Source organism: Nanorana parkeri, unplaced genomic scaffold, assembly GCF_000935625.1.
Source record: "Nanorana parkeri isolate BGI_ZX_2015 unplaced genomic scaffold, ASM93562v1 scaffold255, whole genome shotgun sequence".
NCBI lineage: Eukaryota > Metazoa > Chordata > Amphibia > Anura > Dicroglossidae > Nanorana > Nanorana parkeri.
The window spans coordinates 540,627-607,366 of NW_017306523.1; the positions used below are offsets into that span (position 1 = coordinate 540,627).

Genomic DNA, 66,740 nt, shown 5'->3' on the forward strand with positions numbered 1-66,740 from the left:
CCCCCCCTCCCAACCACGTATCTATTACCCCTCTATAACCCCCCTATCCAGATATTTCTCACCCCTCTACAAACTCCCCCATCCATATACCGACCAGCTGTACCCAGCTGCTGCTGCCTCCTCTCCCCCCTCCCGCGCTCGGACTTACCCAGCCAGGGAGTTGTGTGCACTCACTGCAGGGGGCGGGGCTTGTGACATATACGTCTCCTGTGACTCACCTCCCCTCCCGCCGCCTGTTACTATGGACGCGGCCGGGAGGGGAGTCACAGGACCTGCCCCCTCACTGTGAAGCCCGTCGGCAGTGCGTGGCCCCGCACCATTTGATCCACGGACCGGTACCGGTCCGCGGCCCGGGGACCACTGCCCTATAGCTACCAATCAGAATCAACCTTTTTGTTGGTTTATATTAGAACAATGAAAGATGATCATGGTGATGATCTGTTAGATATGTCTATATTTGTGTTCACAGTGAAATGATACACACAGTAGACGCAATGAGATCCTTATGTACTGGAAACTTAATTTACTTGTTTATTTTCCAGCCTAAAAAAACACTCCAAACACAGATTTCAATATTTTCACGATGAGTGGAACATTACAGTTCTGGGAATCATAACACCATATCACTACATTTTTCTTCTGCACACAATGTAGGTGACTTGCTCAAATATTATTCTTTGTCACAAACCAACACAAAGGGAGAAAGCTCTAGTCCATGATTAATGGACTTGTTCCAATCATTCAGTTATTTAAGTTGCAGTAACGCTAAATAGGTTGCCTTGCAATTAGCATGCTGCACATGATACAGGACGCACCAGCTTCTATCGGAAACTTCTTGAGCAAGCATTTTGCTTCATTCCAGAGTTCTAGAATTTTGTTATCATGATACAACTTGTATGATAAGTAAACATCATAATTTGTTTTAACCACTTCGGGACAGCCATATGTATATATACATCCTCAAACTTAAGTGGTTGTACCAAGATCATGGCTGCAGCTGAATGTCCAATCCTCGATCTGCTCTGTGATCATTGAAGCAGGGAGTTGAGCTGTGCTCTCAGCGCTTCCTGCTTCAGAGCTGTCAGAAGCCAGCTGAAGTTCTAGTTACACAGGTGATCAAGCACATTTCTGTTCTGTATTGGAGGGCAGGGGAGACATCAGAAGTCTAATAGACCTCTGATGTCTCCATAAAGAGAACCTGTCACCTTGAAACGCTATCACATAGGGGCTTGTTTGTGTAATAGCAATAAAGTAAAGTGGAAAAAAAAAATTAAAAGTGATAGAAAAAAAATTAATAATATTAGATAAAGAAAAATGTATAGAAATTAAAACCAGCCCCGCCATCTGCATGTGAATGAACACATACACGTAGGGCATACATGTGTACGTAAATGATGATTGCGCCACGGTATCACAGCAAATGTCGAGTGAGAGCAATAATTATGGGGCCATAATTCACTCAACTCTAAACTGATGACCAGTAAAGGCTTTTAAAATATTGTCTATGGACGATTCTGAGTACTGCAGTTTTTCGCCCTTTCACAGGTATGTGCAATTTTAATGCTTGAGATAATAGGTATCTATTTACTCGACACGACACGTGTGCTTTATTTTTTCACCGAAAAATTGGGTATTAAATTGCGTTTGTGTGCACTAGAATTCATTGTAGGTTTTCTTCCCTAAAAAATATTGATTTGATAAACATTTGTGCATGTACAACAGAAAAAATGCAGCATCATTTTTAATTTTACAGGACCTCTGCTTTCTGAAAATATATAATTGTTTGGGGGTTTAAAGTAATTTTCTATCCAAAAATTACAAAATTGCTCTGGTACTAAGTTGGTTACAGTGTAGGTGAGCCATCGATCTCGATGCCTCACCAGTGACTCAATAGTGACGAGCAAGTGAGGGACAGGGACTCCTACCTGTCTCCTCCCTTCCTCCTCCCCACACAGCTTGGTTACCGAGGTGGGGACGAGGCTTCGGTGGGATGGGGCGGGGCTGCGGTGGGACAGGGCAGAGCTTCGGCAGGATGGGGCAGAGCTTCGGCGGGCTGGAGGATGCCTCACCCACCACAGGAGGCCACGGCACATAACTGGAGTGAAGGGAGTCTGTGTTTCCGAATAAAGCATAAAAAAAGTCAATGTGATTACACTTTAAATACTAATTGCTGTATTTGAATTGGCTTGTGCAGAAATGTGTTCACAAATACTTTAAGGGTCCATTCACATCATATGCGTTGGGGTCACACTGGCTGTTTTTTCCATAGCAACCCCACCATAAGACAAGGCAATTTGCCTTGTCACAGATGAGCTTGGTTTGCACAAGTGGTGGTGTGCGCTGAAAAAAGTATGGCATGCAGTACTTTTTTTTATAGAACAGCGGAATGCACCACAGTACAACCGCCTCACACCCCGCAGTGCCCATAGAACTTCATTATATGTCAATTGTGACATTTCAATAAAGTTCTAAAAAAGGACACAGTGGGATGTGCCGGAAATGGTGCATTGGTAATGTGTCGGGCGCCACACACCAGCCGCTGTGCATTTTGCGCAGAGGCTGGTGTGAATTGTCCCTGAGTCCTTGTTTAGGACAGATTGGGGAAAGGTTAGATCCTCTCTCAGGTTTCTTTTGCTGTGCGTGTTCCTTTTAGGGATATCACAAGGACAGGAAATTCTCCAAAATCTCTCAACATCCACAGAGCAATAAAAACACCTTTTATAGCAACTTTTTTGTGGTTTAAGACTAAGGGGTTTATTTCTAAAATATCCATATAGCTTATTCGCCCACGATGATTCTTTCTGTACAAGTTAACCCCTTCGTGACGGGAGACGTACAGTGTACGTCTTGTCACTTTGTGCCTATATGACTGGCCACGTACACTGTACGTGACGAGTTATATCAGGCTTTGTAATGCCGGTATTTGCTGATTCTCAGCATTTAACAGTCATTCATTAATGTCTCAGTATTGAGGCATTAATTAATGAAATAATTAAGCTTTTTGTAAAAGCTTCTTCCTTTCATTAATGAAAGAATGAAGCCGTTACATGCAAATAGAGGACCGCAATTTGCGATCCCGTATTTGACAGCTCAAAATAGCAGAGAGGCAGCAGTGACTCACCTCACCTCTCTGCTATTTGTTTTGACAGTTCGAGAGCCCGATGTTTAGATACATTTCACTGAAAGAATAGCTGTTTTGAGAATGGGGCAAAAATTAATGTTCTTAGTAGGGATGCACCGATACCGGTACTCGCCCAAATACTGGGTATCGGCACCGATACCCATACTTGTATGGGTAGTGGTGCATCCCTAGTTCTTAGTGCAAATCCTTTCCTGGTTGAATGCTCTTCAATGAAGAAAGTACCTCATTATGGCCACTAGATGGAGCTGGGGATCATAGGAAATAATGAAATACAATTCAAGAGAATGCTGGAGAGAATGAGCATATAAATGTAACCATTGAAATCCCCATAGTATCAATGTTTACATTTATATGCTCATTCCCTTCAGCAATCTCTAGAATTGCATATATTTATTTCCTACAATACTCAGCTCCATCTAGTGGCCATCACACTGTATTTTCCTCATTAAAGTATATTCAACCAGAAGAGAAATGACATTCAAAATATGTAAATTCTGAATATTTTTGCTCCATTCTCACAACAGCTGCTTCATTAATGCAGCACAAATTTACATGCAATTTCAATAGACTAATAAACGATGAGCATTTTTTTAACAATAGATCCCTTAGTGCAGAAGTAGGCAACCACGGCATTCCAGCTGTGATGAAACTGCAAGTCCCATGAGACACTGCAAGACTGACAGCCACAGACATGATTTCCGGAGGCAAAGACATGATGGGATTGATTGGTAGTTTCGACACAGCGTGAGTGCAACGGTTGCTTACCCTTTCCTTAGTGTGTCTTCTTTTCCCGATGACACCTTTCCTCACTTTTTGGCTTTGTGTGACAGGGCCAAGAGGTGAGGGAAAACCTCTACGATAGGGTCATAGACAGCAATGAATCCTAAATCCCCCCCATAGAACTGAAAAAAAGTGTCTGAAATTGGATTCTGTATGGTGCCCATTTAAATTCTCCTAATTCTTTATGCTGCTACTGTCCATCAAATGGAAGTCTACACCACCATCTGCTGTCTGAAATTGGTACTGCAGCCAGCAAGCTGGTTTTATAACAGTAAACATCTGCATCATCGCGGTTCACAAATACTACACCTACTCTTTTATTATACTTCATTGTACTTCAGCCCCAGCAATCACTATCAATGATATAAGATATCATATTAATGTTCAGCAAGGCCAGGAGTAAATGTGCAGATCTCATACACAACTTTGAGATCTGTTTTTTTTTTGTTAACAATCACAGAAATGTTGTCAACACTGCATAGGACTGCACACGACCCCCGTCCTCCCAACAGGAAACCATTTAATAAACATAATTTACAATAAAAAGACAAGCACACAGTAATTCAAATGCATGTAAACATGTACATGGTACTTTAAGTTATAAAAAAAGATTTCAATATCTAAACTTTGACTTTACAAACTTAAATCCCTAAAAAAATGTAAAAACATTACAAAATAGAAGCTTAAAGGACAATCATTCTTAAAGTGAAAATTATGTTAAAAAAAAAAAAAGCTCAGGTTACTATGTCCCCCTGAGGAAGGGACCCTGTGTGGCCCCGAAATGTTGGTTTGATACATGTGATGCAAGTTAAATAACAATAAACTAGAATTTCGCATCTTGTGAGTGCTGGTTACTCCTTTCATCCACATGAGTAGCTCAGTGTGCAGACTCAGTCGGCCGAGATGAAGACGAGACATCCTTTGGGGCCTGGTCACTCAAGTGGTCGTAGAATCAGAACACAGTAAACCTGGAAGAAGATGAAGCGTCAGCAAGGGAGGAGCACAGAGCAGGTAGGGATCACGTTGGCAGGTAAGTCTGCAATAATGTGCTAATACACTATGCATGTTCAGATACCAGTGCTGATACTTGGCATTTTCGCGAGAACTACCAGGGTTGCAGCGGTTGCAGCTGTGACAGGGCTCTGGCACTCCACCACTGTTCTGAAATCACTTGTCTGTATTGTTTTAGAAAAACTGTCACATGACAATGAACAAAAAGGTATCAGTAATTTGTATATGTGAGGACAAGTATTGGTACTTGTACTTCGTCTGGAAAAAATGGTATCACTGCATCCCTAATATACAGTATATATATATAATACTGTACTTGGTATCTGTACCTCCCTAATACTAGCACATTATGGCTGAAAGCTCCAGGGAGCTTTTGTAATGAGAATTGAGAGATTCCTGTGAAACATCTCACTTTTCATACTTATGTATGAAGTGTTTTAACAAGAACATTATGTCTCATTTTTACTAAACTATTTGGCTGTATTAGGTTTAGAACAGGTCTGAACCTGCTGTCAGTCTTTATAACTAAAAAGATTAGGGTATATAATCCCTTTCCTTGCTCCTTAATCCAAGCAGCAGGATGAAAGGGGGCACCCAGATTCAGATAAGCCTCCTTGCCCGTTGACCCCCACAACCACTGGGCGAGGGTTGTGGGGAAGAGGCCCTTGTCCTCATCCACACGGGGCCCCTGGAAAAGCACCCTCCCCATATCGAGGGCATGTGGCCTGAAACAGTGCAGGGAGGGGGGTGGAGCGCGCGCTCGCTCGCTCCCCCCCCCCCTTTCCTGCTCTGCCAGGTTGCTGCTCGGAATAAGGGTCTGGTAGGAATTTTAGGGGGGACCCCATGTTTTTTTACATTTTATTTTGGAGTCCCCCTTAAAATTCATACCGGACCTAAAGGGTCTGGTATGTCTTTTATGGGGAACCCCACACGCTTTTTTTTTACATTGGGGGTAAGCCTAACATTCCTACCAGACCTCACAGTTGAAGTCACCACCACCATATCTGGTGTGAACAGGATACATAAAAAAACAAATGTGAACAAAAATCCAGTTGACACATGCCCTCTGTTTTAGGACTATCGCCCTGTAATCTCCATTGAGAGCAGGTGCATATTAGAATGGATATATGATCTTTGTACTGCCGAGTATGATTGGTTGATATCTTATCTCCGCTCTACTCCACCTGTGTGGACCTGCCTTTACCGTGACACTCAGGAGTTTAACCTTTGAAATACATTCAAGTACCTTAACTATTAATACAAATGTATCTTATTTGTGTATCACTCGGCTGTAGATCCTCCAATCATCTCTGAATTGGCGCTGACACTGTCCCTCCTTCTGGAGGGGGGCTACTTTTGTTACACCTGGTCCCTGTGTGTGTAGTAAAGTAATCACCGCTCCAAACACACTCCTGTGATGAATTTTAATTTCAATACAAATTAGTAAACTAAATGTGAGATTGTAGTCCATCATGGGAGTGAGCTTGGCTACTTTGTTGCTGTTTGAGATGTTTGATTATGTACTTGGGTTCTCTCCCTGTCAGAAAAGAAACGTCAAGTTGAGTGACAGGCAGTAAGTCTCTCCAGTGTGACAAACTTTCAAGAAAAAAATAATGTATAGTAAAGATGCCATCTAATGTTTTTGTTAATTGACTGTTCTAGACCTCCTCAGCAGCCAAACAGCATGCCATTTATCACCTCTGATCTCAGGAGTGAGAGAGGTCAACCTTCATGGAGGCCATAAGCTGGCCATAGATTATCGTACGAGCGTTCATACAAAAAATCTTGTCAGAACATTCGAGAATCCATCAGACTTCACTTAGGTTGTTCAAAATTTCATTTAGTTTTAACATTTCATTTTTGAATGAATGTAGTTTCCTGAATGAAAACAACCTTCGCTGTTAGAATTTCCTCTGTTCGAGAACAACTTTTCAACCTTTTTCCATTGATTTTTTTTACGTCACTGCAGTTGAAAACGATTATCGATTTGACCCCGTCCCTATTTCCCAGATCAGCTTTGCAGCTTCCCATGTCTGCCTTTAGCCATCTTACAGCACAATGGATCAGCATCTTCACACTAATGATTGTTGTATAACTAGTCAGGTGACAAGGGTTGTTGTTGATCCTAGCCTACCTAGCTATGCGATGTGACAGCCGGGATGTATAAATAACAAGCCTTTCAGAACAACTGCCACAAAAGCCGCACTCCATGGGAGGTCCACCGATATCAAATCTTTAATTTATGAATCCAGCAGTACAGAACACACTGTCACATCACCCACACACCAATCCTCAGCCTCTCATGCGTTTCACTTAATCTCGATGAGGCTTTTGTGGAATTTCCCTACCCTGAATGGCGGAACGTTTGGTAGCCTGCACCTGGGATGCAACCATGCTACAGGCATGATGTAGCTACATTGCCTGGGATGATACCTGGGATGTGAGCAGTGTTCGTCTGCTTTGGATTACAATACTTTCAGAAAAAATTACAAACTTTTGGCAAATGAAATAATTCACATACATGTAATTCAGCCTTGTCTATTTCATCTGTGTTTGTAGTTGTTGACCTGGAACACCGAGAAAGATTAAATGAACCTGGTAGTATTAAAGATTACCAACTAACTAAATGTTTATAACATGTAATACACTTGAAATCTGAAATGTATTAAGTTGTGATAAACATAATTCAACTCAATGGGGGGAATTTATCAAAACTGGAGCAGACAGAATCTAAAGCAATTGTCCAGGGCAACCAGTCAGCTTCTCTCTTCAGTTTGTTCAGTTAAGCTTTGAAAATGAAAGATAGAAGCTGATTGGTTACTACGGGAAACTGCTCCAAAATCTGTCTGCTCCACTGATTAAAAACATTGCAATGGCTTAACGGACAGTACCATTATGTTGTTTTTTCTTTTTTAGTGTTTTAAGCTTTTCTTACTTATACTAAGCAGACAGTGGCTAGTAATCTGCAGCCATGGTAGTCAGCTTCTTGCACAGCTGCTATAGAGGATGTAGCTATGCTTAGATGCTGCATGAGGCGTGGGTGAGATGTAATAATATGAGTCTTCACACCAGGAATCAACATGGATTTTCACAGCTGTGCTCACAACAGGAACTGGCTTGGAATATAGTGAAGGATATAATGTAGGGTTTTGCTGACTAACTGGTCTTGCATGGATGGAAGTATAATGAGCTTTTCAACACTGTAGTCTTGTAGCATATTTTTTTTGTAATGCTTTATTCAGCAAAATGTGACAATAAGTTAAAAAAAAAAACTGTGAAAAACTAGTACAATATTCATATAATGCAGCCGAGTATCCACAAATAAACAAAAACAACAGCACAAAATTATAAGTCGAGTCAATCCTTCAACTCATATCATCTTCGAAGCTCCAAGTCTGAACTAAAAAAGAAAATATGTAGCCATGGCCATCACATACTGCCTAATAGGTAGGAAAGACCTCAATTCTACACCCTTATGGTAGGGAGAAATTAAATGGGAGAGTTAGGGGCAGCCTAGTGTTGCCTAGAGAGGTCAGAAAAATGTAATAAGCATATGAAAGGAGCAGGTTAAAGCAAGGAGAAGGAACAAAAGGTGGGGAAGAAGACAGAGAGATGAAGAGAGGCATATAGAATATTAGCAGGTAAGGTGTAGAAAAAAAAGCATAGACCAGGAGAAAGATGGGGATCCCAGCATCTCCAGGCGTCCCAGCTCTGTAGAGGCCAGCCCATTGGGGGTCCAGTGCTAAATCGCAAATTATTCCCTCATGAAGCTTATTTCCTTAGGTCACTGGCACTAAAACAGGTACTTTTCTGTACTTGGAGCATGTTTCAAGGGAAGAAAATGTGCATGTATTCCAAACATATGCTAAATATGTTAGTGTTTTTAATTTATATTTCCTTGACATATGCTTCAAAGACAGACTGAATATAAACAACATGGCAACAGTATTAAATGCATTGACCATAAAGAGGGCAGATGAACCAAGAATGACGATTAGGGGCATATCTGACCATCCCTTACCCCTGGACCTGCCACGGTAATTGCGCGGTTCACCACTTCCATGAAGAAGAAAGGACTTGGTTGCTTGGGCAGAGATTTTTGAACAGCTTGGAAAATGTCGGCAACAACTGATTTCCTTGTTTGTTGTCACCCATATACGGTAGTATAAACAGCTTTGCCCAAGGTTTGGCGGGTCCAATCTTTTTTGATGGCAATGGGCTTTTCAGATTTTGAGCTGGACATCAAGGACCTTACACTCTGATCATAAGCAATAACCATGCAACTTGGCAGCCTGCCTCCTGCAGTTATGGGAAACTATATGCATGTGCCCAGAGTTTTTTTTAGAATGCCTGCATGCTGCTTTTGAACTATGTCAGCCAAGCCTGCCAGGTACCAAAAATAAGATATAAAGCTTTTTGTTTAACTAGTAAAACCAGTAATCAGAGAGTGAGTCATAGAGCAATAAATACTTCTAATGGCAGGACTTTAGGTAGCATTGAAGGCATAATGATTATGAACATAACAAAATGAAGGTAAGAAAATCAGCATGTTTAAAATAGCTTTCTACATTTCAAATTAAAAAAAGGGTCAGCAGGAGACATAGTAGAGTATCAAAATAGAAGATAGAATATGGTAGTGTCTGAGCATAGACTGTTATTACTTGTAATTATGTTTGTCTGCCTTCTGTGTCATTGCATCCAGATCTACATGCAGTATATTTACGTCACATTTTGAAGAAAATGTTTCCTAATGTTCTGATGTGATTATTTGAAAATGAATTGAAACAATTAAAGAGACAGCAAATTTGACAGTGTGATGGACTTTATTATGTTACTACAGATGTGCATCTTAGATGAGGTGGGCTGCAATAACAGCAGAATACTGGCATACTGACTGAGCAGCCCCCATATTGATTGGTTGTGTAAACATCTGCAATGCAGTCCTACATCCAGATAGAGAATATGCCGTATGCTTTACATCAGTCAAAGTTTCTGATGTGCTTGTAACGTAAAGTGACATTAAACCCTCAGATTTTTTAACATAAACCAATACTGTAATGTGTGCCTTACTGTAATCCATGGGTGTTTCCCTTCTCTTTGCTGCTGTTCCTTTTCAATCCTCATGTCTTCTCATGCTTGGGGAGAACTTCCCTTTGCAGCTGAGTGCCTCTTCCTGTAGTGCTGGCTCAGGTTGTGAACCTGCACACAGACACCATGTATCCATTCCTGAGACAAGGCAGTCTGCTGCAAAACAGAAGTTCTGCCCAGCATGAGAACAGATACAGATTTAAAAGGAAGAGCAGCAAAGAGAAGGGAAACAACCATGGATTACAGTAAGGCACACATTACAGTATTGTTTTATGTTAAAAAATCTGAGGGTTTAATGTCACTTTAATGAATAATGTTTGCTATGGTCTTATTGCGTGATGAGCAAGCGCCCGGATTATGTCCATGAATGTGTTACGGTTAGTTTATGCAGAATTCATCTTTTCTATATCCATGAAGCTCACACAAGCAAAAAACACCTCTAAGCCAGAATCCTCAGCTTTACTTGATTCTGCAGCATTCAGGCAATCTCTTGAGCTGTTAACACTTAAATCTTAAGTCAAAACAGAGTAGAGAACACACTTCCAGTTGTCACAGGCAATACACAAGTAGGTTACTAATTTCTTGTAAGTCTCTTCACTCACCTCTAGGTTAAAACTTTCAATGCCCCATTATATGCAGTGGAGTTTGATGAGTCCCATTCATCAGCCCAGAACACAAACACCTGTAAGTACACCGTGACTCCCAAGGCACCTTGAGCCAGTAACCTTAAACCAATTTGTGGGGTCTATTTATAAACAATTTGCAGAGACAACTGCCTTGTAAATGTATGTGAATGATTGTACTGCGTGAATAGAGGCAAAAACAAATGCACTTGGTATATTTTCCTTTTCAGGTTGAATGTAAGATTTGGAAAATACCGTATTATGGCCACTGGATGGAGCGGAGGAACATGGGAAAGAAGTATTTGTTTCCTAGACCAGGAGTAGCCAAGCCAAGCCAGCCATTGTGTTAAAACAAACTACTAAATTAAATTATTATTATACAGGATTTATATATCGCTAGCAGTTTGAACCAATACTGTAATGTGTGCCTTACTGTAATCCATGGGTGTTTCCCTTCTCTTTGCTGCTGTTCCTTTTCAATCCTCATGTCTTCTCATGCTTGGGGAGAACTTCCCTTTGCAGCTGAGTGCCTCTTCCTGTAGTGCTGGCTCAGGTTGTGAACCTGCACACAGACACCATGTATCCATTCCTGAGACAAGGCAGTCTGCTGCAAAACAGAAGTTCTGCCCAGCATGAGAACAGATACAGATTTAAAAGGAAGAGCAGCAAAGAGAAGGGAAACAACCATGGATTACAGTAAGGCACACATTACAGTATTGTTTTATGTTAAAAAATCTGAGGGTTTAATGTCACTTTAATGAATAATGTTTGCTATGGTCTTATTGCGTGATGAGCAAGCGCCCGGATTATGTCCATGAATGTGTTACGGTTAGTTTATGCAGAATTCATCTTTTCTATATCCATGAAGCTCACACAAGCAAAAAACACCTCTAAGCCAGAATCCTCAGCTTTACTTGATTCTGCAGCATTCAGGCAATCTCTTGAGCTGTTAACACTTAAATCTTAAGTCAAAACAGAGTAGAGAACACACTTCCAGTTGTCACAGGCAATACACAAGTAGGTTACTAATTTCTTGTAAGTCTCTTCACTCACCTCTAGGTTAAAACTTTCAATGCCCCATTATATGCAGTGGAGTTTGATGAGTCCCATTCATCAGCCCAGAACACAAACACCTGTAAGTACACCGTGACTCCCAAGGCACCTTGAGCCAGTAACCTTAAACCAATTTGTGGGGTCTATTTATAAACAATTTGCAGAGACAACTGCCTTGTAAATGTATGTGAATGATTGTACTGCGTGAATAGAGGCAAAAACAAATGCACTTGGTATATTTTCCTTTTCAGGTTGAATGTAAGATTTGGAAAATACCGTATTATGGCCACTGGATGGAGCGGAGGAACATGGGAAAGAAGTATTTGTTTCCTAGACCAGGAGTAGCCAAGCCAAGCCAGCCATTGTGTTAAAACAAACTACTAAATTAAATTATTATTATACAGGATTTATATATCGCTAGCAGTTTGCCCAGCGCTTTACAATATAAGGAAGACATGACAATTACAATACAATTCATGACAAGATGGTAAGGAGGGCCCTGCCCCTGAGGGCTTGCAATCTAAAAGTGAAGGGGAAGTGATACACGAGGAGGTAGCTGTGTGGGGATGAATTGTTTGAGAACGTTGAGTGGTTAGGTTGAGGTGGGATAGGCTTCCCCAAAGAGATGAATCTTTAGGGATCGTCTAAAGGCAGTCAGAGTGGCAGATAGCTGGACAGGTTGGGGTAAAGAGTTCCAGAGGATGGGAGAGACTCTAGAGAAGTCCTGGAGGTGAGCACCACAAATTCCACTGTGCCTCTGCAAGGCATGCCTGTGGCTGTCAGAGTCTTGCAATGCCTTATGAGGGATGACGTTTGAATACCCTTGTCCTAGACTGTCATACAGGAGCCTATAGATGTTCTTTAAGCATGAGGTAAATTCTGACAATTCAAACAAAATGTCTCAATGTGTTCAGCCGTTTTGGGTGCCCCTCGCCATGTGCTTTTGTCTGGATGAATTGCTGTGTGTTGCTGGATACTTTCCAATTGAAAGTAAACAGGAGGTACAAAACCAGAAATGTGATCACCAACTACATTGTGTGTACAGCATTATCAGTGCCCAATGAAATTCAGAGGAGTATACTATGTGATGGACTATTGAAGTAATATTATTATGAAGAAAGTACTCACTTATATGTGAACGTTATTCTGCCAAGTGCATGACATAAAAAAACAAGGGGCAAGTGTTTGGAGCACATCTGCCTGTGAAAAAAAAGCATAAGTCTGATTCTGGCAATAATGGATTATTTGTGGCGAAACACAGCAGTGGCAGAAAATATGGTCTTAAAGGAATTGCTCAGTAAAAATCCAGAGAAAACTAACCTTTAACTCCCTTTTTTGGGAGAGAAACTATATACACACTGTGCTATCGTGTGGCAATCCCACGGTAGAACTGGGGGTTGTAGTCACCCAGGACTCTCAGCCAGAGGGGCTGAGCGGTTTCAGGAGGCAAGTTCCTGTACTGGGAAAGAGCTGACTTTCCAGGTTTTGTGGATTTGGCGTGGGATCCTGGAACTGGGAGATTTCAAAGAGAATTGGGACGGATGAGATCTCCATTCCTGGGTCCGCGGTTTAGTAGTGGCCAGCACCTAATGATTGCACACCCGTGCACAGCCCTTATGGAAAGGGTGCTGGCGGATGTTCAGGGCTCCACCTGCGAGACAGGAAAGCGCCACCGACGAGTCAGAGTGGAGTCCAGCGCAGCAGGGTGCTGCGGGTTGCAAAAAGCAAGTGTGGAAGTCTGGAGGAACAGATAGTGGCCTGAGGCTGGAGCAGTGGTGCTGTGAATGCAAAGCCAGGAGGTTGGATGTGCATGTGTTCCTGTGCAAGAGATGCCAAGGAACCCCTGCGAGGGTAATCGCCTTGTTTTGTGTAACTTTCCTTTAATAAAAGTGGGCAAGGGAGCCCTTCAAAGAAGTCATAAGCGAGTGGATGCGTCCTTAATGCGCTCACCATTTGTGCTAACTTCCCCAAACGTCACAACACACAATATTTCAAGGTCCGTTATGATTACAATTTCAAAAACTATCCCATGGGAGAGGTTGCTCTGTCCTGGCTGATCCTATGGCTTCAAGTGATTACCTCTCTGCTGGATTAGAAGATAACACTCTATATTGATAGACAGAATTACCCATTATGAAAATCTGTGTTGAGATCCCATGGGATGAAGATGAAACCATGCTGTGGTGGTGTTAATAGGATGCTGCACGAGGTAAATCATCTGATTTTCTATATCCTGGAATGGGGAAGATGATCTACCTGGATAGGCTTTGCTTAAAGTGATATTAAAGACAAAAGATTTTTAAACGATTTCAAATGCTGATTAAATCACTTACAATGAATTCTGCTTCTTGATGTTGAAAAGTTTTAGCTTCTTGCAGAATCAGTTAGTCCCCTGAGCACCAGCCATCATATCCTGTTTTAGGGTGGCTCATTTCTCTTGCAGGGTCCTATGGAGCCACACTTGTGTGTGTCTCTACAAACACAGACACAGCTAAGCAAGCCACTTTCCCGCTGCATGCTTCCTGCTCCTCCCTTTTACAAGCTTGTAGATAGACAGCTGCTGGAGACGGGGCTGTCTCTTGTGATATTGTACTGGACAGGAAGGATCAGGGAAGGCGAGCTGAGAGAGTTGGAGCCAGCTGTTCAGAAACATGATGGCTGTAAATGCTTGGGCAAAAATGTAAAGAAATACTTTGCTGCTCAATGTATATTTCCTTGATCTGAAAAAAGTTTGAGAGTTGAATTCTACTTTAAGTCTTTGTTAATATACAACCCCCATGGTTTAAGCGTGGGGGTACCCTGATGTGACAGATCTGTCATTTTTTTATAGGTGGTGTGTTGCTATGTGGCAATTCTTTGATACTAAGTATTTTAAGGATTGTGGTTTGCTAGAATTCAAATCTCATGAGTGCCTCGATACTTCTTTTCTTTATGTGTTAGGGGTTATTCTGTATTAATAGGTTCTTTAGTTGCACTTCAGTGGGTATATAGTGCTGAAAATGTGGTATAACAGCAATACCACTAGCTCTATAGTCAAAGCTCCAACTCAGCTAAAACACCATTGGGGGGAATTTATCAGACTTGGAGCAGATTTTCACGGCAACCAATCAGCTTCTCGGTCTCATTTTCAAATCTTACCTGAGCAAACTGGACAGATTCTGATTTGTTGCCATGGACAACTGCTCCACATTCTGTCTGCTCCAGTTTTGATAAATTCCCCCACATGTGCATATCACTACAGTCATAACACATATTTGTATACATCCTAGCTTTATACTGTACTTCACATTGATAACACAAATCACACTTTAATGAAAAGGTGACCAAAATATTTTATTATAAAACAATCTTAAGGTGTACCAAAATAGACATTCATAGATATATGTATTTTAAATCTAAATGCAAATAAATATTACAAGTGTTGATGTTTAGATGGGCAGCACTTAATGAATTGGTTTATGTCACAATACAGAGCGATATTTACAAGCAAACATAATCCATACAGCACATGCTGATTCCGGGTATGTGAAAACTCGCACGCGAACTGCAATTCGCATCTGATCCCCACGACAGCCAATTATTTCTTCACAAAGTGGAGAACTGTAAGGAAATATACAAAGTTTACTGTTTAATTTCGACATTTTCCTAATGGTGTCTTACAGGAGATTTCCACAAACAGTACCAAACCTTTCTTTATTTTTTTTCCATTCATCAGCTCCTTATTAAACCTTAGTTAACCATGATCATCCCTAATAACTCCTTCTCCCACTTCTCACCTTATCGATTTAATTTTCTATTTTTGTTTTTTAAACAAATGCTTGACCTTTTTTCATTTTGTTCATAAATGTATTATTTTATTTTTCATTGGCTAATATCTTTGTAATGCTTTGTCCCAGAAAGGCAATGTTAGTGCCATTAGAAAAGGGACACATTATTGAATACAATTTAGACTTTTTATCCAGGCTTTTCATTGTTGGTGAAAACATTGGTCAAAGTAGAAAATAGTGCTTTTATCATTTAGGTTCATACCGTTTTGTTTTTAGATTGAATAGAAAAAAATATATATTTATTATGTTGTTATCTTAAGTATTGCTACTTATTGCTGAATAAAACAGACCCATAGCAGATCTGTAAATATTGCTTTGATCCATAACTGGTATACAGGTGTCAGAGCTGAAGTGGTTAATATTTTACTCATGGGGTATAGGAAACGTGATCTTTGATAAAACCGAGTTCATGTGTGGCCAATTGAGACATTTGGGTCTCTTTGGCCATGAGGATAAAATTCCGATTCCATTCTTACAAAGGATGAAAACATGGGCATCTGTTTTAGTTTCTGCAATCTGTTTAAATATTCATATACAGCCACTTTATTTATATAGCCTGTTTAAAAATAGCCTGAATGAAAGCACAAGTGATGTATTATATTACCTTAGAATAAAGAAACATTCTTACCGCATACACGTAGCAAACGCCCTCCTTGCATTTCGATGCACGAAATGAATGGGGAACCCTTTAAAAGTGTGTCCATCGGGTACTGCTCTTTGTATGGCATCTTGAAATTCTTCATTGCCAGCTGAGATGCCTGTACAGCGCTCCATCTCATATGCTGCCAGAGCAGGTGATAACAGGTAGGATAGCTGATCTTCCCAAACTGTAGCGAGGCCTAGATCCTGTTGAGGAAAAGGAATAAACACATGCACCAAAAAAAAAAAAAAAAAAAAGGTTTAAAACTACAAAAATTTAGTTGCAAACATTGTTTGGGTTTGTCACAAGAGTTTAACATTGCAATAGTGTTGGTCAGTCTTAGGTAAAGTATATCTAAAGCCAACATTTCTTTTCCATTTTGGATAGAGTAAAGAATGATTAAAACTCCTGTTGGGATTTTTGTCATCTGTGTTTAAGAGATGCATTGAAAAGATTGCAGATACTACAGGAAGTAAATCTCACTTAGTTGTCACTGGAACAAGTGTCCCCATTGGAAGATTTGCCCTCTATTCCTGTGTTAGTGGCAACTTCAAATTTTAGATTTGCCCTCACTTTCAGTCCCGCCGTATGTCCACTTTTGTGGCTAAATTAAGAGAACGCGCCTACTTTATATTTGTTATGTTCCCATTCACACAGCAGAACTCAGAAGGGAAAGCTAGGTAGGATTTTTAAGCAAGTAAAACTCTAGTAAAAAGGTAAGCAGCCATTTTTAAATATTTTTCTATGCAATGTTAAGGAGCTGAGGAGTTCAAATTACACTAAAGTCAGAAGTTAATTCTTAGAAATACATTCAAGTACCTTAACTAATAACAATAATGTATCTTATTTGTGCATCACTCAGCTGTAGATCCTCAAATCATCTCTGAATTGGTGCTGACACTGTCCTTCCTTCCGGAGGGTGGCTACTTTTTTCCCCATGGTCCCTGTGTGTGTTGTAATGTAGTCACCGCTCCAAGCTTGCTCTCATGATGGACTACAATCTCATGTTTAGTTTACTAATTTGTATTGAGATTGTAGTCCATCACGGGAGTGAGCTTGGAGTGTTGACTACTTTACAACAACACAGGGACCACGGGGAACAAAAGTAGTCACCCTCCAGAAGGAAGGACAGTGTCAGCATGAATTCAGAGATGATTTGAGGATCTACAGCTGAATGATACACAAATAACATACAGTTCTGCTATTAAAGTGCTTGAATGTATTTCTAACAGAACTGTACGTTGTTTGTGTATCACTCAGCTGTAGATCCTCAAATCATCTCTCAATTGGTGCTGACACTTTCCTTCCTTCTGGAGGGTGGCTACTTTTGTTCCCCATGGTCCCTGTATATGTTGTAGAGTAGTCACCGCTCCAAGCTCGCTCGTGTGATGGACTACAATCTCAGTACAAATTAGTAAACTAAACTTGAGATTGTAGTCCATTAAAGGAGCGAGCTTGAAACGATGGCTACTTTACAACATACACACAAAGACCATAGGGAACAAAAGTAGCCACCCTCCAGAAGGAAGGACAGTGTCAGCACCAATTCAGAGTTGATTTGAGGATCTACAGCCGAGTGATACACAAATAAAATACAGTATTGTTAATAGTTATGGTACTTGAATGCATTTTTAAGATTTAACTCCTGAATTTAGTGTCACTTTAGTGTTTGGCATAATTTACCCTGTCTGTACTGTGCTGGCAGATATCATTATCAGTTGTAAACTAGACTTGAATGATACTTGAATGCAGTCTGTCCTAACAAAAGGGTAAAGATCTCAAGGCTTGGGTGGTACATTGTATGTTAATGCACTTTGCCTCAACCTCTCCCACTATGAAATTGTTTAGGGCAGCTTGCAGCCCAGCCCGCCTAAAGGCCTACCCAAAAAAATAAAAACTATTTGTTACATTATTTTTATGTATGATATGTGTAGGAGACTACAAAAATGTCATAGTGGGAGTGTGTTTCTCAACATGATGTCAGGAGTAGTGAGCCTTATTCTAATGTTTCTCACAAAATGCTATCTTTAGCTGAAAAATGATCAGCCTCAGAGCCTTTGATACAAATGGACTGGTTAGTGTTCAGTCACACATGGCTGGAAAACAATTGTCATTGTCATTATTGAGAGTAAACATTTGGCTCATATTACTGAAGTTATGACTGTCCAAGAGATACAGGACTGGGATAAAGCACTCAAAGAACTGACCAACAACAAACAGATTGTCAATCGACAAGCAGACAAGGGTGGGGGCATAGTCATCCAAAATCGCGACGGCTATATCAAAGAGGCCTTACGACTTTTGTCCGACACTTAGCAAAGACTACGCTCAGACCCCTCACCCCAATTCCTCTCCTCCCTTAAAACCCTCACTGATAAAGCCTTCGAAGAAAAAATCATCACCAAAAAAGAAAAATTGTTCCTCTGCCCTCCACAACGTAATACACCCTTTTTCTACCACCTAACCAAGATCCACAAAAACAGCACCACACCTCCCAGCCACCCCATAATATCCAGCATTGAGAGCCTCACCAGTGGCCTTTCCCATTATGTTGATCACTTTCTACAACCCATCGTTACCACCCTACCTTAGAGATTCCGGACATCTTATCGAAACACTACGTCACTACTCCTGGGAACCTTCATACCATTGGGTTTCCCCCGATGTATGCTCACTTTATACTTCCATCCCTCATGAGGTAGGCCTACAAGCGTTACAATATTTCTTATCCCAGCAACCTGAGGTCCACCACAAGCAGGCACAATTCATCCTCAATTCTACCAAATTCCCTCTTTAACACAACTATTTCACCTTCATAGAGAATTCCTACCTCCAAATTCAAGGCACAGCTATGGGAGCTAATTACGCCCCAAGCTATGCAAATTTGACCATGGGACTCTAGGAAGAGTTCCATATTTGGCGAAACAACCCATTCGCACGCCACCTCATCTTTTTTGGCCGTTACATAAATGATATCCTCATCATCTGGGACGGCACACCAGACACCATCCAGGAATTCGTAACTCCAACCCCTCTGGACTAAGTTTCACCCATGTCACCGGCCAGTGTAGTTTAGTCTTCCTAGACCTCGAACTCACACATTCCGAAGGAAAATCATCACCAAAACACACTTTAAACCTACTGCTGGCAACTCTTATCTTCCCTTTAAGAGTTGCCACCACCCCCTCTGGAAGCACAATGCCCCCAAAGGCCAATTTTGGAGAATTAACAAGAATTGTACCAACAAAGAGGACTATGTCCAGCAAAGCCATATCCTGAAAGACAAATTTCTCAAAAAAGGCTACCCAAAACACCTCATTACTAAGGCCCGTGAGCAGTTCATCACAACTGTCCGCAAACCACCCTCTAAGAAACAAGTCGACCAACAGCCAAAAAAAACAGCTTGCTTCATCACCCCATTCAATAACAGGTACAAGGCCATTGAAGCCATTCTCCGCCGGAATTGGCATCTACTACTGTGCGACCCCCAATTAGGACCACTACTCCCACCTAAACCTTCTGTCATTTTTTAAAAAGCCTGCAGCGTCAAAAATATAGTGGCCCCTAGCAAAGTTTCCACCTTTAAACCAAAACTCAGACAGACACTCTTGTTCAACAACAGGACAGGGGTGCACAAATGCAAGAAACGGCAATGCCTCACGTGCCAATTCATCTCCCACGGCCAATCCTGCTTCCACGACAGCGTGGATAACAAATTCACAATCACCAAGTTCATCACCTGTGCCCACGATCATGTCATCTACTGCCTACAATGCCCTTTCAACCTACTCTACGTAGGCCGTACCATCCGCCCCCTCCGCAAGCGGATTGGGGAGCACAGGAGATTCATCGAAGATGGCTGTACTGAACATAGCGTCCCACGCCTCTTTCTCCAAAAACACCAGAAAAACACAGCATACTTGAAAGTATTTGCAATAGAACAAATACCTGACAACCTACCACCCGCTGAAAGATTCCACCGTCTTTGCAAACAGGAGACATACTGGATCTTCAAATTAAACACGCTGTCACCTCACGGTTTAAATGAGGAACTAACCCGGTCTCACCAGACTTTCTGAGTGTTCCCAACACTCTATCTCCCCACGGACACGGTGTGAGTAACCCTTCCCGGACACCGTGCTCCACCCCCTTAGCATCGGACTTGCTCTATATGGCTTGAGCCGCAACACTCCCACTACTCGCATCCAAAAGCAAGCTTCCGACAGACACAGCCCCCACTGGGCTGCGGGGAAGCAGCAGCGCGAGTCCACCTCCGCTCCTTTTGGAACTCACAACCCCCTCCACAGTCAGCACGTTCCCGAGCAGCCGTGCTCTGTGACATCCCGGCAGCCCCACTGCCCTCCAGTCCTCGTTCCGGCACAACATCGCTCCTCAGCGCCAGACACCGGATTCTTCCGACAGGACCCCTGTGTCAGAAGCCACCCAGAGGATCACCCCACGGCCCTCCATTCAGGCACAACACTGGCCGCACCTTCGTCGCTGACATCCTGCCTTCGCTTTCTCCACGCTGAGTTTCAGAAGTTCACCCCTTTGTTGCCTACCACTCTACCTCACCTCCTTGCCACTCAACCTTTGTGTCTCCATCAGGTTGTACTACAACACCACCCAGCAAGAGAGGGGCTGATCCCACCGCCCCACTCCACCCTGCTTGCTACAAGCGAGTGCTCACCCAGCCACAGGTGAGTACACCACTTTCATTCATAGCTTGCTCCACCACATTTATTGTGCCAGGTAGTGGTGCTTCCGTTTCCAATTTTTGTTTCTTACAGGACTGGGATAACACTGCTCAGACAGCCAGCAAGCATGTTTTCTAGCCAATGTCAAACACAACAAATGACCGTATCCCTACAAATGGAGGTCTTACATCATTTATTTATATAAATACTGTTTCGAGTCAAAATGTGCTCATTTATGAAAAGTACTTTACATCATTATGTGATAGAGTAGTATTACATTGTACACACTCCAGAAAGGCATTGCAATTCTCATATGAACCAGCTCACCTTTTAAAATTACTTTTGCCATGTGATGTAAAGTGTCGGCACGAGCCATCTGGGATCTAATAACCCAGCGCAAATAGCACATGCTTTATAGCAAAAAAGAGATTGTCATTCCTTCTCAAAATACTAGTTCCTGGTTGGTAGGGTAAACTGAAATTTATTTTTCCATGCACTGGGATAAGCATGCAAATGAGTCTAGAGGGTTCACACAAGCCTGATGTGTCGGAATTACAGGAAGACCTGCTGGAAAGCATCCACCACCGGTTAGAGAATATTGCAACTACATCCGCTTCCTAGACTACAGAGGTAATTCCGCTACAGGAAACAGTTGGAACCCAATGGGGGTTCCAGGGCCTGTGGCTACAACTAGACTAACAGGAGAACCGCCACAACAGGAACATTATACGCTTGTATAATGAAAACCATGAAACCACCAGCAACAGCGACCTCCACCCTAGTGTTATTGGCACATAAAACACACTGCTGGGAAGGCCAGTGATGGAACCCATGGAAGAGTCCATAAAAATCTGCAATCAGGATTCCCTGAGATGTGGTCGGTAGGGCCCATTGCTGCCAGTAGAAGGAGGAGATCCTTTCTAAAGAGAAAGTCTTGGACTTTGATAGGGTGCAGCTATCCCGATATCCCACTTTACTTTGCTGGCAGGTAGGGTTTCTCAGCTCATCTCTCAACTATACCCCCCTATTCTCTTGAACCAGAAGTATACCACTACGCCCCATTACATTTCCAGTTGTAGAACTGTGATTTTGAGGCACTGGAAGTTCAGCTTTTCCCCTTCCATTAAAGAATATAATCACTGAAAACACCCATCCCCAATCCATGCAGGAACTGACAGCCTCACTCCATGATGGATATGAATAATACATCTATACTTTGAGCATCTGAATTGCTTTTATGGGCTTTGCTCAATTTAGGAACTTTCTCTCATAATATCCACCATCACTCCCTCGACCAGGAATCTGTGCTGTTTTCCTTACAGGGACACGCGCCCCTCTTTCCTATCCCTTGCCAGTAGGACCTTACAATCTATCCTCCTTGTATGATCCCAGGCTCACCGCTTTCGTCTCCTGGTCTATTCTTTCCCTCTTCCTCTTTCCCACTGTAGGACATGGGATGACCTGAATACTAACCTCCCCACACTACAATACCCTGACATTCCACAATCCTGTATATATGTTTAACACATCAGCGAAAACACCACAACGATCAAATCCTGGAGTTTGTAAAATGAACTAACAATTGTCGGTGATTGCACAAGCTTTTACATGTCTTTGTATACTTGGACTTCTATATCCCTTTCTGTATGTAAAAAATGCTTAATAAACCTTTTAAAAAAAAACCCACAGCGGTAATAAGTTACATTTAGATATGTAAAAAGCTCTTTCATAAACAACTACATTTATATGATTATATGAGCCATCAACATAACATTGCTTAGCATGCACATACACACTGTACAGGAGACATTCACACAGCCATTAAAGAAATATTGGATGTTACCTTTCTGTGCTCAGACACGAGAACTCGCAGCTGCAGCTCAATTTCATTACTTTCTGTAGCAGCATCAATCAGGGAGCTGCAGAGTGGAGGGAATGGAGGGAGAGAGGTAATGGACCCTGGCGAACAAACAGATTTAATTGCCTCCCCGCTCATTGGCTTCCACCTGGACTCATCATGCAGATCAAATACACACAGATCAACAGAATCTGATGGCTGGCAATTGGCCAAGAAGCACTGATGGTTGAAAATGCAACCGATGGTTTGGTATGGATAGAGAGGCTTAGGCTGCACCACTAAGGGAGGATCATCTGGGTTGATGGGTTTATGAATGTATCTGCATGATTAGAAAACCAAGACATTAAAATGCAAATAAACGTACTATGAACAAGAACAAAATGCTATGAAGAACTGATCACAAATCTATCCTAAATGCAGGGATTATCTGGTACTTAGCTGAGCTAAGCTCTCTCAGTATTTTTTAGTACAGCAAAACAGTACATTATTCACATTTAAAATGCGTGGCCATTTTCTAAAAAAATAGTAAACTTTAAATATTTTTTGACTAAGTACATGTGTCTGGAATTTACCTTTGTCCTGTCAAACTTTCCCAGAAGGTCATTGCTCCATCTGTAGCACAAGTCATTACCCACGTGTGAGCCACTCCTCTTCCTTTAGTACCGACACACACATAGGCTTCCAGACCAAAACCGAGGAGAAGACTGCACAGAAGATTGCAATGGTCTTCACAATCGCCCTTTAAAAAAAAAGGGAAGATGCTACATTTACCTAAATGGGTAAACTACTCAGTGAAATACATGACTATCTTAAGTAGGGATGCACCTATATTTACCTTTTGGTACTTGCCAATACTTCTGCTAGCATGGAGCCGGCCGCCCAGGCAAACAGGAAGCCGGGCGGCGAGTCATTACCCCCGCTTGGCTTCTTGATTGCTGATTGCCCGGGAAGCTGGCTTCACAGCCAATTAGCAGCGAGCCGGCTTCCTGGTCAATCAGGAAGCTGGGTCATTACTCGCCGCGCGGCTTCCTGATTGGCCGGCAAACCGGCTCGATGTCATTTGGCTGCCTCGATGCTGATTGGCTGGATTCCCAGGCAAACAGCATGGGGCAAGCTTCCTGGCCAATCAGAAAGTCGGGCAGAAATCTCCCTCTGACCGGGTGTTCCGATAAGTATCGGAGCATTTGGGCGAGTACGAGTAAAAATACTCGGTATCGGTGCATCCCTAATTTTAAGACATAATTCAAGAGCATAGAATTATCAATAATAAAGCACAACTTATAATGTAGTGCCTAAAAGGAGAACTGTCTGCGTTTCCCTACTAACCAGATCAAGAGATGTGAAGTCACCAGCACTCCAGACATGTAATTGCATCTCACAAGAGTTATTGTGAAGAAAAGCTTCAGAGACAACAGAACCGACGTTTCCGAGCCTTGCAGGGTCCCTTTCTCAAGGCAACATAGAGTGGTCATGCATCACTTGATCTTGTTTTGGTGTGGCACCACAAGCACTATCCCTTCGAGCACCCACCTATTGTTTGAAGGTCTTGTACCGCCAGGACTGCAGCTTCATATATGAACTGAATTCCTGCTAACTAGTGTTCTTGAGGCTGACTAACTGGTTTATATACACAACCGACCTTTTACCAATCATGTGTCTTTATGTTACCAATAGTTACAAATTAAAGGGGAAAAAACCCCAAAACAAACCACACTTACCTTATTTCTAGAAAGGAAAGCCAGCATGGTGCACCACTGCTCTTGTTTGCCACCTCCACCAACCACTGTGGCCTTCTCATAGCCCAGAACATTTACAAATCGTGCAGCTTGTCGGGCGGTTTCAAGAAGACGGCCAGCTCTCAGAGGGCGGACATAGCAGCATACGGGTCGATTCACCCAGTTTTCATCCTTAGAAGAACAAATATCTTTAAAATGCTAAATATTACTGTTGAATGCTTTAGTATATTCAATGTGAAGCATACATTTAATTAAAACGCCCAACAGACATGTCAAACTCAAAGTAAAACTCATGTATTAAGAAGGGGATGTACTACAGAGACAAGTCTATAATTGTGCCACTTTATAGAGCATTGGTTCGGCCTCATCTGGAGTACGCAGTCCAGTTTTGGTCACCAGTATTAAGAAAAGATGTCCTTGATCTGGAGAGGGTTCAGCGGAGGGCAACTAAACTAAATTAGGGGAATGGAGGACCAGAGCTATGAGACAAGGCTCATAAATTTAAACATGTTCACGTTGGAAGTAAGGAGATTAAGGAGGGATATGATTTTCATGTACAAGATGTTCAATGGCAACAGCAACATTGGCAACAAACTCTTTAAAGGAGAACTATGAGTGCTTCTCACTCACCTCATAGTTCTAGCCGACCTGTGACAATGAGACTGTCACAGGTCGGCTCAGTAAATCGGGAGGTGAGCGAACACATACCGGCATTCGCTCACCTCTCGATCCTGTCACGGTTCTCTGCCATGACAGGGGGAGGGGCTGGATTCCCCTCTCCCCGCTCCTATCTGCCAGCGCTGACTGGCAGAACGGACGGGGGACGGGTACAGCTGGCTCTTCCTCTAGATAGGCAGAGCCAGCTGTCACTCACGCAGCTGGGCGGATCCCGTCGTCTAAGTTGGGATCCGCTCCGGCTGCGGCGTCTCAGTATACCGCGAGCTGTAGCTCGCGGTATACTGAGCTTAGGGTAACGGGAGGACGCTAGTTTGTGTCCTCCCGTTACCCTAAGGAGAACTATGGGGAAAAACACTGACCCCATAGTTCTCCTTTAAGATTAACTCCGTTACAAAAACCAGAGGCCACCACCTAAAATTGGTGAAAAACAAATTCCAGCACAAGGGGCGAAGGGGGTTCTTCATGGTAAGAGCGTTTAGGGTCTGGAACTCAATGCCACAGGCAGTGATTTCAGCCAGGAGTATGGAATTGTTCAAGAAACTCTTGGATGATTTCCTGAGGGACCGTAATATCCAGGGGTACAAGTACTCCTAAGAAAGAGATGATGCGTGGACCTATATGGGTTGGACTTGATTGATTTATGTCTTTATTCAACCCCAAATACTATGCAATTATGTAACTATGTAAAACCATTCAAATCTAATTAGGATAAGTCTACAATTGATTCCTTTTTGGAAGTACTGTGTCTCCCCCGAAAATAAGGCCAGTCTTGACATTTAAAATTCAGTTATATGTGCAGCTACCCCGAAAATAAGACCTAGCGCTATCTACAGGGATTTCTGCAATATAAGACCTACCACCGAACTAGGTCTTATTTTTGGGGTAGGTCTTACTTTCGGGGAAACGCGGTATTTAGCAGTGTATGTCATGAATTATTACCTGGCTATTTTTAAAATATTTTAACTGTAAACCTAAGAAGAAGTTTAACCTTTAATGATCTGCAGAACGGCTTAGGGTCTAACTAGGTTCCTGCACTGGCTGAAACTCATACAGAAAGAGACTTGTGTGTCCACTTGTAGACACTTAATTGAAAAGCAAAATACAGCTCATAGGCTACAGTAACATAGGGAGGGGAATTTATCAAAGCCGGAGGGGACAAAATCTGGAGCAGATTTGCACTGCAGCCAATCAGCATCTCTCTCTCATTTCCAAATCTAACCTGAGCAAACTGTAGAGAGATGCTGATTGGTTGCCATGGGCATCTGCTCCAGATTCTGTTGGCTCCAGTTTTGATAAATTCCCCCCAGGGACTTTAACAATCTGGAATGTTGTCACTGGCAAAAAAAATAACGTACAACTGTTTCTCCAAACAATTATTGCACAATAGGCAACTACTTCCTTTTTTGCTTCACCCAGTGAAATAAACTGAATAAATTACATGAAAGATCTTGCAATGGTGAGAGTATAATCAGGATTATGTATATAGGAGTTAGTGGAGCAGACTTGCAATCTCTGCTGCCATTACCTGTGCAAAGATCTTAACTAGCCTGGAACTGTGAGAAGGTCGGATCTGTAAATATTCTCTCCACCACTGTTTGGCATATACCAGGAACAACCGCTCTTTCTCTGCTGTCTTCTGTCGCTCTAATGTAAGCTGAAAAATTACAATTGATATATATTTTTAACTACAGAAACTTTAAGTATGGAAAATCGAACATATACATTTCTTGAACAAGTAGATTCTCCTAGTCATTTTTCGTTTACACCAACAGAAACCAAAAAGGGACTTTCCCTGATTGCTATGACTTCGAAGAGGTAAGCAAATCATATTGCGATCCACTTGTAAATTTGGGACTTCATAGGTTAAGGATTGTTTGCTAAATAATGTGTTAAATTTCTTTCTTCAATCCCTGAATTAAAGTTGAACGCAGCTTGCAAAGCAGATAAAACACACATATATGACCTGTTATGCTTTCCAACTGTAATTCTGTAAGCAAGTCTTGTGATTCACACATCTCTTTACACTACATAAATGGATAGATGATTTCACTTATTTTAGTCACAGAGCTTCCTCTGTCATTTGATTGCTACCAGGACAATGAATCAGCAGTGAGATGGTGCTGGCTCATTGCTCAATGAGCAGGCTGAAGGAGGAGAGGTGACAAGAGAAGCTGTAAAGTTGAACTGGAAGAAAGGGGTGCCACAGAAATGTGCCAATCACAAGACTGCCTACAATCCTTTGGCAGGTAAAACAGTTTAGGTGCATGTGTATTTAGTCAGTCATTTCCCTGGAGTTTATCTTTTAAATGATAAGATTATTAGTATGATGTATTTAGAACACGTACCTGAGTGTTGACAATCTCTGAAGATAGTGTTTGCTTTAGATGTGGATACAGCTCCAGTTTCACATTTAAAATTCCCACAGAAACTTTACACTCAGCCCCTTGTGTGCAAAAATGAAAACAAAAAAACATTTTCAATCTAGGTATTTAAAACCTACCTCCATCTAAAAACAAACAAACTACCTTTGTAGTGGGGCTACCCCTGCACTGCATGGGTTAACTGCTTGTTGTTGTACTCTTTCTATATATTTAAAATATAATATTTTTATAATAAAGCAAGCCTTTGGGCTATTTACTAATTATATTGGTTGAAGTCTAACCTCTTTCCACCTCACTATCCTTAATGAGGTGGTTTTTGTTTTGCAAATTGTAATGTATTGCATATGTCTAATCTAATATATAACAATTAGGTTTGGTGCAAACACACACATATATGTAAATCGGATACGTTGTGTAGTCATCATTATTTTAGATATAAAAACATTGTGGAAGGAAGCCACTAAAGAATTGATAATGTCACACAGGGAATCTCACCAACGCCATGGAGCTCCACAGTGGGATTCGTCACTCCCCTTTCCACTCCCAACACCGAGCGCCATTCCATAAAGTGAGAGGCCACTAGAGTGGTTTCTCCAGAAATGTCTGTCTTGATTAATACCATCTGTACTGGATCACAGATCGACAGAAGGGTGGTTCCATCGGCCATTCTGCTCCCATCCCCTGAAAAAGAAGCATTCAATGAATGAATAGGCATTCGGTCAGACAAAGAAATCTATATATTTAAAATATAATATTTTTATAATAAAGCAAGCCTTTGGGCTATTTACTAATTATATTGGTTGAAGTCTAACCTCTTTCCACCTCACTATCCTTAATGAGGTGGTTTTTGTTTTGCAAATTGTAATGTATTGCATATGTCTAATCTAATATATAACAATTAGGTTTGGTGCAAACACACACATATATGTAAATCGGATACGTTGTGTAGTCATCATTATTTTAGATATAAAAACATTGTGGAAGGAAGCCACTAAAGAATTGATAATGTCACACAGGGAATCTCACCAACGCCATGGAGCTCCACAGTGGGATTCGTCACTCCCCTTTCCACTCCCAACACCGAGCGCCATTCCATAAAGTGAGAGGCCACTAGAGTGGTTTCTCCAGAAATGTCTGTCTTGATTAATACCATCTGTACTGGATCACAGATCGACAGAAGGGTGGTTCCATCGGCCATTCTGCTCCCATCCCCTGAAAAAGAAGCATTCAATGAATGAATAGGCATTCGGTCAGACAAAGAAAAAAAAAAAGCTTTAACTGGCCATTTTGATGTAACTAAGGTATTTAGTTCAGGTCACTGTTGTCAATAATAGACATCAACAAAAAGGAAAACAGATGGATGATTTAAATGGCAGATAGTTTTCTGTTAAAATGTTTTTAAATGATACATCTGTACACAAGCTATATGTTTTCAAATCACAAGTTCTTCAGCAGGTCATTATTTCTTATCTGCCACAGAAATGCAAATTTGCAACCGTACCATCAATTTTAAGTCAGTCATATCTTATAAAGTAAAAATAAAATAAAACCCTCATCCCCCTGTTCTTTTAATGCCTTCCCAAAAAAATCTGCAAAAACCTCAAAGGGTAATTACACTTTTGTTTCTGTAAATATGAAGAAAAAAAAAAAAAGTCAGTTTAACTACCATTTAGGTTTTCTTTACTGTAGTATATATAGCTTTCTATTGGTTAGTTTTTGCTTCCACATTGTTTTTGGGCTGTGTCTTTTTTCTAACAGCTGCCATTTTGTTTTCCAGTTGGTGTTTAAGGAAGTAAGGTAGTGTTGTGAGGTTGTGGGTGAGCTCATTTCCTACTGCCTACAACTCCCGGTATGCGTTAGCAGACTTTATTTTCATATTGCCATGTGATTGGTGTTAGGCTGTGCATTCTTGAGGGTATACGCACTGAGATTGGACACAGCCCATGTAACCAACAAGATGGTTGGACCTAATGATGTAGACACATCTGCAAATGCAGAGCAGCAGCATTTGCACAAGGAAACCGTACACAAGCCAAAACAATGCGGTGTGTGCTAGCCAATGATGGGTAATCTCCAACCTAGGAGGACAATGGGCAAAAATAATAAAAGGGGGGATATTTAAAAATTAATGCAAATGAAAAGACTTTTCTAATAACAAGAAAGCACGTTTGCTTTGATTTTCTAAAGCAGCGGTTCTCAATCCCTGGGTCGCGACCCTATCGGGGATCGAATGACGTTTTGCCAGCGGTCGCCTAGTGGCTCCGTCCGGGAGAGAAACCCTTCTCTATATTTTTTTTTTTCCCTGACATCGGGGCCGCCGCAGCAGAGGGAGACCTGAGGTTCTCCATCAGGTCCCCTTCTAGTGATTGGCAGCAGCAGTGGGCGGGTGCAATAGCTAGTTTGCTATTGCAAAGTGAAATAGCCGATAGGAATCTAGCTATGCATTCCTAATGTGTTGTGTTTTTTTTTTTTTATTCTGACGGCGTACATAACGCGGTTATATCCACAGTGCAGCTACCAAAAAGATTGTGCTTTCTACTCTCTCTCTCTCACAATCTGCTCAGGTAAGCCTGCACCCCCACATGGTGCTGCATTAATGTATTGCTGGGGTAGTGGGATTTGTAGTCCTCTATAGCTGATGGTACATTGTGCTGTATATGTACCATCAGCTATAGAGGACTACAAATCCCAGCAATAATACATTATACGGCGCAATGGAGAATAACACTATCTATAGAAGAATACATCAGATCCCAGCAATAATACATTATATACAGCGCAATACAGAATACCAGCAGCTACAGAGGACTACAAATCCCAGCAATAGTACATTATAGTATAACACCTCTGTAGCTGGTGTTATTCTGCTTTGCGCCTTATAATCATTATACAGCACACTGCATAATACCACCTACTATAGATGACAACTCCCAGCAATAGTACATTATACAGCGCAATGCAGAATACCACCAGCTACAGAGGACTACAAATCCCAGCAATAGTACATTATAGTATAACACCTCTGTAGCTGGTGTTATTCTGCATTGCGCTGTAGAATGTATTATTGCTGTGATTTGTAGTCCTCTGTAGCTGGTGGTATTCTGCATTGCGCTGTATAATGTACTATTGCTGGGAGTTGTCATCTATAGTAGGTGGTATTATGCAGTGTGCTGTATAATGATTATAAGGCGCAAAGCAGAATAACACCAGCTACAGAGGACTACAAATCCCAGCAATAGAACATTATAGTATAATGGACTATTGCTGAAATTTGTTGTATTCCTTTATTTTAGATAAATATTCTTAAGGTAGATAGAATTTTAAAAAAATCCTTCGTAGTTGCCAGGCTGTGTCTAGGGGTATGTCAGGCCCATACACAGGACAAGTGTGCACCAGAGGAAACCAATGACTCCAAGTATTGAAGCCAATCTAGCAGGATAACAGTCAGGACAGTAGCATTTGCAGAAGAGTTCAGCTGTGGTAGCCTACTTATTTCCTCACGACATGACTCCTGAAAATAGGTTGTGGTAACTTTGCAAGATAATTAAATTTTCCCTTCGCTTAGTGAATTAGGTGAAGCTCTGCTGACGTTGATCTTCTGAGCATTTGCAAGCACAAATGCTGTTTTTTTATTTTCCTTGCATATTTAAATTTTCGCCACATTCATGGAGAAACAAAGGCACAGAAAAAAAATCTACCTCATCCATCCATGCGCTAGACACTGAGCTTTATACTGAAAACAATTTGTACCTACATATCTCCTACTGCACCATAGCACCGAGCTGGAGTAATGGTGTGAGAAAAGGTGTGGCCAAATATTTTCTCATCTCCAACATACAATGGGGTCTATTCACAAAAGGGTGAAGAGTTTGGAGAAGGCAGGAGAAGTGAACAATCTAGGCCAAAATAGCTGATTTGGAAAAGTTCTCCAATTCAGCTCACTTTCCAGTTCTGCTAATGTGGCCTACATTGTTCACTTCTACTGCCTTCTCCAAACTCTTCACCCTTTTGTGAATAGACCCCTGTGTAATATCCAAGGAAAGTGAGAATATTTATGCAACAAACCTAAACTGTCTTTGTGCAGTTCCAGCAGAAATTCATCCTGGAAGTCAGGCTCGCAAGCACACGGCACTGGTTTGGAGCGGAAACGCTGGTTTCTAAAGTGCAAGTGAAGGGTGAAGGTAGAGCACACCTGACCAGGAAGAGGCTCTGCTTCCTGAAGATGCTCAAGAAAAGCTTTTCCACCCAAGACCTGGAGATGAAGATATCTACGGGATGAGTCAATATTAGCTGTGGAAGACATCAAAATACAAATTATCATTACAAATAATTGTCGTATTCCTCTCCTACACACACGAGATATGTTATATTGCATATTGAAAATGACTTAAGATAATAACATTTGATTATTTAAAGAATGAAAGGTTAATGAGTTATATAGACTGGAATTTGAGAATGTAAAACTCAATTAAAAAAGCCTTTCCTCAGGTGAACAAGTTTTACACAATCGGTTCCTATCATGTTATAAGAGCAGTAATGTCTTCTTTAAAATAAAAAGTTGTTTACAATATCATACTAGCAGGTTGGAGGACCAGCAAATATACATGTCCTCTGATATGCTATTCTGCATGGGTTGTTTAGTCAATTTGAGAGATGCACCCCAAAAGAAAAGCAGCCCACTGAAACACTGGTAACCCACACTGACAAGCACCTTCCAGTCCTTCCATGCCCAGTATAATGTGGAATTACCAATTTTGTTTTCATGTATGGAAATATTTACAGTAAACATATCTGTGAAGCCTCTCCCCCCCCAAAAAAAATACAACAACTTCAGACATCACATTTAAAGCAGAACTAAAGCAGCAGTAAATGATCTTTTTCTTAATCCAAAAACACTCTGAAACTGTTAAAACAAGTTAAAAAAAGGAGCATGCATGGCCACTTGCAAATCTTTAACCTTTTGCTTTATTAACATGCCAACTTGCAGAGGCTGTTCCCACTATCTCTCCTCAAAATTAGCGGGAAATGAAGAAAGAACTCCTTTCATTCTTTGCCAAGAACCTGGTAGCTAGTACGGAAGTTGCATCCTTACCTAATCTCTCCTCTCTTCTCACTTGATTGACAGCTACATTTAGTGTAACATGTGGCTTTTAAAAGAGCAGAAAACCGGGGTGGACCTGTGAGGAGCCCCGACTCCTATGCAAATATAAGAGTAAAATGACATACGAAGAGGGAGATGTAGAAAGCCTATGACCTCTAAGCTGCGCAGTCAGGAGAGATAAGGTAATGGGGTCATAGAAAAATGCTACTTTCTGCTGTTATGCCTGCAAAGCAGTTAGGAGACCTATTGAGAAGTATACCTGCATTATTTTAACTTGGAATTTAAAAGTTCTGCTTTAATGCATCACTGCAATAGTCATTATTGTGTTAAGGGATTTGCCCCTTGAATCAGACTTCCCTAGCATAATGATCACACAGTGAGAGACCTCCGAGACAACCTGTATACATAGAATTAAAAACGTAAAAGGCTACTAAACAGGCACCAGGATTGACACGAATCTGTCATCTACAGGTTAGCATTTTCATCCAGGAAATAGATGCTAAACCTGAGCGATCCTGGAAAATCATCTGCTAAGATCTGCTTTAGGAATCCAAGCAGACCCCTGAAGTTGTTTTTAGGCTCTAACTATTATATGCAATATGCATAAAGTATTGGGAGCCCAGAACAATGGCATGTTTTATCTATGTCTCAGTGAAATAGGGCAAAGCCACTTTCTATTTCACCTTAAAACTGAACTCCGGGCAGATATAAAATAAAGTTATTTCTTTACTTTAAATGCAGCAAGGGAAAGTTCTCTAATTTATCCTGACATCAGCCTTATGTAATCCATTACACAGCAGCACTCAGGCTGGGAGAAGGATGCTGCTACTTGTACATGTGCTGCTTAGGAACAATCAGAGTTGCAATCTCATGAGCCTACTCCTTCTCCTTTACTATCCAACCAGAAGGGCTTGTGTGTGTTTAGACTCAACATTTTTCACCAAGCTATGACGCTGCTGCAGTGAAGGTCAGAAATCTGGCAGTGGTGTTTAGCACGGGTGTCTGGATGACATGAATGACTGTCCAAAACTACAAATCCTTTGGAAGGTAAGACGGTTCTCATATATGTACCTTAGTTTTGAATGTTGTTGTTTGCCTGAAGTTTAGCTTTAAAATCGCTTGTATGTCCCTTTACAATATGCCAAGGAATTAAAGGCGAAAGGTGAATGGAAAAGAATCCTAAAAGCTCTGCCAGCTAAATTTCTATTACTCTCCAGAAAATCCAAGACATTTTGATCAAAAGCACACAGACAGATCCATGTACACATGGCATGTGCCAAATGGTTTTGATTGCAAGCATTGCTACAAGAAAAAGAATTAAAATGCACTTTAGTACAAATGTACTTGGCTTACTTTTCTTCGGTGTCTGTAGCTGTTTATCAACAAAAGGTGTTGCTGGTTTTGGAGTTGAAGTGAGTTCTCTTGAATGGTCACCCTACATAGGAAAGAAGATACAGACAAGATTATACACCCAGTGTCTTATTGCTGATCCAACCTGTAAGTAGAGAATTTTGAGAATGTAGGGTAAAGCACAGCAGAAACTACAGCTGGACTTCCATGCTCTTCAGAAAAGGGCTGCTGGCTCTGAGGATCGGGTGAGTATAACCGTAGCCCCACTGCATGGGTTGATACAATTTGTGCCTGGACTTCTTCTTTAAAGTGTTTTGTGTTCTATTGAAAGCTCCAACTACCTCACTGCCGGGTACTTACGAGTTGGAGATTTAGACTGCAAAACACAAAGACTGACGGAGCTCTGTACAGATGCATTTTAACAATATTCAGCAGGTGGTAAACTCGACGAGTATTGTGAAAACACTATGCACGCATGCGCACCGCAACTGTACAGAGCTCTAGTCTTTCTGAGCACCGGAAGTGAGGTAGTTGGAGATCTCAATGAGTTGGAGCTTTCGATAGAACACCGGCTCCGAGGGTCAATTGAGTATAACTTTTTGACCCTAGGCAAAGACGAACTATTAACCTTTGCAGGGCGAGGATAGCAAAGGTTAATAATAAATGTGTGCCCAGAGTTCTTCTTTAAAAGTGTATGTGTGTCAGGTGTTAGACATCTGAGCTGTTAAAAATGTTCAAGTGCTTGTACAGACTTTATTTACCAAGCTTTGTATAGACTTTGAAGAGGAAATACTGTACATCTTTCAAACATTCATTGCTGTCCCCCATAGGGTAGATAGTTACTGTCATCTAGGAGCAGCCTACTGGCCTTCTGTCACCTCAAGAAACCATTGTGCTTCACACCAGCATAAAATCCAGGCTACCTATAGATCCAGCACCACTCACCTCCATAGGTAATAATAACCTGACAGAAGTTCTAACTCTTTGCCACATATCTAAACAGAAGTGCTTTGTTACACAGTCTGTTGCAGACCTTACTAAGATATTTCAGGCACTCCTGTCCCACTTCCAGATAAAAGTCTGCAATGAGCACCATTGGAAAAGGAAAACAAACAGTCATAGTACAAAAGGCTTTACTGTAGGTTATGTACTGAAAGGCAACCTTCAACATTTTGGTTCACTAAATGCAAAGGACATAACAAGACAGATACCTAAAAACTGCTGAAGTGTTTAAAGCGATCTACAGACATGAAATCATCATTGCACAATCCCAATGATGATGTTTAGACATGGAAACAAAGGGGTGGTGAAATTGTTTTTAAAAAATTACTTGTCCAAGGACTAAAGCGGGGACCCAATCTACTTGTCCTGATACAAAAAAATTATTTTAACCAAACTTGTATTTAAATAAGGTCTTTATTGATAGCAACTTAGAAGACAGACCAATACCACTCTCTGAGGGGTATATATGTGGTAGTGTATGTTTCACTCATTTGTCACATCTCTGCCCTAATGAAGGGACTCTGCGCGGTCCCGAAACGTTGAATTATGCGATATGTGTGACGTTTGGTCCAAATAAATGGACGTTATTTTGTAAACTTAATTTGCCGAGTGCTGGTGATTTCTATCCTACATAGACCTAAAAATACTTTAAAAGCAGCCAACAAACACAAGTAGATAAACAGAACCAAATTATTATATAACAGTCCTGGTGTCCTGTGTGTGTGTCAGCAGTCCCTGTACATTACACGACAGTCCTGTTTGTGAGGGCACTAGAAATGTCAGCAGTCCCTGTCCAATATATGACAGTCCTGGTGACCTGTGTGTGAGGGCACTACAAGTGTCAGCAGTCCCTGTCCAATATATGACAGTCCTGGTGACCTGTGTGTGAGAGCACGACTGTCAGCAGTCCCTGTCCATTATATGACAGGCCTGTTTGTGAGGGCCCTACAAGTGTCAGCAGTCCCTGTCCAATATATGACAGTCCTGCTGACCTGTGTGTGAGGGCACTACAAGTGTTAGCAGTCCCTGTCCATTATATGACAGCCTTGGTGTCCTATGTGTGAGGGCACGACAATTGTCAGCAGTCCTTGTCCATCAAACTTGTCAGTCCCAGATACACACAGCTACACACTGGGACTTACCCGAGCTGCCGAGACCAGAGGCAGAGGCGAGGAGGAAGGTGTGGGGCCCTCCGAGGGCGGTCAGCTGAATTACTGCTCTGAACAGATTGTGTGCAGTCTGAGCTCCGGGACAGGCTCATACAAAGAGGGAACAGGGACTGAAGGGGTTAATGAACAGGCCACATCCAATGGGAGGATGGAGATTAAGGGGTTAATGTATAGATGTGCAGGATAAGGGAGGTGAAAGGGTTAATATACAGGTCTCAGTGCAGATAAACAGGAGAGGAGGGGGGCTGAAAGCGTTAAAAGTATTTGAAACTATTTTTTTGTGCTGCTGCTACACTTTGTTGCACCGGGATGTAATGAAAAGATGGCTCATCCATTCATTAGTTCTTGTACTCTCCGAAAGCCCCCACTGTAAGAGGAAGGGGAGGGCTCGGCAATGTAAACATTGTCATGTGATCACTGTGATAACCAATCACAGGACACAGAGCTGGTCCCTCTGCAGATCGGCTCTGTGTGTGTGTAAAGCCACGGCTCTCTATGGTCTAATGACAGCGGAAAGCAGCGGCTTCAGCTTGCTCGCAGGAGGGCTAAAAAGTTTGAAAAAATGGCAACTGGCTCGTGCCCCCTGGCACACTTACCCCCAGGAAATGCAGCTCTTTCATGACGTCATCTACAATTCCTCTCCTTCTCAAGGCTTTCATCAGATCTTCCTCTGCGATATTATGGCTTCCATCGTCAAATTCATCTCTTAATGTCTCGGCCAGGACCTCCCTGATTTTACCATGAACATCCATCTAAACATAGGAAAAAGAGAAGCTGTCAAAATCATTGATACACTTCTGATAGTAAAATCCCACAATTTACAACATACCAGGAACATGAAAGAGCAATGCCAGGAAAGAAAACTGCTAGTGTTAGCCTGTAAACATTGGACCAGTGATAAACTCCGCCATTACGCTCAATTTACCTTATTGTCAATTTTATATAATCCACTGCAACCAGAATCTAGATAGCTCCCTACATGTCAAGTGGATATGCCCACTATCTAAATCTTTCTGGATGGGCCAGGTTCAAACTTCTAAAGAGAAATAACACTTTCCCAGGTGAATTTGGGGAAATGGAATTACCCCTTCCAATCTGCACCCTCTCTCAACTCCCCACCTCCTTACCTGTCAATGAACACTCCTTCACCTCCGCACCCGTATTTTAAATTCCACTCACAAATGGCGAGCAGTCATTGATCAGTGCGGTCACCTGACCAATTAGACTGGAGGAAAAGAGATTAAATCTCAAACTGTAAAAGGGAATCTCTACTGTTAGAGCAGTAAAATTGTGGAACTCCCTTCCTTATCTCCACAGGTAGTGGTATCAGCTGAGAGTAAAGACACATCCGAAAAATGTTGGGACGCCTTCCTTAGTGAATACAATATACAGGGGTATGGGGATTCTTAGCTATATCTAGATAGATAGAACTAGATGGACCTGTGTTTTCAACCTTGAGACTCTGTTCACACATTAGCGGTTTTCTGCGCAGAAATGCACTAAAAAAATAAATTCCAATGTATCTTGTTCACACTTGCGCGACACGAAAACGTGCATTGCGCAAAAAAAATCTAAGCGCGATATTCTGGGAGGATTCCAGGTGTTCTGGCTATAGTAATAGCCGCAAACGTGTGGAATCCGCACCTATTAACACTTGTGCGTTTTCATGCTGCGCAGTTTTCCGGGCGGAAAACGCACACGCTATGTGTGAATGGAGACTAACAACTATGCAAGCATGCCCAGAGCAGTAAGCTGCCACTGCTCACCTGAAGCCACGCTGCCATCATCCCTTCTAATGTAATTAGGAGCCCACTGTCTCTTCCCTGATGACACGTATGCGTTGCAGCCCATCATTGGGGGACAGCTGCAAGGACCAGGAAGAGTCAGCCGCCCCAGATGACGCACAGCATTCACATTTTCTTTAAAAATGACCCGGACTCTTGATATGGGAAACCCAGGAGGCTGCAAGCAGCTTGGGGATTACATCATTAGTGCCTAAACAAGGAATCTGGAAGTGGGGGACAACTTTATGTTTTAAAAAAAAGGCTGAAAGCATATTTTGCAGTTGTGTAGAATGAGGGGGCGGGGGGGGGATGCATATTTGGGAAAGCAGGTGAAGGTCTGCTTTAAGAATATGTAAATTCTTCAATACCCATAGCCAGGCCACAATCCCCTTTACAGACAATGTCCTATTGGAATGTCAGGTTCCTGCCTCTGGTACTCACCCTGTGGAGCTGCTCATGGATGACTTGTCTGAGTTCGGGACGTACAGACATGTTGCAGGCGTTAGTCGTTTATCAGATATGTGCCTGTCTCCCCATACTGGAGCTGTGTACACCTCTCTGGTATCTGCAGGCTCTTCATGTATTCTGCGAGGAGTCCTGAGGACTCTGTTCAGCTGCAGAAAGCGGCAAAACTCCCGGGAAGGTGTCTGTCGCTGCCTGAGTACATTTCCAGTCAGGCAACAGCCGGGACTACTACAGTTTGAGGACCCACCAAAGGCCCCGCGGTGACGTATATTGTGTGCGCCGCCGCTTGTACACACAGCTCAGTCATGTTCGTACCGGCTACTTCGGATTGGAGTCTCCCTGCAGACAGCACTTTGCTGATGGTAGGGTGGTAACACATGGTGACTGCACAGGGCAGCGCCATTTCACTGTCACTTAGAAAGGGCGATTCATAGCAGAGGCCCAGAGAACAGTCAGGTTATAGACTCTATGTAATGAAGCATGACCGGCTCCCGGACGTCTGTCTGTGTAGGTTTGCTGTAAAGGACCTTGTCAGGAGTATGGGGGCGGCCTTTGCTCATTTCATTTTGATAATGCATTTTGTCGTCATTCTAGCGCCTCTCAAGTCCTCAGTATACCCCCCCCCCCCCATGTGGTGTGCTGGAAAAAGGTGCTGGGAACAGTCCAGATCAGAAGGACAAGGATGACAGCCTCGGAGCATGCACTTTGACAAACAATTCAGCAGTGGCAGCTTCCATAGTTCTATTCTTATAGGTTGCTTTGCAGTTCCAGAAGACAACCAAGGAGGTAGAGAGTTGTTATGGGGTAGAATCTCCTGCAGTTCACAGCAGGTGCCTTTGGGAAGCATAACATGGCAAAGAATGACAGGTTTGATCATAAAAAAAGTAAAGGTCACACAACTGTTTATACTTCTGTCCTTCCCATTACACAAAGAAACACACCCGTAAAGTGTATCTGATTCTTTATTTAGTTTTGGTAGAGTAAGGCAGGCCTGGATAAATCTCACCTGGAACTAAGAGCACAAGAAGCTCTACTCCGTTACACCCACCTATCCTTTACAGCCAAGGAAGGTGTCATCTTAGCCTCTATTTGGATTGCAGGTGCTGCACATGTGATCAGCTAGGACATCAGCCATTTGAGGACTTGAAAGTTCTGTTTAGAGCTGAAATAAGCACCCTGGCAACCTTGACAGTTATTAACAGAAGCATGCCTTAAAAGTAATGGTTTTGGGAGACAGTTCATTTGTCATCTAAATTGGTGGGTGGAGTTCCACCTTATCTAAGTTTAACACTTGGTTTGCTTTAAAGACACGTGACATAGTGTACACTTCCTTCTTCACCCCACAAATCTTGTTTACATGCATGTGCAAGTTCAGCTCTGGCTGTAAGCATTGTAGGTCTCATAGATCTCAGCACTGCAGTCGCATTTCCGTCCCCTTCTCCTATTAGACCTACATATGTCATATACTGTTCTGTATGTAGTCAATGGGAACATAATGTGATCTGTTATTTTATTTCTGTGTGTAACTATAGAAAGCAATGTATGTATCAAGCGTGACTAGGAAAAGGGGGATGGGGAAGGGGTTATTGTGAGGTGCTGATCAGTCGGTTGCATGACTCTTTTGATCCATGTGACCAATTAGTGTAAAGTGACAGCTGGTTGAATTATTAATAAGTCACACAAACAGCAAAATGATAAGAAACAATGTATACTCTTTAGGAGGTGATCAGTAAACCTCTTTATGAAATGTCTAACTCTAAATCATAATTGGCAAAGCTCCTGCCCTCTGCTGGACTAGTCAGGCTATGTGCCTCATTCATGTCATCTGATCTTAGCACCTGGATACACACGTGAGTGATCCCAAATCACCCGGTTCATGCCTGTTCAAAATCCGTGTGCACCCACTCTATGTCCAAGCTGAGCTTGTGTCTGGCATGAGGCTGCCATTCAAAAAGTAACGTCTCACATTGTTGTATGATCGTTGTATGTTATAGTCCCACATCTCGCCACTGGCAATAGCTGTTAGTGGCCCGATCGACAGATTTATTTATTTTTTAGTCGCAATGGCAACCTGGCAGCAGGGAATTGTCTAGCCCTGGAGTAGAAATTGGTTAAACGCCATGTTGAGTTTTTGCTGTCTCTGTCTCATTGGGGAGATTTTTCCTAACTTCCTGTGTTGATCCAAAAGTAAAATGCACATTATCATGTATTTACAGGCACTTCTAACTGTCAAAAACCGCTTACAATAGATGTGAGAAATATAGTATTCTGAGAACTGTATATAGTAAATATATGTAGTGATGGTATCTAGTATATTAATGACCTCCCTTTTATTAGTGACATTTAATGGGATTGTTACATAATATAACACTGTCAGGAGACTTCATTTCTGTCTGTGGCTCTGTCCAGAACAAAAATAAACATTTTGTGGACTTGAAATAATGCTTACGTTACAGAAAAGCAGCCATTCAGGGGCTTTTTTTTTTATTTTTTATATCTAATCAGAAAGTTGTAGACAGTCAATGTCCTTTGTGTTTTATATAAAGCCATCTTTGTAGATTTTAAGAGAGTAGGGAATGGTTAAGACCTCTGTCAGTTGTTTTTTTTTTGCTGTCTGTGCCCATACACTTTACAACCCTCGCAAGACGCGGGATTTCACGGTGTATGGGCACCTTTAGAAAGTTGTCACCAGTTATTTCCCATAGGAAGATTTCCCCTCATCTCTTGTTTCAGTGAGGCTCCCCTTTTGGGGGACAGAAATAAAAATCTGACAGGGCTTCTAACTCTTCCACATTCTATCCAAAACTACACTTTAAACATGAATTGAAGTGAAAACATGAGTGAATTATTTATTTGCCTAAATGCAGATATTGTACTTGTTCTGTAGCTGATTTAGTACACTTTGTAATTGTGTTTGCCCTTGTTTGTAATGCATAATAATGAGAATACTTTTCTTAATATACATTTTAGCCAGCAGTATCAGTGGGGAATGTTGGCCAGCTAGCCATTGATTTGATTATTTCAACCTTGAATATGACAAAAGTTGGCTACTTCTACACAGACTGTCTGGTGCCTATGGTAGGAAACAATCCTTATGCCACCAGTGAAGATAATGCAAAGGAACTGAGTACGAACGCAGAAGGCAAGTACTGAATGGGACTAGAATATCTGATTCTAGCCTTTGTGAATAATAAACCCCTTTATTGTATGGTGCATGTTGGGATAAGGATGGGCGAAACAAAAAATTGTCAAACCGATACCGAAAATGTTTTTTATTTTAATTTTTTCAATTTTATTTTTTTATAAACTTTGATTTTTTTTTTCATTTATTCATTTTTCATTAAATATTTTTATCTTTTACTTTACTTTTAGGGGCTTCGGGGAAATATTAGGAGTCTAAACAGACCCCTGATATTTCCCTTTTTAAAATAGAAAAAGAGATTGAGGACACAGAGTCTTGAATCTCTTTCTGCAGCCCCTGTTATAAATGAACAGGAATCCTCTATACTAAGTGTTCCTGTTCATTGATAACATGAGGACATGGTATGGTTACTATAACCACAATTATGAATGAACAGCAGGTGATGCAGATCACTCCCATTCATTCATAATTGAGGATATAGTAACCATACTATGTCCTCAATTATCTACAAACACTAATCGCTGAGTGTTTGTACCTTGCTCTCCTCTCTGACACGCTGTCACGAGGGGGAGACAGCCTGCGCTGTCACAGGAGGCTGAGCTCTCCTCCCTACACCGCTCGCTCAGCCTCCTGTGACAGCGCAGGCTGTCTCCCCCTCCCCACCGCTCTGCCAGACTGTGATAGGAGGATGAGCGGTGTGGGAGGAGAGACGCCGGAGGCTCACAGCGCTCTCCTCCCGCAACGCTCGGCCAGCTATCGCAGTTTCTCTCCTCCCCGCTGGGACATAGAGCAGCGCCCAGCGAGAAGGAAAGAAAGTAGGGATACGCCGATGTATCGGCAGGAAAATTGCACTTTCGGCATTATGCCAAAACTGCCATTTTCGGCCGATATGTTTCGGCGGCTGATATATCGGTGCATCCCTAATGGGTATCCATGCAGCCTGTGTGTTGACGTTCTTATAACACTGTTTATAGCATCACTGATGCCTCATATAGAGATGAGCAGTGGAATGAATCTGGTTCATCCTTGATTATGTATTTTCATGTACTGTTTGTTCTTCAATCTTCTCTTTGTAGTGTATTCTCTGCCCTCCAAGAATCTTACAGTTCTCCAGATCCGATCACCATTAATAAAGGTACATGTTCTTCATTGTTTTCAAACTGAATAGAATGTATTCTGTCACTTTTTAAGACACGTGAAGTGGGAATCAACAACAAAAAAGGCAGACGCCTACAGCTGGTCATATATGGATAGTTTTTTCTTGTTCAGCCTGTGGGCAGAATGGGAGAAAACCCTCTCAATTCTCCCTTCCCATCCATCCCATCCAACAGCTTGGATGGAGGAATCTCCCCTGCTGGCTATTGTGTTCTGTGCCTGCGGCTGTAAGGATACCTGAACAGTGACTGCAAAAGATTGTTTGCAGTAGCTATTACACCAACAGTTTTTCACCTGGCTCCTTTGATTTTTCAATTAAACTTTTTTGAATTGTGCGAATCAGCCAAAATTTTAAGTGTACAGCCAGCTTATCAGTGAAACCAGAATCCCAAATGACATGGGGTCTAGCAAGAAAAAGCAGAAAATGATGCTGCGTCTTTTGTAGTTTTCCACCTCATTATAAAAGCACATTTTTTTTTCGTTTAAAGTAAACCAATAACTTTGTATTGTGGTATACCAGTCTACATTTGACAAGTGTCTTATTTCCCTTTAAAGAAAAAATCCCAGTGTTTCCGCCAAGCCTTAATATCCTGGATTAAGAAGTGTGGATTTTCCAAAGTGGTGCTGCTTTCAAGCAGCCATGCGTATCGGCGAGATGACCAGCAACTTTTTGGGTATGTAAAGCGGCTGCAGCAATAGTGATCTTCTGCAACTGAGAAGTCTTTTCAGTGATTACATTTAATTGCTATAGATAATTGACTTCAAAATGTGAATGAATGTAAAATCAACAGCCTGTTTAAGAAGCCTCAAATACAAACAGGCACCTTGGCTAGGTAATTTAATCTACATTACAGTTTGGGGACAGTGACATCACTTGCAATGAAAGCTGCATAGGTTATCTTTTCTGATTCAGAATGTGTGCCTGGGAATCTGTGCAATGTAGTACCCAGGAGAGTCTTCTCAGCTAATCTTTTCTGATTCAGAATGTGTGCCTAGGAATCCGTGCATTGAAGCGTACATTAGAGGATTCTCTGTATTAGATATGTCCTGCCTGTGCTAGTGTGATGCAATGTCATGAGCTGTTTTCATTTGTATGTTATGCCAGCGCTGTAAAATAAAGTGGAAGGTGGTCATGGCACACACTGGCTACTTAACTATTTCTGGTGTTCTGGGGAATGATCTGTTAGCAGCATATTAGGTAAGTGTACATTCCCGCTCTCTGAGAGGCACAGGGCAGTAAATGATTGCCTATAATTACTGCAGATATGATCTCAACAATCATTTACTGCCCTGTGCCTCTCAGGGAGTGGAAATGTACACTTACCCAACATGCTGCTAACAGATCATTCCCCAGAACACCAGAAATGGCTAAGTAGCCAGTGTGTGCCATGACCACCTTCCACTTTACAATTATTTGTTAGTGCTGGCATATCATAAAAAGAAAGCAGCTCATGACATTGCACCACACTAGCACAGACAAGATATATAACTGAGAAGCTTCTCATGGATGCTGCAATGCACGCATTCCCAGGCCACACATTATGAATCAGCAAAGACATTTACCTTGACCAAGCAAGAGAGATAACTTTACCTATAATTACTGCAGATATGATCTCGTCTAAGTTATCACTCTTGCTTGGGCAATCGGCAACTAATGAGATATCACAATGTACAGATTATGTATCCAGTGCAAGCTAATATGATTGGACACACAATTTAAATGTTCTCCCTTTGTTTAAAGGACACAGTTTTATCATGGAGTCTTCAGAGAAATATATCAGCTAACAAACATTTAAAGAGGGAACTCCTGATAGATGAGTTTTCCTTATAACTTCCTTCATCCTCTCAAGCAAAGCCAAATCCTTCACTCCTTCTTTCCAGTCTGCCATCAGTAAGTTTAGGATGGGACGGTATGAGTCTTGGGTTTAGGTTTGTAAGAGAAGGAAGACATGTAGAATGGGGGTCTGTAGGAGGCATGTCCTAAATGAACATTATGGAGCTAGACTGTCATATGGGAAAGTAGTAGGTTTGGGTAGATGAAACATACCAGAATGTTTAACTTGCACTGAATGATGAATATGTCTTCAAAGTGGAAGGTCCTCTTTAACAAGAAGCCATCTGTCATTTCAAGGACTCCATACCGGTATTTAGTCACTCCAGCTTTGCTACCATCGGTGACAGATGTGATGAAAGAACTTGAGTGGAAGGAAATGGAGAACATTTCTTTATATCCAGGCATTAATGATGAAGAGAAAAAGATGTCTATCCCTGGAGGAGGCTTTTCAAAGCAGATGTTTGAAGACTGGTAAGTCGACCCTTTTCTTTTTCTTTTTTGTCTTCTGTTACTTAGACATACTTCTTGAAACCCCAAACAGTATATTTACCCAGGATATAAATCTCAAGGATACCACATAAGTGCGATTCATGCATAACCCTGCATTTGTAAAGCACCGGTTCAGTTTAAAGTACACATTTACTGAACAGAACTTATGTAAACAAAAAGTACACCAGCATAGTAGGCACAATAAGGTGCCAGATAATACATCAAATGTTACTGCTGTTGTCTTCAAGGCATCACTGCAGCCCTGGAGAGGTCTTATGTAAATATCGGCTTGCTGAAACCTGATATGTATATATGGAGGTAATGCTCCACCATGTAGCCTGGTGTTGGGTCACTCATGAACCAGGCACTCTATATTTAGATTGGGAAGGAGGTTTAACTTCTCCCCTCAGTGGAGTATTGCAGAAGGTGGTGACAGTAATGCTACAGTTATCACCTGGCACCTTGTAATGCCTGCTATACAGGGGTGATTTATGTGTACAAAGTCTTCATTTATATGAGTTTGCTTTAAGCGGGTAAAAAGAAAATGCAATTCCGCGTCCACCATTTAAAAAAAAAAACAAGTATTTTTAGTAAAAGGCTTATAAACAACAGACTAATACCACCAGAAAAATTCATCTGTGGAACTGTTTTTTGGTCCATTTGCATCTTATGATCAGTTTCTTTATATATGTATTTTTCTATCTTACATTCATCTTGCACAATATACATGACATTTTCTGTTATCCTGCTGTATCACCCTGATATTATCTGACATTGTGTTGTGTATTTTGTGAAAGTATAGTTTTCGGTCTGAAAAAGGTTTTTCTTCTATATTTGGGTAGTTGTAGACTTGCACTAAGATAGAAAAATTCAGCACAAAGCAAACCCTGCTCATGTACTCACTGCTCCCAGGTACAATTACAATATATACAGACAAACATGGTTTTTGATACAGTAACACTCTGTGGCCTTGTTCACACTGAAAGCGTGTGAACAGAGCGGTAGCTGCTGGAACGCACCGCGATCGCTGAGAAACTTCCCCTTGCGTTTTGGGGCGGGAGGGGGCATGGCGGTGCATTGTATTCAATGGCATCGCTTTCACACACCCCGCGCACAAAAAATAGGGCTTGCCTATTTCTAATTCCTAAAGCCTTCCTTTAGTGCTGACCATTGCACACTCTCAGTTACTGCTGCAGCCATCTCCTCTGGTTCTTTTACCCATCAGCTTTTTTCTATGGTCATTAATCGGCCAGTAATGATGTAACTCCTGTGCATGCGGGATGGAGTTGTGTTATCCCAACACTTGGATCAACTCTTTATCATTTTAAAAATGCCAATCGTTTGCACTGTGCATGTGATGAAGGCAGTGTACAAAAGGAAACAAATGCTAGCAAACGGGTAAAGGAGTTTTCTTGGCAAGATATACAAAGTCTCTTTTACTGAAACAAAACTGTCAGGGTTATTCACAAAAGGGTGAAGGGTTTGGAGAAGGCAGGAGAAGTGAACAATCTAGGACAACATAGCTGATTTGGAAACATTCTCCAATTCATCTCACTTTCCAGTTCAGCTATGTTGGCCTAGATTGTTCACTTCTTCTGCCTTCTCCAAACTCTTCACCCTTTTATGAATAACCCTGTGTGCTTCAGTCCCGCTTCAACGCCAATCCTATACTTTGATAATACTAGGTAAGGTAACCTCTAAGCTTCTCAGTAGGCAAAGTAAGCTTATTGTACTCCCTCCCAGCCAAAATGATCTCCTTCCTCCCACATTAAAGCACTTCTATCTGGCCCACTGACAATACCTAGTGCTGTCACACGAGCATTGTATGAGATTGTGCATAGCCCCGGGTTGGTTTCAGCTTTTTAGGAAATTTGAAACGAAAGCTGGCCACACGCAGTTCACATCTCAGAAGGTTCAGCACGTGGTTCAACATATTTCAATTGATAAATCAAAGGAGATGGGTGAAATAAAGTTGGCCAAACAAAGCCTGTAGCCAATCAATCAACTGCATTCACTGTGCAGGTATTCTGACGGGTGTCAGAATACAATAGCTGGCATGGGAGATTCATCCATCCACGCTGTTTAGTGTAGATGGTAGAATCCTGTGATTTCTGACATGGCTAAGAGAAGGTTTTACATGTATGGCCAGCTTTACATTGGAGTTTCCAGGGAGCTCGGGCAAAATGTCAGCAACTTCAGGCACGTACAGAATGAATATTCTCCTTGAAAGGGGACCTTTTACCTAGACTACTATATAGCCCTAGTTCATCTTTAATGATACCTGGACTTAAGGTTTTAAAGAAAAACTGTTCAAATATTGAAATATAAGAATGTAAAAGTTTTTCGTATTTTCCATCCAATGAAAGGGCAGCTTGTCGGTATTCTTAATTGTCTATCTGTCCAGTCTCTCCACTATATCACATTAATGGTATATGTTACATAAAGCATCATAGCATCATGGAGGCTTTTATTCCTCAGACCTGCTTATCAGAGGAGCAGAAGTAGCCTGAAAAAATTATTGCGTCTATTATTATTACTCTATAAAAGGGGTAGGCAACCTCAGCTGTGATGGAACTACAAATACCATCATTCCTGAGCCTCCAGAGGTCATCCCTGTAGCTGCCAGACTAGTACTTTCACCAGGTTGCTCTCCCCGTTCTATAATGTATGTGGATACTAGAGTTGTGGACAGTGCTATCAGTGTTTTTCTACCTTTTGCAGAGCTTAGGTTTTATACTAAAAGAAATCCCCCATCTGAGCATCTTATAACAGAACTTCAGTTGTAACTATTATTGAAATGTTCTATGAATCCATTTCATGTATTGCAGCTCCTCAGAAGACATAAAAATGGCTGTTGTTTTAAAATTCTGCTCAGAGGGTGACAACATTCCCGACGCCTTCGGTCTTCTCAATCACCTGAACAAGTGGCTACACCTGATAGAGCTTCCAGTAAGTAATCTTTATAGATGGAGAACAATCGGCCATTCTGATTTGTATCATTTTTATTCAGATTATGGATCCCAGCCTATTAAACAGTAATCAATGAGCTGAAATCTCTTTTCTGCAAAAACTACTTTTTTAGTCTCCTTTTGATGCCTGCCACATGGCCAACTGCTGGTATAAGGGGAGGATCGGAGATCAAGAAGAACTTCGGTCCTCTACCCTTCACCAGAGATGCTGTGACTTATGCACTGCCTTTTGGTCACATGATCATCATATCAATAGGACTTAGAGAAGAGGAAAGGTTAGAGTTTCAGCTATTTTGTTTAGGGATACACGGAAATTTCGGCCGAAAATGGTACTATGGGACCAAATTAGCCAAAAATGCGGACCATGCCTAGCTACTCTCCTCCCCACTGGGCGCCAGTGTTAGGAGGCCGAGCGTGGTGGTTGCAGGAGGAGAGCTCGGCCTCCTGTGACATACAGAGCAGTCAGGATCATGCTGATCTCTGAGTGTTTGTAAATAACGGAGGACATAGTATGCTTACTGTGTCCTCAGTTATGAATGACCAGGAAGTGCTCTACATCACTTCCTGTTCAGTCATGATTGTGGACATTGTAACTGATACTATATCCACCGTTTCTGAATGGACAGGAACACTCAGTATAGAGTCTTCCTGTTCATTTATAGCAGCGGCTGCAGAAAAAAAGATTGAGGACTCAATCTTTTGTCTATTTTAGAAGGGAACACTTTCCCCTAAGACCCCAACAGTAAAGTGAAAACGTTTATTTAATTTTAAAGAGGTTAAGAAAAAAAAGTAATTTTTGGCTTCGGCCTGACACATTTTTTAATTTTGGTCTAAAAATCTAATTTTGGTGCATCTGCAATTCCGTTGCCATTTTATAAGTTTAATGGACCAGGTTTGGCAGAACAGGTGACCATCATAGTTTATTATTTTCTTTCAATTAAAAATTAAATAAGAGTTTAAAAGGGTTTTGTATTAAGTGCTGCAAAGATATGTTGACAATTTTTGACAGACGGTTGCTTGAGAACATTGATCATATTTAGGGGTATTGAAAGAGCTGATGTGGGTAACCTTTCCATCTGTTTAATATAGCAAGTGAGGTATAGGTTTTTTTAAAATTTAAATTATTTATGAATAGACAGGTGCGTAAAAATGAGGAAGAGATTTTAATGCTGACTTGGATTACAGACAGGTCCCATTAAAGTAGCAGAATAAACAGACATTTGTAATTGTGTTAAAGATTCCATTGCCATCTAACAGAAATGAATTGCTTGTTTGCAGAATGACGGTGTCACCTCTCACTGGACGATGCCAAGTTCCTGGAGATTACTGTTTGGCAGTGGCCTGCCACCTGCTCTTTTCTGACCTGGAATGCCCTCTGGAGCTTTGTTCCCGTTACTAAGCACTTTCAAGATGCAGCACATTTTTGTTGGAGATTTTCTGGCTTTTTTTTTTAATATAAAGTTCCAAAACAATAAAAACATTTTCTAATTATACTTAACTGCTGGACTGGAACAAGTGATGTCTGTTTTCTAGGGTGAAAGAATGCCTGACTCGTGCATCTGTATGCATGCGTATTAAATGCTGTTTCTAAAAACTGCAGCAGAAAGGATTTTCTAAAGACAGCCCATTCAAGAACGCGTAGGGGTATTATAAGTAAATGCATGTCAGGTCCAGTGTTAAATACCCCCTAAAACACAATGGGCCTTAAAGTAGTATTAAGGTCTGGGCGTGTTTTACCTTAATGCATTCTCTGCATTAGGGTAAAATGGCCCAGTACCTTTTTTCTACCCCCGTCCCCTCCACACTTAGAGCCCGTTCACATTGAGCGGTTCGTTTGTCGCGCGATTTGCATTTTGCGCGATTTGTCGCGCAAATGCTTGCATTGAGCAAGCTTGAATCGCGGCTAAATCCGCTCCAAAAAGGGTCCTGCTGTAGCGACACACGACCCGCGACAGCAGGACCCTTTGCCCCATTGAGAAGCATTGGAGAGCGATATCGCGCGGTAAATTGCCGCGATATCGCGGGAATTACCGCGCTATAAATCGCTCAATGTGAACGGGGTCTTACCTGTCAGCTGCGCTCGTCCCCGCCGCCTGTCCTGATCGATTCTCCCTTCCCCGAACTTCCGGGTTGCGTGGGGAGGATACTGATAGTAGGGGAGCCATAGGCTCCTTCTGCCATCGACCAGAGAGGGAAAAAGTGTGGCCTGCTACAGGGCTGTGTGTGTCTATGGACGCACACAGCCACTGTGGAAACGAGCGGGCACGGGTGCCTCCATTAGAACGATGGTAGCACCCGTGCAGCGAGTGGGGGTAAGATCGCTGTGCGGACCCACTAGAAAACAAGGAATGAAAAAGGCCTCCAGCAAAGGAGGGTTTCCTTAAAGGAGAAATGTAAAACAAAATAGGCTTTAATATCACTTTAATGCTGAATTGATCATATAATCCATAAAATCAAAAACTTCTAGACATTCGTAGCTCGAGTGTCTTTGGCCAGGAATCACATGACCTCTGTTATTCCATTTATCGATCTGACTTTGCTGGTTCTGCATTTTCCAGTAAGATGATGTAGCTGTTTAGTTACTGTTAGACACAAGACAGCTGCTCTATTCCAAGACCAGCTGTTGTGTTTCCGAGTCTGCATGTATGATACAGGCTATAAAGAAACACCAGTATACACTGCTTATAGAGCCTTTGATGTGAAGTCATTGTGGGTGTTCTGTTAGAATGCTGTATGGTTACACAGAATTCTTTGGCTGCTGAGTGATGTAAACAGTATATTAGCAAAGCTTACAGAAACTCCTTTGACACTAACGGGGTTGTTCAGCACAGTCAGGGTCTATCTTCTTCTGGACTAATATTAGGAAAGACAATTGTGGGTTATTGCACTGTTGTACTCCATTTTGTACATGCCCATAAATTGTTGTTTAGATGGGTGTTCTTTAGTGTTCCTGGCTTGTTTTACGCTAATTTGCAATAAGCAAAGGGGTACGTGGGGTAATGGTCTCTTATGGGCCCCAACGTGCTGCCAGTCAGAATGCTCTTGTTCCCTTGATTCATGGCTTTATGAAACACTGGGTTACACTGCAGCTGTACCCCATACAACGCTATGTATACATCAAATCTTCCGGAATCAGTAACAATGAAACTTAATACAAGTTATACTTTTGTTTTTTCTCCAGTAGAATTCTCTCAGGAAGGCTCGGACAAAGGTGTTTTTTTTTTACATTGTAGACATTTAGCCTGGCAGCTTGGGGGGGAGGGGGTTTATCAGAACTGGAGCAGACAGAATCTAGAGAAGTTGCCCAACCGATTAGCTTCTCTCTTCAGTTTAGTTCTGAAAATAAAAGATAGAAGTTGATTGGTTGCCATGGGCAGCTGCTTCAGTTTTGATAAAAAGCCCCCCATTATGCCTTTTTTTTTTTTCCAAATTCCTTTTCAGCCAGAAACGCAGTTATCTTTTATTGCTTTTTATGTCAAAAAAATGTTTAGTCTAATTTTAAAATGGAGCTTTTAGACATAGTGGGGGGAATTTATCAAAACTGGAACACAAAGAATCTGGAGCAATTCCCCACAGCAACCAATCAGCGTCTCTCTTTAGTTTGTTCAGTTAAGATTTGAAAATGAAAGGAAGCCGATTGGTTGCCATGCACAACTGAAAATCACTCAGCCTCATAGTTCGAGCCAACGTGCAACGTCAGCTCAATAGATCGGGAAGTGAGCGAACACATACCGTCGCTCGCTCACTTCTCGATCATGTCCCTGCAGAGACGTGACTGTCACTCACGGCTCCCTGCAGGGATTCCAGCGCTGACTGGAGGAAGGGATGGGGGAGGGTAAAGCTGGCAGATAGGCAGAGCCAGCTGTCACTCATCCAGCTGGGTGGCTCTCGACAGAATTGTTGGGATCTGTCCCAGCTGCGAAGGTCTCAGCATACCGCGAGTTGTAGCTTGCTATATACTGAGCTTTGGGTCACGGGAGGAGGTTAGTATATATCCTCCTGTGACCCTTAAGAGAACTATGGAGAAAACCACTTACCTCATAGTTCCCTTTAACTGCGTAATCCCGGGGTCAGCAACCTTAAACACTCAGAGCCATTTGGACCCGTTTCCTACAGAAAAGAAAACACCGGGAGCCACAAAACCCTTTTGACATCTAAAATGAAGATAACACTGCATATATCGTTTTTTACCTTTATGCTATATATAGCATGTATATAGGTATATGTGGGCTTAGTAACGCACTGGACTCTGGGCTTACCGGAGACCCCGCAGAGCCCATCTGAGAGTGACCCTGCAGAGCACACCATAGATCCTGCACAGCCCATCTGAGACTATCTATGGTGGGCTCTGCAGGATCTCAGGTGGGATGGTCGCTGGGGTCCCTTTCCCTGTACCTCCTCCCAACTCCTCTTACCTGCTGCTGGGGCCTGGCTTCCTCCACCCCCTCCCCTGGTACAGCTGATACTCATGTAAGAGGCCCCCCCGACTACGTTACAATGTGTGACCGGTGATGTGGTCACACATTTCAATGTAACCCTGCCCAGTTTTTTGGCGGTGGAATGCGTGACCGCCAATAGGTCAAGCATTCCAACGCTTTCTCAGCTGTTCCAGGGCAGATCGTCATCGCAAATCGTATGTGCAGGAGAACTGTTCTGCCCTGGATCAGCTGTTCGGTCCTGAAATGTCACTTCTATCCGACTGTGAGTGCTGAGAAATTGTTGGAATGCTTGACCTATTGGTGGTCACACATTCCACCGCCAAAAAACTGGGCGGGATTACATTGAAATGTATGACCACGTCACCGTTCACACATTCCAACCTAGTCACAAACTTTGATAGAACAGCGGCCCTGTCTAATCATTTAAATCAGAGAAATAGATTATAATGGGCAACATTACGGTGTAATGTTGCCCATTATAATCAACTTTTCTAATTAAATGAAATAATAGCACAGTGTGCAGTTATTGCCCAGGACCTCACTGCCCGCCCCCTAGCCTCTGACCCCGGCAGTAGTTCCGCCCCTGAACAGGGAGCCGTGGCAGAGAGATGAAAGAGCCACATGTGGCTCCAGAGCCGCGGGTTGCTGACCCCTGGCCTAAACAATCCCCTCTAGCACTACACTCCTCCCTGACCGATGCTTCCTTCCTCATCCTGGTCTTCAGATGCTTGATTGGCTGTGTACGGGAGTAACTTTATCTCGGCATACCGAGTCTGGGACCTAAGCTGAGCATGTGCAGCTCCATCTGCTGGGGGGAAAAATGCTGATTAGCAGCAAGAAGCCTTTATGGCAGAAGAGAACAGTTTTTTGTTTTTTAATTAATAAAAAAAAAGGCTGCTGAGCAGCAGTTTTGGCTTTTTTTTTTTTGCCGCTTCCCTGGCTGACAAGCTCAAGAATCTAAGGTGTTAAAATGCAGTTGCTGAAGAGTTTGCATACAGCTTTATATGATCTCTCGGGGACTACACTGCTGAGAAATCCCCATTTATGCCCAACTGCTGTAAACATAGGACTCCGGAGACTCAGAAAGATACAAGCTGCTGGAACATGTTTTAACCCATTGGTGCCCATATAAAGCTGCATTTAGAATGATCTTTTCTAACATTCTACCCAACAGGGATTGTTTGAGATATTTTACATTCACATTCAAAGTATATACCTTAACCGGGTGAATTTGATCAGTTTAATAGAACAATCCTATGGGCATTGCTTTTCTCCTGTTGCAGGTCTGAGCTGCACATGAACAACAGTTAAAAATTAAGGTGTGGGGATGTTTGTATCCATTTATAAAAAACATCTTCGATGAACTGGTCAGCCATGGCACCAGTCTAAAAATTGGAGGAGTTTTCAGTACATAGAGTAAGGGCCTATTCACACCATGTTCAGGGTTCTAAACCCTCCATTTTTTTTGCCTCCATCTACTGCTAGTAAGCAGTAAATATAGGCAAAAAGTTTTTAAAAATTTAAAAAAAACGCTTTAACAGCGGTTTAAACTTACTTTGTTTTCGTCGCACGCTCCTGTCAGAGAATCCGAAACTGCTCGGGCGGCCGCAAAGCATCTTGGGGAGGGTGCATGCGCAGTTTGGATTCTCGGGTGGGAGACGAGCAGAGACGCAAGGTAAGCCTATGGGCGCGTGCAATCGCATGCAGGCACCGCTGGATTGGAGGGACAGAGCAGTCAGCGCTGGATCGGAGACCCGCCGCACTGCTGGAGGGACAGATGAAAACATCAGGAAAGAAGATCGGATTAAGAGACATCATTTAAGGTAAGTGCTGACATTAACATTGGTGGGAGGGAAACATTTTTTTTTACTTTAATGTCACTTTAATGTACATGCATGGTCTGAACGGGGCACACACTGTGTGTGCAGAAACCAGCAGCACAACTGACTTCCTGGAAATAAGCAGTAAAGTGTCTGCAAACGAAGGTAATAAAATGTTCCTCTTTATTATACTCTGCTTACTAAAACCATGTGCCATACCATGCCTTCCCGCACCCGACCAAAAATAAATAAAGCCAAATGCTATAAGCAGCATGGATGAAATGAGAAGATCTGAAGTCAGTTTGAGGCATAAAGCTTTGATGTGGGAGATCGACATTTCCACTGTTTTAACACATTACACACATTGTGGTGGGGTGCCATACTGTGTGCTGCCAGCCCATTCACAATAATATATTGCAGCTTACCAGTCCTTAGATGTGGTTTCCTCATTAGTTTATATGGTTAGGCACAGAGCAATGGTAGCGAATACAGGAAATATATGTTGATCTTGCCAGAACTGCAGCGTCCTTTTCACTGTGTGAGGTGAACTGGATATAGTTTGCGGAGGCTAAATAGTCACTTTTGCCCAAACGTGAAAAGTCAAAACTGATACCCATGCGCTGTTGTCGGGGAATATGCGGTGTATGCACGGCTACGCTATCCTTGGCTCAGAAAAATATGTACCTTTAAACATAAAAATTCAGACAAATGGTTTCTGGTTAAAGTGTGAACATGTATGGTTGTTTAGCATGTGCTGATTGTAAAGAGGTCCTGCCCATATTAGCCTAACTATAAATGCAGTCCAAGTACTTCTTCGGCCAATACTACCATTTACTTCATATTGTAAAACAGTAATGACATGCATTACCCCATTGCAACCAACATCTGACTCACACATACCAATTTCGGATTGGTTATCAGAAACTCTTATTAACCCTTGCAGTGGGGCTACCCCTGCACTGCAAGGGAAAAGTGCTTATTTTGGTCTAGGGCTCAAAATAAAGTTATACTCACCCGATTCTCTGAGATGGCTTGCCCCTTGGAGCCACTCTCCACCTCTGCTGCAGCGGTCCAAGTTCCCATAAATTATCACATTCTATACACTGTCAGGGTTATTCACAAAAGGGTGAAGAGTTTGGAGAAGGCAGGAGAAGAACAATCTAGGCCAAAATAGCAGAATTGGAGAATTTTTCCCAAATTTGTCCTAGATTGTTCACTTCTCCGGTCTTCTCCAAACTCTTCACCCTTTTGTGAATAACACCGACAGTGTATAGAACGTGAAGACACAGAGGGACATACTATTGCTGCAACAGGAGAAGGGAGGCTGGAGGGGGGTGCTGTCACACCCAGCTGGCTCAGAGGATTGGGTGAGTATAACTTTATTTTCCTCCCTAGGCCAAAATGAGCACTTATGCCTTGCAGTATGGGAGCCCTAAGCCAGGATTTTTCTCTTTATAACTTCCTGAGTTTGCGACTTAGCCGTTATTACAATAGGGCTGCAACGAACAACTTTTATAATCGATTAGTTGGCCGATAATTTAAAAAAAAAATTAAATCAGATAAAAAAATAAAATAAAAATTAAATACCATCTTTAAATTAAAAAAACCAAAAAAAAAAAAACACAAATCCAGTGTTAAAAGTTTACGTCAGAATAAAACTGCATGCACATTTTTTTGCAATCGCACTGCACTGGAACTGCATTTCCAACTGCATCGCGGTATAGCACATCAGGTTGAAGAAAAAAAAAAGACCATTGACGTTCCAGTGCAGGCAATAACACTGCGGCAGAAGGCGCGTTTTGGGTGCTATCGAAATTAATAGCACTTCACAGCTCCTGCGCCAGAATTTGTCAAGCCGAAACACAAAATCCTTTATTTCCACTTTTAATTTATTTTTTTAACAGTTTATCATTTAAAAATTATTGTTCATTTAATTTTTTTACGGTTAGGGGCTTTGGGGAAATATCGTAAGTCTAAACGGACCTTCGATCCCCGCTGCCTCTGCCGATACAGACACAGCATGGCTCCCAGCAGATGAGAAAGCTGCAGAGTCGATGCAGCAGGGGGGCGAAGGGTTTGGGGGGAGCTTTCCTCACTGCTGGGCACCGGCTGCAGGGTCTGTGTCCTCTCCGATCCCCCACTGGGAGCAGTGGGGATCGGAGGAGACACAGAACCAATGAAGCACCATCTACCAGTGTGGAGGAGAGAACTAGGGGATCCAGACCAACTAAATCGATAATGAGAATAGTGGACATTCATTATAGATTAGCTGGTTGCAGTCCTATATTACAACAGTGGTTTAATATTTTAGGTCACTGGGCCTGGAACATGTAAGAAGATCAGGTAAGGGAGAGTTAAGGCAGAAGTTGTTAACGGCACTCTTGTTCTGAGGCAGAGACCGCTGCCATAAAAACTAGCACTACAGCGATAGCAGCATTTCAGGATCCTAAGCAAAGGTTTTTTAATCTTATATAGTGTGGATTTAAAAAGCTAATCTTTCTTTACTACAATGCAGTAATATATACACACATACATATACAACATGAAAGAAAAAAAATAAATAAATCACAGTAACATTTTAAAAAAATATTTAATGCTGCCAAAAAAGTATAAAAATACAATGTAAATGGCAGAATGATACAAAGTACTTTTCTAAATGTATCTTACATCGATTCTAGAACACATGCATTATAAAACACCTGGCGATGCTTGAAGTGAACTTGGTCTGCAAAGCTTCTTGCTGGTGATGTCCTTCACCCCCTGGCCGGAGACGTTTACGCGGTAAACAGATAACACAATGAGGTCAGCACATTAATGGACCTCACATATTCTCCTGAAGAGGGTTTCATGTCTTGCTTTGCATGTCAGTGGACTCTCAGTGTAACTGCTGTAGAATAGTCACAAGCTGCACAGGTTTAGGTATCGAGGAGCCTCGGCCTATGACACAATGCAAAACAAAAATTACCAATTCAGTAATGTGGTAAAATAAAAAGGTTGGAGAAACAAACAATCCCCACCCTCAAAAAAAAAATAATTCACCTACATTAGGAAAGCAATGAAAAACGTATTTATGACACCGTCATACAAAACAATTCTATGCCAGTAGCTGCATCTTGTAGTCCCTTTTCCACCCAAAATAATCTCTCATTACTGTAGAATGCATTTTCCTTGACATGGAAACATGCTGCTGGAAAGTCAGTGACATTTGGCTGATTTACTACAAAAAAACATTCAAACCATCTTATGTTAGTGATTGCTGACTCATGGATTAAACCCACGTGTCTAAACTCTGGTGTCCAATTCCAGTTGTTTTCGGAATTTAGCAAAATTTTCATTTCTATGCCGAAGTTGAGGGTTGCTTCCCTTTCTTAGGTCTAAAATAAGGGAATGGGCATGCATTCTTTGAAGTCAAGGATTAAACACTGAATGATAGGTGGACATCATCTGGTACCACATCCTTAAACAGCTAGAGCACTTGAGACCCCTAATAGATATCCTTCAAGATAAAGAATGACATGTCAGTTCAGCCAAGGACCCCACCTTTATGAAGTTTTGACAGGTTTGGTGTACCTTTATGTTCTGGAATTTAAAAAATAAAAATAATCAGCTCCATAAAATGAAAATAACCCTCACATTATGATGAATTGTAACAGAGATGGACAACCTTGGCACTCCAGCTGAGTTAAAACGACAAATGCCTTCATCTCTGGGAGTTATGCCTAGGACTGTCAGTCTTGCAATGCCTCATAGGACTTGTAGTTCTGCAACAGCTGTAGTGCCAAAGGTTTCCTACCCCTGCATTATATTTTTCCTGAAAGATTAAGTCACCTCCAATATGACAGTCTAAAAACAATAAGCCTATGTATACATGATGGTTTTGAGGAATGATCTGCTTGTGTATTCCTAATTTATCTCAGCCCAGTAGTCTTACCTCCTGAACATATTTCGTAAAATATTTAGTAGCTCCGTCAATGCAGAGTGAATGGTTCTCTTTGGTGTAAGCTGAAGAGCAATATATGTTGCAGCAATTCATTTTCACACAGTTGCAGCACAGTGCAGTTTTATGCTGCTACATACTATTGTATAGCTTACAGCAGAGTGCTACTTGTTCCCTCAGCAATCAAATGCTACTCTTCAGGAAATTTAGTTTAATTGTGCTAATAAAAAAAAAAAAATCATGGATTTGGCTTACAACTTATTGCAAGAAACATGTGCTGTGGATATCGAACACCAGATGTGCAGATTCCTATACAGTCTATCTTTAGGCAGTAAAGTAAGATTATAATTCCTTTTAAGCAAGATATTTAACTTTTGGGCAACTGCATCAGTAAACTGTAGTATTGCAAATATAAAATCTCTTAATTTCTTAAACATTCATGTGTAGCCACAAGCATAGATTCTGGGCAAAACTATGCTCAATCCTAGGATAGCTCTTTCACCTGTGCGTGTCAACATACATGTTTTCATGTGCTATTCAGTTTGAATGGGCTCACAACATACCTGCACTATTTTTGGCAACTCAGCACACCCAAAGCATTTGCATATGCGCACTGTGTTGCACTATAGTGCTATATGTGTGCTTTCTACTATGGTAATGATGACTTCTTCTGAAAATACTACTTCTTAGGCTGGTATGTTGATTCAATGGCTTAAGCAGTTTTTAAATTAGTGGCCTGAACCAAGTATGTAGAGCTGAAAAAATGGAAGAAAGAATTGAAGCGGTCATACACAAAGATCTGACAAGGTACAGATGCCGGTGCCATCAGATGTATGGATCCAAGGTATTTTAGCTCATGATTTTCAGGCCTAGGTTCAGCACCAGAGGACCTTGTCTGCAGTCTGGGCAGTGTTGGTCACAGATTAAGGAAAGTAATACACTAGGACACTGACATGCCTTTTTAGACTTCAAGCAGAACTAGCCTCCTAATACGTTTATTAGTAGAAGGCGGAACAATCTTACCCCAATTTAGATCTGCAGTTGCCATGGTGCTGGACACCAATACACCAATCTTTTGAGGGCTTGAAAACCCTCAAACGGCGGTCATCGCCAGTGCCACTGACAAACAGTGACAGTTGTCCCCAGAGGCATATTTTTAACGTGGCATATATTGTGCATGTGCTAGTTGACAGAATGTAATTGAAGACCCTTCAGAAAACAACCTTGGCATGTCTAAGAATTGAATGCCTTTGATTAAACATTTCTAACTAAAGCTAGCTCTGGGGAAACCGTTTAATGGGTTTAGTTCTGCTTTAGGATAGAAAAGGTCTGCTAACATTTAAAACAAAAAACCTCCAGAGGAGTGTGTTCCTATATGCTGTAGCAGTCTTTCGGACTGGACAAACTTTGTGTAAGATTTATACTCTTGGAAACCAATGAAGTTTTTTCTACATGTAGGGATCACTTATCAAAGTGTCTGGAAGAAACTTGTCTTTAATAGTTTTACTAATCTGGGAAAAAACAGAAAAAAGTTGAATCTGATATCTGTGAGCAGCGACAAGATTTCTCTTTCTCCAGACACTTTAATAAGACCCTGTAGGGAGCAGAGAGAAAGTAGAAACTTTCTTTGATAAGGCAAAAAGAAAACTATTAAAAAGTATATTATATTATAGTATGCACAGAACAAATTCCCTGTAACCAGAACAAAACAAAAAAACACTTTTAAAAAGAAGTTTAACAAAACTCTATGTTAAACACTGATCCAATATCACCCAGAACAAAAGACACAGACAGGTCATGTGCTTGTAAGTCATTTATTTTTCTCTAAATACAAAATAAAAGTGATAAAAGTACAACATGGACTATATGTTCCATACCTAACAGAGTGGAAGACTTGTGGGTATATTGCCAGGGATCAGATTCAAAGTCAGTGAATGTAAGATGCCCTTTTAGCGAGGGGCCAAGCATACTTGGGTCAGGTGGGTTCTTAAGACCTTGGTTCCTCTTTTTTTTTTATACCCGTCCCTGAATTTGGTCAGTATACCAACATTCGATTTGCAAGTTCAAAAAGAGCAATGCAACCAGGATGAATGAAAAACTTCAGTATTCACAAGCGGCCCCCCACCACATGAATCAATGGCTAAGTATTATTTACAACTGTACACTGGTTTCATTTCATTGGGAATAAAACTGTGAATGCACCATGTAAAAATAAGAGGTTTAAATCTAGTGGTGTCCAACAGAAAATAAGGATCCTTTGGTACAAAGTGGTATACATAGTGATCGTTTATCTTGTAAAGTGCATCAGAAGCATCACTACTTGGATTTTGGAGGTGATCTCTACTGAGGGAGAAAGCATGTGCCCACATCCTCTGCAATTGTTCACCTTAATCTCGGTCTTAAAATCAAAGTGCTAAGGAAGCAAAGTGCTTTGACTATAGGTCCAATTTAAGAAAGCTTCAGAATATGCAACAACCTCTTTTTAGTTTGTCTATGGACTCCTCTGCCAAACTCAGGGAATATTTAAAAAAACACAAACATTTTCACCCATAGTTTTCAGTAATTTGTAATGACCTAAGATCTGTATTTTGGCAAATTGATACTTAAAAAAAAGCAAATGCTTCCATTGCAAGCTTGATTTTATAAGGGCAATCGCTGAGTGGGCATCACCAATGTGGCAATGCTCATGCTTAAGATTCACTAATCTTTGACAGTTAAACTGTTCATATACAGGCATTTTGGATATGTATTTAGTGGTTTGCTTGTAGTTGCCTTTAAAAAGCTAAGCTCCAAAATCATTAGAAGTTACAGCACCCATTATGTGGTTGCTGTAGATGCAATTGGTGCATAGTGGAAAGGTGGTTCTTTCACACACAGACAGAGGTTTATCGTCTGGCATTGTATACAATTCAGACACCTCAGTAAGTAATGCATGAGTCTACATGTTCATAGTATGCACTACAGCAAACCCTCAACTATTTATTTCAGAAAAACAAACTAGAGTGGCGACGGTTTTCAAATTTCCACACAACGCATTACAAATCAAGCCACACTGGCTAACAACCATTAAAGCTTTGGAAAAAAAAAAATCACACACTATTACAAAACAGTTCAACCCAAAAAAACATTGTACGGTTTAAAAATAAAAAAATTTCCTTAAGTATTGCAAATATACAATGACAGAAAACAGCACAAATTGATGTGGTCCACACATACTGACTATATATAAAAGGAGTGGTCCTACAAATAAATTGTTTGCTGCATGCTACTTCTCCAATGCAGAACATAAACTTTTCTTGGGGGCCACTAAAATTGCACCAGTATCCTACACAGAACAGAGACCTTACGAAAGGTTATTTGTTTCTCCTTCCAAACCCAAAAGGCTTGTACTGTAGTTGATCCAAACCACAGAACAGCCAACTGCACTTTCCAGGCATCAAATTTGTGACTGATCACAGTAGGGTGCAGTGATACAATAACTGATCAACTGCCTGTAAATGACTAAAAAAGAGTTACAATGAAGTACACAGCATCAAAAAACGGAAAAAAAACCAAGGACTTCAATTCTTCAGAAACGATATCTCGCTCAAGCCTTTCAGAGTGTGCCCACCTCAGAATCAATACTGGGAGGCTCCGTGTAAGGGTTAGGAGGCAACTGACATTAGGAACAATATTGGAAATGTTTAAAGGAAACTTGGAGTGGGATAAATAGAAGGGCTGATCTACTATTGATGACTTACTACTATTTTTATGGGGGGGTGAAATATTATAAAGTGCTTCACACAAGATCATGTTTTTAGTCATATGTACCTTTGTACATTCACAAGTATCTAAACCACTAAATAAAAAAAAATAGAATAAAATGTGCAGTTTATAGTAAAAACCATCACTGAATCTGAATGCACCCTGCACATAACATAAGGACTTCATGCAGTTAAACTGCATGTTCAGATAAAAACTCACTGCTTCCAGAAAAACAACCCAATGACACAGATAGAATGGGAACCTAGCAAATTGGTGCTTAGTAGAGGATACTATCCATTGCTCATTGTGGCATTCTATGGCTCTAGATAAAAGGCTTAGCTGACACAGTTAACAGCTGATCTGACAGGGCTCCTACACAGCATTGGACTATTCCAATACATTTACATGCACTATTAGCAGTGGCGTCACAAAGGAGGTGTGGCCCGCACCCAGGTGACACCAAAACGACTGAGTCATTTTGGTGTCACCCCCTTTGAAAAGTCGGGCACTTGGTCTTAGACGGAAAGCCCGACAGTTTCAGGAGAGAGGAGGGGACCCGGCGGCATACCTTATCCCGCCGGGTGAACATCCACGGGTGAAGATCGTCACACACATGCCTGGTGATGTCACAGCAGGGTGTCTCCAGGTGACACCCTGCCTCGGGACGCCTGACTATTAGGCCTTAATAAATTTGCCAAAATGAAGCACAGATCTCAAATTAGGCTAACTGGAGTTGTCATCACACAGCCTGCCATGGCATGCAGTTGTTTTTTGTTCCCCAGCACTAGGTCTGGGGAACATGGCTGCCTTGGATCTTGTTCACATGGGCTTTAGGTTTAAAAAAATACTACTTTGAAGATTTGTGTTTACAGCAAGCTTTTACAATGCATTTGCATAGATTTCATAAAAGCTTCAAGCAGCTTTTATGAAGCCTATAAAAGCAACCTTAAGCTGTCCAGCCATGGATTTAAACACAGACTTAGTTACCAGGGCTGTTGCTCTTCAGAAGCTGCTTGAAGTCAATGGCGGGTTTTCACTTTAACTAGCTGATATCTTGTTGAAACCTAGCAGATTATTTTAAAAGGTTCCTGTTCTGCCTAAACTGCAGGACACACCGGACGATAGAAATGTACCCTCAATGCAGAAGGAACGAGGGCTGTAGCTTGTTCAAGCACTGCACATGCACAGTGCTCTCCCTCAGTCACGCAACGCCGGAGGTGGACATTTAGGAATTGGATGAGTCAGCATAGATCAAAACCTTTTAAAGGAATGTTTCCAGCATCTTGTTAACTATTAATGAAAAAGAACAGGCTGTTCAGAAGGCAAAATGGGTCCCATTCAGTACTTTACAGATGTAATGAGAACTGAACATGTGGGACCTTGTACATACATGTTTATGTGTAGTATACTAATAGCTCCCAAATAAATTAAATAGATTACAGGTCATAAGACTGATCTTGATTGTCAGAGCCTTAGTCACCTTGGAGCTGAGATTTCCCCTATTACAATTCACCACCAATATGCTTCTCATCAATATATGTGCTTATGGAAATGTTTACATTACAGAACATATTTGCAGTCTAATAAGAAGGTTCATGAACTGCTTTAAGAAATGTCTAAACCTTCAGCTAATTAAGCAAGCATTTTATACTGTGCATACAACTAATGCGGCCTTATATTATTATATCTAGGCTTTAAAATGCAGCTTGGTGCTTATAGTCCAACTAAAATAATATTAAGTTTGTATCCATTAACATGAGAGCAAATGTGCTTTGTTACCTATGAGGATGGACAATGAGAAAGCCCACTCATGTGGTCAACAAGAAAAATCAACAGTGCCTCTTAGCAATACCGTGTGCTGCAGCGACATTCCAAACAAAATAACAGTAGAAAATGTTTCTTTCTCATGGAAGTTCAATGTTTTTCCTAGATCTTTTCTAGCAGGTGCTCAACATGTCTGATTCGACTAGCCAGTTAGCTCCTGAGGCAAATGGCAGGCCTACATCTACAATTGTTTGCTGGGCACATGGCCATAGCAAGTTGGGCAGCTGTTTCTTAAGCTCATTGAGATGAAGATAAAAGGCATGCTTGTACTAGAGGATTGTGTAGTTGCCAACTTTAGCCCAAACCACCAGACATCTGTCAGCCATTTGGCAGCAGAGTGCTTGTGTATGACTACCACTCCTGGTGTTTGCCAGTACCAATATAAAGCACTGCAAACTGATGGAAATGCTGAACGTCTGGTGCATATCAGTGTAGCAGGAAAGACATGCTGAACAGAAATGAATATGTCAATGAATGTGGATATTTTCTGGGGTGTGCAAGAAATGGGGAGAAACACGACAAGAACAGCTGATAATCTGTTAATGTGTCCATCTCTGTTGGAGTGCTGTAATAAACCCAGTGTTAACCCAACTTCCTGTGGAACCACCCAATTACTCCATTCTTCCTAGATGAAAAAAAACATTACTGGGAGGCAAATGTCGTACACTGGTCGCAAGGTAGGTTACACGCCATAGACTTCTGCCCAGTGCAAGGACACCCATCTCTGGGCACAAAGAAGGTGAAAGCACCAAACATTTACGACATGCACCTGCACAAGGGCCTTCCTAAAACCTCAGTGGCCCGTTTACACCAGTGAATTGCAGTAAAATGTGCATTTTTATTGTGCGTTATTGGAGAAGACATTAAACCCTCAGATTTTTTTTAACATAAAACAATACTGTAATGTGTGCCTTGCTGTAATCCATGGTTGTTTCCCTTCTCTTTGCTGCTCTTCCTTTTAAATCTGTAGCTCTTCTCATGCTGGGGGAGAACTTCTGTTTTGCAGCAGACTGCCTTGTCTCTGAAATGGATACATGGTGTCTGTGTGCAGGTTCACAACCTGAGCCAGCACTACAGGAAGAGGCACTCAGCTGCAAAGGGAAGTTCTCCCCCAGCATGAGAAGACATGAGGATTTAAAAGGAAGAGCAGCAAAGAGAAGGGAAACAACCATGGATTACAGTAAGGCGCAGATTACAGTATTGGTTTATGTTAAAAAATCTGAGGGTTTAATGTCACTTTAAGCACAGTGCTATGCATTGCTATTCATTTTCAATGTCACCCCAACAATGCATGTTGTGTGCAGCATGTCCAGTTTGAGTTCAGTGTGGAGCTTTGGAAATCCATTCAAATGAATGGGTTTCTTAATGCAACACATATTAAAATGTGAAAATATTACCACAATGGACTGATGTGAACGATTTAAACCCATGAATTACATTCATTTGCAGTGAAATATGTTGCCCTAACATTTTGCAGTAGGACTGTAATTTTATGCATTAGCAGCCGATTCAGAATGAATGGCTTGTTTTAAAAAAGGAGGAGAACTATGGGGTTAGGGCTTTTCCCTATAGTTCTCCTTAAGGTAACGGGAGGACACAAACTAGCGTCCTCCCGTCACCCTAGGCTCAGTATACCGCGAACTCTAGCTCACGGTATACTGAGACGCCGCAGCTGAAGCGGATCCCGACATTTATGCCGGGATCTGCCCAGCTGCCTGACTGACAGCTGGCTCTGCCTATCTAGAGGCAGAGCCAGCTGTACCCGCCCCCTCCCGTTCCGCCAGTCAGCGCTGGCGGATTGGAGGGGGGAATCCAGCCCCTCCCCATCACGGCAGAGAGCCGTGACAGGATCGAGAGGTGAGCGAACGCCGGTATGTGTTCGCTCACCTCCCGATCTACTGAGCCGACCTGTGACAGTCTCATTGTCACAGGTCGGCTAGAACTATGAGGCGAGATAAAAGCACTCACCTCATAGTTCTCCTTTAACATGCCGCATGTTAACGAAACACACCAAACCGCTAAGATGTGAAGGGGCTCCAAATCCAGACAGTCAAAAGGGAAGGTAAAAAAAATGAAGTTATGAGCAGTGAGGACTGTGTAGACCCTTGAGCTGATGCTTACTCTTAAACTGGGGAGACTGCCTTAGACTTGAGATTATGATTTTGTAGCCCGTTTACGCCTCAGTAACACAGCGACAAAATGCTGCAATTGCTGTACTGCAAAAACAGAATTCCCATGAACACTTTTCTTAATACAAATTAATAACTTCTACATACTTACTCTATACAAATACATCCATGAAAATCAAGCTAAACATTACGAGAAAAAGGCCCCCACATGTTCTCTATACTGCTCATTCACACATAAGCTTCCTGGAAACACAGTACATGCAACAAAGTGCTAGGCACAACTGGCTGTAACCCACAGAAAACAGTATTCACTTTCCAGAGTCAAACTAGTAGAAACTGCTTGGGATTCTGATTTTACTTATTTGTGACACTGTTTTTTTTGGAAGATTTGAAATGACATACATGAACCATAATGCACACCCTTTTCCTGAAATTGAAGAGTTTCAAAGACATCAACTGGCAGATCAAGCCCTGCCGTTATGGGGAATTATCTTCAAAGACCTCACTGGCTGTACCACACCCACAGAAAAGCTTTTATACTTTGGTCATATTTGGAATCAATCAACTTTACACATGTAGCATTTCAGGGCTAGGCCTGAAAAGATACACACAAAGACTAGGCGATGTAGTAAAAATAAATAAAATGCAATATTGCAAGATCTACTTATTTCAGCTAGGAACGTGAAAATATGTAGGACACAAAAATATTTATAATACAAAAAAAAATGCAATCCATATTAAAAGTAGTAATAAATGCTCAAAACTTTGTTTCCAATAATGAATCCAGAGCAAACAAATATAAAATTGTCCAGCAAAGTATTTCTTTACATCCCCCCCCCCCCCCCCCCCTTTGGTTTTTTTTCAAAAAAAATG

The 66,740-nt window shown here is 41.7% G+C and overlaps 2 protein-coding genes across 3 annotated transcripts; one reads left to right on the plus strand and one right to left on the minus strand.

Moving 5' to 3' along the window:
- Positions 1-15,008: 15,008 nt before the first annotated feature.
- Positions 15,009-38,586, minus strand: CEP76 (centrosomal protein 76). 2 transcript variants are annotated; one of them, XM_018556835.1, is made up of 12 exons: positions 38,362-38,586; positions 36,733-36,888; positions 33,969-34,050; positions 31,580-31,804; positions 28,541-28,726; positions 27,479-27,576; positions 26,659-26,787; positions 24,438-24,626; positions 23,292-23,458; positions 22,705-23,038; positions 16,153-16,370; positions 15,009-15,297 (listed from the first exon to the last, which is right to left on the minus strand). In XM_018556835.1, exons 1-12 carry the CDS (start codon positions 38,410-38,412, stop codon positions 15,159-15,161), a joined length of 1,974 nt encoding a protein of 657 aa, XP_018412337.1. In that variant the 5' UTR covers positions 38,413-38,586; the 3' UTR covers positions 15,009-15,158. The 2 variants fall into 2 exon arrangements, with proteins under 2 accessions (XP_018412337.1, XP_018412338.1); XM_018556836.1 differs by having other exon boundaries at positions 33,960-34,050.
- A 60-nt stretch (positions 38,587-38,646) lies between these two features.
- Positions 38,647-49,458, plus strand: PSMG2 (proteasome assembly chaperone 2). Its single transcript, XM_018556839.1, has 7 exons — positions 38,647-38,747; positions 41,356-41,527; positions 42,604-42,662; positions 43,238-43,356; positions 44,814-44,987; positions 47,834-47,954; positions 49,253-49,458. Exons 1-7 carry the CDS (start codon positions 38,691-38,693, stop codon positions 49,334-49,336), a joined length of 786 nt encoding a protein of 261 aa, XP_018412341.1. The 5' UTR covers positions 38,647-38,690; the 3' UTR covers positions 49,337-49,458.
- Positions 49,459-66,740: the final 17,282 nt, after the last annotated feature.

What these genes read in the sequence shown, in the direction of transcription:
- CEP76 (XM_018556836.1), bottom strand. Translation starts at nt 38,412, where the DNA reads ATGTCTGTACGTCCCGAACTCAGACAAGTCATCCATGAGCAGCTCCAC. An exon ending in TGTGGAGCTCCATGGCGTTG is followed by an intron (nt 27,577 to 28,540) that starts GTGAGATTCCCT and finishes TTTGCACACAAG; the next exon opens with GGGCTGAGTGTAAAGTTTCT. An exon ending in GAAAGTTTGACAGGACAAAG is followed by an intron (nt 23,039 to 23,291) that starts GTAAATTCCAGA and finishes CTAATCATGCAG; the next exon opens with ATACATTCATAAACCCATCA.
- PSMG2 (XM_018556839.1), top strand. Translation starts at nt 38,691, where the DNA reads ATGTTCGTACCGGCTACTTCGGATTGGAGTCTCCCTGCAGACAGCACT. An exon ending in ACTGAGTACGAACGCAGAAG is followed by an intron (nt 41,528 to 42,603) that starts GCAAGTACTGAA and finishes TTCTCTTTGTAG; the next exon opens with TGTATTCTCTGCCCTCCAAG. An exon ending in AAGCAGATGTTTGAAGACTG is followed by an intron (nt 44,988 to 47,833) that starts GTAAGTCGACCC and finishes CATGTATTGCAG; the next exon opens with CTCCTCAGAAGACATAAAAA.